Here is a 72,089-nt window from a genome sequence, read left to right on the forward strand (position 1 = left end):
GATGACAATCCATGTATCTCGTTTATAGTGTAAACGAGATATGACACGTCAGCTGCAATGTGTTTATCTCGTTACACTGTAAACGAGATATATAGAAGACAATCCTTGGTATTCTTCACAAACTTTTTCTATTCTTTTTTTGTCTCATATTTCTCACAAATACAAGGCATTAATGGCCAGTAATAATCCATACATAGTTGTGCTTGTTTATTCCAATCTTCGTATGAGAAATGGCAACAACGGGGTGACATTTGAGTGTGAGGATCCGATATTGTTTCGCACTCAGCGTGTGGAGACGTTGTCGAATTTGAAGAGTTTGATATTGAGCAAGCTCGGTGGTACACAAACGAGGAAAATCGAAAGGGTGACGTATAGGTTGCTGGCACCCATGGGTAACGAAATCTTCCGATTTTGACTATTCTGACTTCTAGGAGATGAGCACGTATGACTTCTAGGTAATGGAGCTTTCCGCAGAGGTGGGACACAGTGGTGGTGGGAGTTCCGTACACTCGACCTATGTACAGGACGACCGACCCCTCGCACCACCGCCCATTCATGTCGCCATTCCAGTGGATGAGGCAGAGGAGGGTGAGGAGGAGTTGGACGAGGATTACGTGGCGGACACTGGGGACAACGACTTGTCCGATAGTGGGGATGAGGATGACTGTGTTCCAGAGACACCTGTTCAAACTGTGGTGTGCCATGTCTTGCCTCCACCTCACCCAATTCTGGCGCTATCGGCAGTGCCATCTCACTATCACAGTCTGGATCTGGACGCCATGCATGAGAGGACTCCATTTCTTGACACGGGTGAAGAGGATTACAACCTAGATAGCGGTGTAGAGTTTCAGGTCGGCCACAAGTTTAGAAGCCGAGAGGCAGTACTTCAAGGTGTGAAGAACTACAATATTCGGAGGAGTGCGGAGTACTGGGTTATCGAATCGGACCGGTTAAAGTACCACGTGCAGTGTCGTCAAGCTGAGAATGGGTGTCAATGGAGCCTCCGTGTGGCCCTTCGGCAGAACCTCAGATATTGGTAAGCTTAAATTTACTTGTGCTTTTCAGTACTTCTGTACGATATATTAAGTAGGTGTACGACATAGTTAAATCAATACTGTTTTATTGTGTTCAGGGAGGTTCGGAGGGTGGGTGGAGTGCACAGTTGTCTAGCACCCACCATGTCTTAAGACCATCGTCAGTTAGACAGCAGTCTGATCTGCAGGGTCATCTTGCCGTTGATTCAGTCCAACCTCTCTGTAAGTATTTCAGTTTTGTAAGGTGCGGTCCAAGCAAGCTATCACTTCAAACCATCCAACAGAAAGGTTTGGATAGTCAAGCAGAAGGCAATTGCACAGATATATGGGGATTGGAAAAAGTCGTACAATAAGGTTCCAAAGTTGCTTCAGGCACTGCAGAGCTGTTTTCCTAGTACCATTTGTGACCTACGTATCAAACTGTTCTATGATGGACACCTCCTGGTATGCGATTGCAGTATGTTCGACAAAGTATTTTGGGCTTTCCCATCATGTGTTGAGGCTTTCAAGCATTGCAAACCCTTTTGTCTGTGTAGACGGTACGCATCTGTATGGCAGGTACGGTGGAGTGTTGTTTATTGCGGTGACACAAGATGGGAATAGCAACATCCACCAGATTCCAGAATGACATGGACGAGATCGAGCGACATGAGAAGCGATATGGCCTGTGTAGGCAAGTCAGTCATTCAAGAAGGGATGTCCTAATCAGCCCACGGGAGATGTCTAGGTCGTACTAGGCTTCTATGTTTACTGTAGTTGGCATGTGTTGGTCTTTTTCTTGTAGTGTGATATTTTATATTCTAGTAACTTTGGATGTGTAATATTTTAACTCCAAATGAACTATTTAATGATTCAGTGTTACTTTATGATATTTTGGTATTTTTCTTAACTACGACAGTAAGATATACGGAAATACTCATAAGAAAGAACCCCATTATAAATAACAATATACACAACTACAATCCAACTAAAGTGCAATCCAACTAAAATCCAAAAGTATATACATAAGCTTAATCCCACTAAAGTACATACAAAACTACAGTCATCATCACTGATGGGGATCCTGGTAGTGGCGCTTGTGCCCGGTGCCACATGGCAGAGGCTGAGCCTGGCGCCGAGGTCGAGACAGTCGAGTATCTGCGCCCAGGGCAGCCAGATCTTGGTGAATCTGAGCATGATACTGCTGGAGCCCTCCGGATGGTGGAGCTGTGGCATACTAATGTAATTGAAGCTGAGTCTGGGAATGCGGAGTTGCCGGTGGGGTCACATGAGACTGGGACTGGGTCAGGTACATACCATAGTCGTTGGAGGGGGGTGTCGCGTACTGGCTACCTGACCGAAGACCCGTCCCGTATGACGAGCTAAAAGTCGGTTAAATCTGGGGAATTCAGGAGGAGGTCTGGGCGGGAGCTGATGGGTGCTAGGAATCCCCGATGCCAACCTCCCTGCCTGTGCGGAATGACTCGGCTAACCGATCCATCGTGATGGGCGAGACAGTGTGAAGCTGGAAGGCATCGTCAATGAGGATCTCGTCAAGGAGGACCTCCTCTTCCTGCTGGGTCCCGGATGGACCTCCCTCATACCAACCTGGTGGTGATGTATCCCAAGCTGGCCGAGACTACTGCCCATCGGAACCGAATGAATGCCATGCTCGGTGCCCCGGAGGACGGGGAGGAGGTGGAAGAGTCGGTCCCGTAGGTGAAGCCACATCGTGCTGTGGGATGTCATCGTCATCTTCCTGGTGGTCGTACTCCGCCTCCTCCTCAGACTCTGCATCAGCCCTAGCTTGTCAAGGCCTGGCCCTCTTCCTCCTGACCGGCTCACCTGGTCGGCGCTCTCTGTGGCCCATCTCCCTCCTCACAGGTCGTCGAGTGTCCTCCCTCACCTCCCTCGCACGTCTCCTCCGATCCGGCACACTCCTCGGGAGGGTGTGATTGTCTCTCAACTGGCTGGCAGTGGGCTGGACGTTATGGGGCAACTCTACCAGCCTGGGGTCCTCCAAAACCTCCTGCCCCGATAGATTCTACACACGGCAAGCCACGCCACCAATCGTAGTACTCTCCGGTAGGCCTGGTGTCAAACGTATGATGCACCGTGATCCTGCGACCGGGGTCGAACCTCTGCCTCCAACCATCGTACCACTGTTGGAGTCGATCTGGCCACCAGACATTCTCACCACAGCCAGTGGTGGTCAGATACCTATTATTCAACACAGTAAGTAAATAAACTAGTATCACTATCAGAATAACAAACAACTATGGACATATAACTTTCAAGAAATTAACCACCACTCATACCTGTCAAGATTCCCTGGAATGCCTGTCACCTGCTGCTTCCTATTGAACTGCCGTTTCACCCGATCAACGTGGTGAAACTGAACAATGTTGAAGCAGACAAGCGGGCCAGCCGACAACCAAGTACCCCACTCCTCCTCTTCACGGAACCAGTGCAGGCACAGGGACTGCATCGCAGGGTCATCGTATACTCTCCACGCAAACTGAATAAAAAAATATGTCCAACATCAGTAACCATACGCTACATAACTAACCGTCGAAAATATACTGTATTACAACACATTAAGTATTTAAAATCACAATATATTTAATTTCATGACTAACCTCATCAAACTGTAACCGGTCAATTGAAACCCTCCAATGCAGGACCCTGGCCTGATGCTGATCCCTACTCTGCTGCTGCAATCCAACCAATCTGACAGTAACAGAGATATATACGATTCATTAAGTAACAAACCATACGAATTGACAACAATATTTAATGCGAATACAAAAATAATATTAGGCTACCTCGCAGCTAGCGAATACTGGTAGATTCCTCTATCCGGTGGACACCACCGAGGAAATCTCTGATAAATCCAGCTCATCAAAAGCAGAGTGCAACCGGCAATGTCCATGATGCCCCACTGTACCACCTAACAGAGTGACTGGTACATCCAGGCCAGCACAACCGAGTCCCAAGATAACGCCCTACACTCTGCGAAGTCCCGGAGAAGCGGCAGCCAATGTATGTGCACCAGGTTGTTGAGCTTGTCTATCAATAGATACCCTCCGATCAGTAACATAATATAACACCTGGCGTACTGTCGGAGTGTCTCCGGATCGTCGGTCGGGGGCATCTGGCGAACACGATCACGTAACCACACCAGCTTCAGCGTGAATGACTCCTTCCTCTGCGCAGCCTACTGTGCGGCCACCGGAGGCTTGGCACCAAGCAGCTGCTCCACCATGGCCCACGTCTCCGTGCCGTACCACCTACCGAAGTCACGAAGGCACCCCCAACGGGGTTCCCGTGTTCCCATAGGCCTAGGTGGTACGCCACGTCCTGCAGGGTGATAGTGACCTCACCCCACGGGAGATGAAATGTGTGCGTCTCCAGACGCCATCGCTCCACGAGTGCCGATATAAGAGAATTGTCAAAAGTGAAGTCCTTGAGGGGAACCGTATCGCCAAATCTGGCCTCATCCAGATACGGGACGATGGCGTCCGGTGGAGGAAGGGTATGGTTGACTCGCCGGGACAGTAGAAGGCGAGGCCTCTGTGGAATAAAAAAAAATTTTACTTATATAGAGATAATAAAAAATTTCTGTAGTCTACTTAAGAACATAGAACTACTTCTACTTAAGAACATACTTCATGTTTCTATTCTGCACATATGCTAGTAAACAAATCCTAATTAAGTCATAACAATCTTACACAAGCAAATACAATTCTAAATTCATCCTACAGACCAATCCCTAAAGCATTTTACTCAATGCTTGTCACTACGGGACTACCCTAACAATGTCCACATACTTAAGTAACCAAATAGTATGCAACTAACTTCGAAGTCAGCTGCCCTGGCGTAATGCGACGTCTCGTTCAGTCTGTTGATGTCTCCGTCGTTCCTCGCCTGGTGTGCCATCACCGTATCAGTCTCAAATAGGGTAGGAAAGGATTGAAAGAGCGGAGAAAGAGCTTGACTAAGTCAACTTGGGGCCAAGAAACACGCTGTAAATGAGTTATATTTATAGGCGCGGTACGACCTTATCTCGTTTACAGTGTAAACGAGATAGCAACGGTGCATCCGACGTGTTGTAAACGAGATATGACTGGAGAATACAAAACGGTAAATATTTTTAAAATTGTTTATTTGAATAATTATTACATTTATTTTATTTATTTAAATAAAAAATCCACAATTCATCCATTGTGATCATTGTAAAAATATTTGGTTTTTATGTTAGGTTGTTACGAAAATTTTAGTAGTACGGACAAAAATAATATATAAAAAGTAAAAAAATTTAATATAAATATATTTAGGTATTGAAAATTCAAAATATATTAGTCAAACTTTAAATAATTTAATTAACACATTAAAAAATATATTAATTTAAAAGTATTTTTTTGTCAAATATTCTCTGTATTCATCAACTCATATTTTATTAATTAATTATATATATATATATATATATATATATATATATATATATAATATGAAAGAAATTATAGCTCAATAATTAAAGAATCTATAAAAAATATATAAAATAAAAAAACACAAAAATAATTACAAAAAAACAAAAATTCAAATAAAAAAACCACATTTTTCTTTATATATAAATACAAATAATGTTTTTTTTTCTATTAAATAATTATTTAAATAATTTTTGCCATTTAATTACATAGTTGACATCACTACAACAATTTCAGCAAATAGTGGCAAAAATTTTGCGGCGGTTTTTTAAAATTACCGCAAAACAGCAACCTGCGGCACATATAGCGGCGGTTATTGGTTGGGGCTGCAATCAAGACAACATTTAGTGGCGGTTTTTCTCAAACCGCCGCTATATGTACCGTCGGGTGAGTTATTGTTTTACATTTTGCGGCGGTTTTGTTTAAACCGCCGCAAAATACGTATTACCACATATTGCAATGTTTTCTTTAGTAATAAACATTTGAGTATAATCTAGTTAATTAAACACTACTATCTTAAGTTACATATGTTTAAATCATTGTTACTTAAACTTGTAATACTTTTTCTACATTCATTTTACGTTAAAAAAATTCACAAGTTAAATAAGCTATATATATTAACCCATGTGAACAAATTTAACAATAAGATTTTCTTGTTTACTTTATTGGCATTTAAATTTGCATTCAAATATGAATGTAAAAGACGAAAATAAAATCATACTCTGAACTAATTAAAAATCAAACATTTTCTAAAAATAATAATTATAAATATTTTCTATAAAATATTAAAAATAATAATTAAAAATATTTTCTACAAGTCATTAAAAATTCAAAACTTTATAATTTTACCAAAATTATAATTATAAATTTTAATTTTTTTTAATAACAATCTTAACTTGTATTCTTAGATATAAGAATTCATAATAACTAAATTTAAAATTAATTAATATTTTATCAAAACTAAATACTAAATAGAATAAAAATATTTTTATATGAAAACCAATCAATCATCTGCATATTATCGTGGTTAATATATTTAATAATGCTAACTAACTAACAAAATATAATGTTTTTGGCAAATATTTCACTAATGTTAAATATTAAAGACTAAATTCTAAATCTTAATTAATATTTTTAGAAAATATATGATTTTTAATCATTTATAAAAAATATTTATAATTATTTTTTTATTTATGATTGAATGTACTCTTTATTGAATTCATTATGGATATTATTAAATGTATTCTTTATTGTACTCTTTATATACGCTTGGATCAAATATAAATAGATGTAAATTAATTCGATCTACTATGGTCCAAAATTAATTCGAAGCAGACCCATTCGAATTACTACGGACGTCCTAGTATGCATAATTCGAATCACCCTAATTCGAACTACCCTAAGACTACATGCAAGCATAATTCAAATTGGACAAATTCGAATTACAAGCGGTACTACTAATTCGAATAGGACTAATTCGAATTAGTGTTGGTTTGTCTAATTCGAATGAGACTGATTTGAATTACATAAGAATGTGCTTTTGAAAGATCCTGGTAATATTTTTCAATTTGGTAAAATTGTGTAATTTGGTCCTCCATTTGATTTAATTGTGCATTTTACCCAATATATATGGTTCCTATAATAACTATGAATAGATATAAAGTATACAACAAAAAATTGTGTGGCAATCAATTGTGTTCATATGATATTATAATTATTAGCGCTATATATATTGAAGAGACATTTGGCTTGGTGGTAACATGACATTGTTAAAACTTTTCCTTCTTTCAGGTTCCAGGTACGAGTCCTACCTTCTTCATTTGTGGAAGGCTTTACATAGTTGATATTCTACAGTGATCCACACGTTGTGGGTATATTGCTGGAAGCGCGGGTTTAATGATTGAGTCGGTTGGACCATTGGACAGTTCGGTCCGACCCGCAAAACAAATGATATTTTCGTTTATTTGTTATTTAGCGGCGGTTTGTAAAATTGATAGACGTTTAGTGGCGGTTATTCCAGCGGTTAACTAAAACCGCCGCTATCCGTTTACTCACACTCCATCTTTCGGCGTTTCATTAAACCGCCACGAAAAGTTTTATGGCGGTTCAAAACCGCCGATAAACGGCTCCAGAAACCACCGCTAAGTGCCGCTTTTGTTGTAGACACTCTATAATATTCATGGTAATTTTTTTTAAAAATAATTATTATACATAATACCAAAACTAAATTAAATAAATAATAAAAATAAATAAACGATGTATAATATATATTATCTCAATTAAATTAAAAAACTATTAAACACTAACAGTCTCGTTTTTATTTGTAAAACTAAATTTGATTTTGGATAATTAACTAATTAAATTATTATTATTATTTAATCGAGCATATTTATTTTATATAATTCGAGAATTTTTATCATTGTGTTGTTATTTAATAACCTAGATATTTCACACATACATTTAAAAAAAAAATTAAATATAGGGGTAAACTTATTATTTTAAGGGGGACATTTTATACTTATGTATGTATATACTTAATATTTGTTTATAAAAATTTAATGTGAACAATCCGTCCCTGGGTTGGTACACTTTCGATTTTATACGATATTACGTAGAAAAGAAATTATAGTTTAATGTTAAACTTTATGTTTAAAAAAATAACTAATTATTTTAATTAGTCTTTAAAAAGTCACCAAAAAAAATTAGTCTTTAAAAAATTTTACTCATCATACTAATTTTTAAAAAATACAATTGTTAATTAAATGATTCTTCTATTAATTAGATAATAATATATCATACTAAATATTACATGAGATGATAATACAATAAATTAATATCATATGTTATAAAATAAGTGATCAAAAAAATTTAAGACATGATATATCAATTAATAATTTTTTAATTTTTTTTCTTTTTTTTTCGTGAATTCTCTTTGAGCTTGTAAGGAAGAGAAATGATAAATCATTTGAGTCAAAAACGAATTTAAAAGGGTTAAATACTTTTTTCGTTCCTAACGTCTTGAATCAAAATTAAAATTGTCTCTGATTTTTTTTTCTTATTAATATCATCCTTAACATTATAAATCGTTTTAAAATCATCTTCTACTCATAAAATATTAATTATATGATAATTTTGCTCCTATCTTCTTCCACCCAAAGTTTCTGCACGATCCTATAACCCCTAGTGAACCCAGAAGCACTTGCACAATCCGAATCTTGAAGAAGTGGATTATTGTTCGGATTCAGAACTTCGGAAATTGTTCTAAACATTCTATCCTTTCTCAAAAAGACACAATTTTTTTCGAACCAATCACCCCCTGAGAGGGGAAGTGCTTCAAATCAGAAGCGTGTCTCCGTTGGCGTTTACCTGACCAGCCAATCTCCTAACGTTGTCGTCAACGGGGAGGATGTCAGAGCCAAACGCAGCCTTAGCATGATCATCTCGTCCGGATTTGACAATGGCGAAGTGGAGAATGTGATTATGGGTTTGTTGATTGGAAAGGGGATCATAGAAGTATCCAATAGAGGAGGGAGCAGAGAGAGGGTCATAGAAGTATCCAGTAGAGGAGAGGGGATCGGTGGTGTCGAGGGAGAGGTTGGGGTTCTGGTCGTTGAAGTCGAGCTTGTCAATGGGGCCGTTGAAGTCGAGCATCGGAGGTGGAATCGGAGAGGGGGGAGGGGAAAGGGGGACTTGGTTGTTGGCGATACCAATCTTAGTACTGTTCAAAGTGGCAAATCTGCATATGACCTATTCGAATCGAAGCTTGAGGTTGAGATAAGCCAGAAGACTTCGATCAGGTTTTCTCCGCTATCTACTCTTTTTGCAATTTGTGTGAGCCTTACCCTTGTGGTGTTGTTCCTCTTTCTTGTATCTTTGAGGAAGATTTGTATGTGCACAGGTAGGATTCAAAATTAATAAGGGAAACAACATCACCACCATCACCATCGTCAATAGCAACAATAATATAATGGCATTGATGGGGATGTTCTAATAGGTTTAATGTTTAAGTTCTCATCAGTGTTCTTTTGTTTTTCTGTCTTTTTTGTTCAAGTTGTGCAGTGCTTGATTTTGATGGGTTTTTTTAATTTCAAATAGGACTAATGGAAATCATGTGAACTAAATTTTTTATGGTGGTGAGTGGGGAGTGAAATTGTGGCAATATATGTAAGACCTTAGATTTTAAAAATTAAATAATAAATTATTGATGATTTATTTTATTTATTTGAGAATATATTTTTAGAGATTTTTATATTAATTGAGGACTTTCTTATTATTGATTTAAAGAGTGATTTAAAATAATGAGAATTTTATATGCGCTAATTTGAATAATTAGATTTTGAACTTTATTTTATAATTTTAAAGAAAATAAATTTGATTATATCTAATTATTGAATTAGAGTCTTTATTTGAAAAATAAATTGTAAGTTGATAATTAAATAGTATTTTCTTAGATATTATTATCTGATTAAATTTGATTTCAAATTATTACTTTATTACCCTAATTTTATTAAAAATACCTATATTAGCCTAACTCTTTTTCCCAATCAAAATCCTAATTCCCAAATTGGAAACCCTAACCCTTTTACCCCATCGCCTCACCGCTACTCACCTAACCTCTCATCCCCTTTCACTCACACTCACACACACACACACACACACACACACACACACACACACACGTGCACACACACACACACACACATGCGCACGCGCGCGCACGCACGCACGCACGCACGAAGAAGAGAGGAAAAGGAACGAAGAAGAGAGATTGCTGACAGGAGAGGGAGACCCCGCAGCTCGCTGCCGCTGCACTGCTTAGGGTTGTCGCATGGCCGTCGCCGGGATAAGGGGAGACTGCCGCTGCTGTCTGCGAAGTCATCTTCATCACGGATCAGAACTGAGGTGAGAGAGAGGACTACAATGGAGGAAGTAATCACGCCGCCCAGTCGCCGTCCGTGGGTAGTCATCGCCGGCGTTGTTGCGAGTAGGAGAAGAGCCGTCGCGTTCTGCCACCGCTGAGGGACCAGTCTCTGTTAGAACTGTCACTGCTGTTGTGTTCCGTCACCACTGCCACACCGTGACCCCGTTGCCACCACCGAAGGCTCTAGCGCTGCCGCTGCTACTATAGCCGCCATCATCTGTTGCATGTGCGAAAGGAGAGAGGGGCCTTGAGAACAAGGAAAGGAGTCGTGTGAGGCTTGTGTCGAGAGGCAGAGGGCTGTTCAGCCGCCACCGCTGCTGCCATGATCACCGTTGCGATTTCAAAAAAAAAAGGAGATGCCGTCGAAGTACCTTTGATATGGTCTAGATCCCTTCCTGTAATTTGCTTTGTTTCCATTCTTGCTCTGTTGCTATTTCATTTGTTACCCTATTCTCGTTTTATTTCATTTCAGCCCCTATAGCTATGATTATTGATAATGTTATTGTTGTTGCTGCTGCTGGTTCTAAGCCGCTGCTGTTGTGAATTTAGAATAAGAGGGTTTGTCGCGTTTAAATTCTACGGTTTTGACTAACTAAGGTAGGGGGTTTTATTTTAAAGTTAGTAGTTTTCAATTTAAGAATGCCCAAAAGGCTTATTGAATAATTGCAAATGATTTATAAATAGTATGACTAGTTGATGAGGATTGGTTGAATTGTGGTTGTGGATGGTGTTCAATTTGGTGTTATTTGTTAAACTGAAATATGAATTAAGTTTTATGAATTGGTTTAGATTGACGTTGTGATTGTTACTGAAATTTCTAGTCATGTCAATTTCTTGGTTGGTTGTTGATTTGAGATTTATTTGATGATAGTGGGTTTTGTTGCAAGCTGGTTTGGAAATTATTGTTAACTGAGTTGATAGCTTGATTGGATATTATTGTATTGAATGTTAAAGTGAAATGTTGGTTACTAAATTAAAATAAAGTAAATTGATTATTGAGAATTATGCTGTATTGATGTTTGTGGAATCAGACTAGTGAATTGTTGAGGAAATGAGGGAGCCTGAAGGGGCGGTGAAGTCTAACTTCCAAGAGGATGTTTGGTTCGAATTTTTTGTAAAAAACATACGAAAAAGTGGTTTTGTTTTGAAAACCTGATTTAAATATGTATTTACATTAAGAAAGGAACTTTGTATAAAAAATATGATTTACAGGCTTATTTTGAGAAAAGATTTTGAAATTAAACCTGGCTAGCCTTCAGATTTACAAAATGATTTGGCATTGGATTTGGATTGTCTGGTTTATTAGGAATGATCTTTGAGAATCGAAAATGACTTATTGGACCCTTGAAGGGTGGTAAAGCCTGGATTTTAGGCGAAATGTTGCCAAAATTTTTATAAAATTTGGGACTTTATTTGAAATGCTATTTTAAAAGATTTGGTTTTAGAAAGTTAAATTATTTGAGACTTATTTAGTTGGAAAAAGAGTTTTATTTTCAATTTGATTTATTAAAAAAAGTATAGTATTTTAAACTCAATCTTTTTGGGAAGGAATTTTACTTTAAGTTATGTTTTGAGTTCAGTTTGATAAGAAAGAAAAGAAAAAGAACGAAAAGTAAAGAAAAGAGAGATAATTAAAGGAATCTCTGCCATAGGAGAGCAGAGAACAAAGATTAAAGGAATATATTAATTAAAGGAATTTCTGCCACAGGAGAGCAGATGCGACTTTGTTTGGGCCTTAGTGCCAAATGTATAGTGGGGACGTGCCACACACTGAGAACTGTTTTCCAGATGTAAGCTCATTGATTTGAAAGTCGCACTGTATGCGGTCTAGCCGTAAGACTTATAAGCACATTGTATGCATCTGGAAAGCTATATCTGGGACTCGTGCCCGGGTAATGTCAGGAACCGGTAGGCAACCGACACATGAGCTCATGGCATGCGTTAGGGATAAACATGCATCATGTTGTTTGCACATTTGCATTTGATTGTATTTGCTTGTCTTATTTCTTTGTGATTGTGCTGTTTGTCTTGTTGTGACTTGCTTGTACATTGAATTAAATCTCTTGTTTGTACTATTTGTTTGTGAATGTATTAAAGTGATTACGAACTGACATTTTGATTGAGAATTAATTATGTGGCTGAGAGATTGGTAATGTGACAGTTTTATATTTAAAATTTATTTTGAGTTTAGAGATTTTTTTAAAAAAAAGAGGGAATTAGTTAGCTAAAGTAGAACCAAGAGTATTTTCAAAGGGTTTGATATAAATATAGTTTTATTGAGTAAAGTTAATTATTTGCGTTTTATTTCATTACTTTTACGGCATTCTCATTCCCTAGTGAGAACGTGTGGTTTGTTCTCACCCCAAAATCTTCCACCCTTTCAGTGACACAGGTTCGAAGACTCAGTACGAGGCCGCAGACGAATAGTTGGAAATTGTTTCAAAGTTAAGTTATTTTCATAGAGTTCCCTCGCTTTCATTACTTTTTGATTTTTTGAATAATTAATATATAAAAGTAGATATTTAAATTAATTAATAATAATGAATTTTAAAAAAGATTGACAAAAAATTAAAATTTAAAAGACAAATAATATTTTTTTATATTTATTAGTTAAATTAATCTTTTTATCAGATAAATTAGTAACACCAAAATTTACTATGCCTTAAAATTATTGAATTAGATAATTTTAGACAATAATTTTTATAATATTATTACTATTTGAAGTTCAAATTTTAGTAATTTATAATAACAAAATAAAATTATTCTCTTAGAATATTATAAAAAAAGTTTTATGACTGTTATAATAATTTTTTATTAAGCAGTAATTTTAAAATATTGATTAAATAATTATGCAAGGAATACACATAAAAATCGTTCCTACGAATAATACTAAACATATAATACACAAAAAAACCATTGCTTTAAAATTTTTACTATTAAATTTTAGAGTAGGAATCATAAAAATTGTTCCATATATATAATATTTATTTTCAATCTGAAAAAAATTATAAAAAAGATATCTAAATTATATTATTATATACTAATTTGTCAGATATAAAAAATTTTATAAATAAATCTAGAATTTCGAAACACATTTTTAAATGTAAAATCACAAATAACACATTAGATTTTAAAATAACAATAAAAAATTACTTACCCACCTGGGAAGTGAGAACATGTACGTAATTTTATTTTTATTTGTGTCCTAATAATTCATTGAGTTTTTCGTGTAGCTATAATCACTTACCTGTTAATTCCAATTTCTAAAGTCTCAAGTTTTTTACAAGTCAGATTTAAATTAGGATATATACATGCAACGATTTTTCATTTAGGATATTTATATGTAATATCTCCATAGAGATGTTTTATATGCGTAAATTATCCGAAATATTAATCATAATATATGTATTCTTTTTCTGTCTATATATATGACTAGATGAAATTAAACATTGTTTAGACTAACACAATATAAAAATATATAGAGTTAAGGTTATGGTTGAACTCAAATTTAAGTCTCAAAAGTATGCATAAAGCTTTTCTCATTATACGGTAACATACAAAATGCGTTTGCATATATATAGATTATAGATTATAGTTTCTGAAAAGTAGTTCCATCGAGGGAATACTAACATAGTGACTAGCACAATTAACGCATATTTTAAGTTTTCTTAAAATAGCATATTACTTTATGAGAAATGCCAAACTTTATTATTTTTTATTATTAGTTAATTATTAATATTTAAAAATTTAAGATAAAATATATTATTAAATAATTAAATTAAAAAATTATCTCTAAAAAAAATTAAATTATTAACTAAGTCAATATCAAAGCTTGAAAAAATTTTTGGAGAACAAAAAAAACATAAAAATTATATAATAATATTTATATTAAAATAAATTTATAAATATAATTATTTTTTAAGTTTATTTCTAATATGACAATAAATAAAATTATATAAATAGATATTATAAAATAATAAATATTGATAAAAAATAATTTTACTACAATTAATTTTAATATTAAAATTGTAAAATTTTATTGATAATTAGAATAATAAATGATAATAAGAATGAGAGTTTAATTTGTATAAATAAAATAATAATTTTTTTAATTTGTAAAAGCCTATTGAAATTTAAATTTAAAATATTCTTATAAAATAAATAACTATATAGAAAAAAATAATTTTACTATAACTAATTATAATATTAAAATTGTAAAATATTGTTGATAATGAGAATAATAAATGATAATGAGAATGAGATTTTAATTTGTATATGAATAAGTTAATAAAGCCTTTAATTTGTGAAAGTCCATCAAAGTCTATGTCCAAGATGTTAATGTTTAAAATTAAAAAGGATTGAATAAATACAAAAAATAGGAATAGATTCATAGGTCTAATATAAAAGTGGGCTAAAGTATATTTTTTATCCCTAATATTTTTAAATTTTTTTTTAAATTCTAAACATTAATTGATTCAATTTTGTTCTTAACATTTCGATAAGTTTCGATTTATCTTTACCATTAAATTTTTTACAGTCAACCATCAGTCAAATTTTTTTTTTTAATTCTACCCTAATTTTCATCATCACCATCTTCACCGTTCTAATCTCATCTCAAACCTCATCCCGTTCTTATCACCGTCACAAAGTCACCATCTTCTCTCTCTATTTGTGTCTTTAGAACTTGTACTTATTCTCTAGATTATCGACCTTATTCTTGTATTGCTGTTATGTAGGACATTTCGTTAATTATTTAAACATTGAAATTAAATAAAACTTTTTTAGATTTAAATAGGACATTTTAAACTTTAAAGATAAAAATAAGATACGTCCAAACGTAGAGAATCAATTTAGTATTTTCTTTTTTTCTCTTATATTTTTATTTTATACTACATACTTTTTTTTTCTTGGTTAATAAAAATCAAATTCTAAACCTTTAAGTTATAAAAAGTTAAAATCTCTAATTATGTACCATATGTCATCAAACTGCTTGTTCAAAAAATTAAATTGATAATGTATATAACCATATTTAAAATAATTGAATATACCAACAGATTAAAACTGAAATTCAACGAGCAAACTAAATTGACACAATATTCTGGCATAACGGTAATTTTTATCGAAATTGTTATAAATCCATTTCTCATTGCTTTAAAGGACGATAATCACCTAAACGCTGATAATCTATTTTATAGTATTTTAAAACCGTCACAAATCTCTTTAAAAGATCCGCTAAATTCCACCTTCTTTGTAATATATATATATATATATATATATAATATATATATAATATATATATATATATATATATATATATATATATATATATATATATATATAGTCATAGTTTATTAGAGACTTTGTCTAGACTAACAACAAATGCAAAATATTAATAGTAATATTGACTGAATTAGTGATGAATAGATTATTGATAATGTGATGGCAATTTAGTGACATTACAGTGGCAAATAATTAATTTTGTACTACAATCTTAGATAACAATTTAATGTCTAATTTGTTGGGATCTAGCTAAGTGGTTGTTAGTAAAAATAATCAGCTACTAAATTATATTTTCAAATTTAATGACCAACTCATGAGTTCAAATCTTGTTCATGGCTCAATTACTATCATATTCCAAATAATAATAATAATCAAGGAATCGTGACTCCACTGAAAGCAAATAATGTCATCAACTCCATGTTTATCATCATGACCATCATCTTCAATAAACCTACAAGGTCCTTCTTTGAATATTTGCCACGTGATATCCGCAAAGCTACATATAAAAGTGTGGTTCCAAAGATATTAGGTCTAAAATGGAACAAATGTTCACTAGACTTTAGATATTGCACCCCAATATCATCATCTCTTGATTTGCAATGAACCGTTAGATCGTCCTGGTCTTCTAGAAGATTTTGAATTGCCACAGATATTTCCGATGACCTTGATAAAGCGTTGCCAAAAAATGGAAGCATAGTAAGAAGCCATAGGATGAAAATGCTTCTAGCAAGATGAGCCATTGCTACCGCGCTATTTGGACTACCAATTTTTTTTATCCTTTTTAATATGAAATTGTGAATAATTGTTATGTTTATATATAGGATCAAGTAACTAGAATTTAAGGTATTATAGACTATAGTCTATAGAGTAAAAGAGATGGTTGAACTAAAAAATTTGAAAAAACTGCGGCGTGAATGTTGTAGACAATATGGTTATATGGCACCACACAAAGAGTGCCTCATGATGATGATGATGATGATGATGATGATGATGATGATGATGATGATGATGATGATGGGAGTATACAGCACAAATTACACTACAAAAAAATATTTAAAATGGCATTTTGATGAGCGGATAATTTGTATACTTTTTGGCATTGTTTTTAGTATGTTTTTAGTATGATCTAGTTAGTTTTTAGTATATTTTTATTAGTTTTTAGTGAAAATTCACTTTTCTGGACTTTACTATGAGTTTGTGTGTTTTTCTGTGATTTCAGGTATTTTCTGGCTGAAATTGAGGGACCTGAGCAAAAATCTGATCCAGAGACTCAAAAGGACTGCAGATGCTGTTGGATTCTGACCTCCCTGCACTCGAAGCGGATTTTCTGGAGCTACAGAAGCCCAATTGGCGCGCTCTCAACGGCGTTGGAAAGTAGACATCCTGGGCTTTCCAGCAATATATAATAGTCCATACTTTGCTCAAGATTTGATGGCCCAAACCGGCGTTCAAAGTCACCTCAAGAAATCCCAGCGTTAAACGCTGGAACTGGCACCCAAATGGGAGTTAAACGCCCAAACTGGCACTAAAGCTGGCGTTTAACTCCAAGAAGAGTCTCTACACGAAATTGCTTCATTGCTCAGCCCAAGCACACACCAAGTGGGCCCGAAGAGGATTTTTATGTCATTTACTCATTTCTGTACACCCTAGGCTACTAGTTTCTTATAAGTAGGACCTTTTACTATTGTATAGGAGAGCTTTTTGATCATGTTTTGATGATTAAACCCTCTTTGGGAGGCTGGCCATTCGGCCATGCCTAGACCTTGTTCTTATGTATTTTCAACGGTGGAGTTTCTACACACCATAGATTAAGGTGTGGAGCTCTGCTGTACCTCGAGTATTAATGCAATTACTATTGTTCTTCCATTCAATTCCACTTGTTCTTTTACCAAGATATCACTTGTTCTTCAACATGATGAAGGTGATGATTGACGCCCATCACCATTCTCACCCATGAACAAGGTGACTGACAACCATTCTTGTTCTACAAGCATCTGAGGCTTAGTGAATATCTCTTGGATTTCTGATTGCACGATGCATGGTTGATCGCCTGACAAACGAGTGCTCGCCTGACAAACGAGCCAGCCATTCCGTGAGATCAGAGTCTTCGTGGTATAGGCAAGAACTGATGGCAGCATTCAAGAGAATCCGGAAGGTCTAACCTTGTCTGTGGTATTCTGAGTAGGATTCAATGATTGAATGACTGTGACGTGCTTCAAACCTGTAACCTACTGGGCGTTAGTGACAGATGCAGGGAACCAAACCGGTGATTGGCAGCACTGTGACAGTGTGTGCATTAGCTTTCACTGCGCGGATGGGAGTAGCTGCTGACAACAGTGAGACCCTATACGAGCTTGCCATGGAAAGGAGTAAAAGGGTTGGATGAAGACAGTAGGAAAGCAGAGAGACGGAAGGGAAGGCATCTTCATGCGCTTATCTGAAGTTCCTACCAATGAATTACATAAGTATCACTATCTTTATCTTTTATGTTATTTTCGTTCATCACCATATATCTGAGTCTGCCTGACTAAGATTTACAAGATGACCATAGCTTGCTTCAATACTAACAATCTCCGTGGGATCGACCCTTACTCACGTAAGGTTTATTACTTGGACGACCCAGTGCACTTGCTGGTTAGTTGTGCGAAGTTGTGTAATGCCATGGTATTGAGCGCACCAAGTTTTTGGAGCCATTACCAGGGATTATGAGAGTTGTGAAAAAGTATAGTTCACAATTTCGCGCACCAAGTTTTTGGCGCCGTTGCCGGGGATTGTTCTAGTTTTGGGCAAGCCTTTGGTAACATCAGTGCCAAGATCCGGCAACAACATCAAATTTTTGGTGTTATTGCCCGGGATTGTTCAGGCTGGACAACTGACGGTTCATCTTGTTGCTTAGATTAGGTACTTTTTTTTTTCGAAATTCTTGAAGATGAATTCTAGAGTTTCATGATGATTTGTTGAAATTTGGCTGGCTGAGAAGCCATGTCTAATCTGATTGGACCGAGGTTTCAACTTATCACCACAAGAGCTTGTTGATTTCGTATCAATCTTGCTTTTGGAGCAGTGATTTGCTAAGGCTTGGCTGACCTTTGGTCATGTCTAGTGTTTTGGACCGAGCTTTCTTTGGAAGCTTGGCTGGCTGTGAAGCCATGTCTAATTCCTGGACCGGAGTCTTAGACTAGCATTGCACTGATTCCTGAATTCTCATTAAGAATTTTGATACCTTTTTCCACTTAATTTTCGAAAAACACAAAAAAATTCAAAAAAATCATAAATCCAAAAATATTTCTTGTTTGAGTCTAGAGTCTCATCTTAAGTTTGGTGTCAAATGCATGTTTTTGTTACATTTTCGAATCCATGCATATATTTCTTGTTTTGATCTTTGAATTCTATTGACTTGAGTATTTTGTGTGTCTCATATGCATTTTCAGTTCATTAGTGTCAGTAGTATACAAACTGCTAAGTTTGGTGTCTTGCATGCATTGTTATTTGATTCTTGTTGCATTTTAATTATTAAAAATCCAAAATATTTTTAATTTGTGTCTTTTCAAGTCATGATACAAGGGATTGAAGATTCAGAACACACTGCAGAGGAATTATACAGAAAAGCTGAGCATTCAAAAATGCCAGTGAAGAAGGCAGACTGGCGTTTAAACGCCAGCCAGGGCACCTGGTTGGGCGTTTAACGCCCAAAAAGGTAGCATTTTGGGCGTTAAACGCCAGAATGTATACCATTCTGGGCGTTTAACGCCAGGATGGTGCTAGGGGAAGATTTTGTTTTCAAATCAATTTTTTTCAAGTTTTTCTAAATCAAATCTTTTTCAAATCATATCTTTTCAATCAAATGTTTTCAAAATCAATTTCTTTCCTTTTCAAAGATACTTACTAACAATTAATGATTTGATTGAACATCTCAAATTTGATGCCTTTTCTGTTGAGAAAGGTTTAATGTTTGAATCATATCTTTTCTTGTTAGGCAAGTCATTAATTTTCAAAATCATATCTTTTTCAAATTGTTTTCAAATCATATCTTCTAAATTGTTTTCAAATCATTCTTCTCAATCACATTTTTTTAAAACCATAACTTTTCAATCAAATCTTTTTAACCTCATCTTTTCAAAATAGTTTTTCAATCAAATCTTTTTGACTTCTAATTTCAAAATCTTTTTCAAAAATCACTTGATTTCTCTTCCACTTTCAATTTTCGAAGATTATCAATCAAATTTTCAAAATGTTTCAAAATCTTTTAATTGAATTTTCGAAAATCCACTTCCCTCCTTCTCACATCCTTCTATTTATGGAGTACCACTCCTTTTAAATGCACAATTCGAACCTTATCTAATTAAAGTTCGAATTCTTCTTCTCCTTCTTCTTTCTATTTCTATTTTCCTCTGACATTTCAAGGAATCTCTATACTGTGACATAGAGGATTCCATTTTCTTGTTCTCTTCTCTTCATATGAGCAGGAGCAGAGACAAAGGCATTCTTGTTGAAGCTGACCCTGAACCCGAAAGGACCTTGAAGAGAAAGCTAAGAGAAGCCAAAGCACAACTCTCTTTAGAGGACCTGACCGAATTCTTCAAGGAAGAAGAACCCATGGCAGCCGAAAACAACAACAATGCCAACAATGCAAGGAAGGTGCTGGGTGACTTTACTGCACCTACTCCTGATTTTTATGGGAGAAGCATCTCTATCCCTGCCATTGGAGCAAACAACTTTGAGCTTAAGCCTCAATTAGTTTCTCTAATGCAAACAGAATTGCAAGTTCCATGGACTTCCAATGGAAGATCCTCATCAGTTTTTAGCTGAATTCTTGCAAATCTGTGACACAGTCAAGACTAATGGGTTAACCCTGAGGTCTACAGACTGATGCTATTCCCTTTTGCTGTAAGAGACAGAGCTAGAATATGGTTGGATTCTCAACCTAAAGAAAGCCTGGACTCTTGGGAAAAGCTAGTCAATGCCTTCTTGGCAAAGTTCTTTCCACCACAAAGATGGAGTAAGCTTAGAGTGGAAGTCCAAACCTTCAGACAGAAGGATGGAGAATCCCTCTATGAAGCTTGGGAAAGATACAAACAATTAATCAGAAAATGTCCTTCAGACATGCTTTCTGAATGGAGCATCATAGGTATTTTCTATGATGGTCTCTCTGAACTATCCAAGATGTCTTTGGATAGCTCTGCTGGAGATCTCTTCATCTGAAGAAGACGCCTGCAGAAGCTCAAGAGCTGATTGAAATGGTTGCAATTAACCAATTCATGTACACTTCTGAAAGGAATCCTGTGAATAATGGGACTAGTCAGAAGAAAGGAGTTCTTGAGATTGATGCTCTGAATGCCATACTGGCTCAGAATAAGATATTGACTCAACAAGTCAATTTGATTTCTCAAAGTCTGTCTGGAATGCAAAATGCACCAAACAGTACTAAGGATGCTTCATCTGAGGAAGAAGCTTATGATCCTGAGAACCCTTCCATGGAAGAGGTGAATTACCTAGGAGAACCCTATGGAAATACCTACAATTCTTCATGGAGAAATCACCCAAATCTCTCATGGAGAATCAAGAGACCTCAACAAGGTTTCAATAACAATAATGGTGGAAGAAACAGGTTTAGCAATGGCAAGCCTTTTCCATCATCTTCTCAGCAACAGACAGAGAGTTCTAAGCAGAATACTTCTGACTTAGCAACAATGGTCTCTGATCTAATAAAGACCACTCAAAGTTTCATGAATGAAACAAGGTCCTCCATCAGAAATTTGGAAGGACAAGTGGGTCAGCTGAGCAAGAAAGTTACTGAACTCCCTCCTAGTACTCTCCCAAGTAATACAGAAGAAAATCCAAAGGAGAGTGCAAAGCCATAGACATGGCCGAATATGGAGAGGAAAGAGAGGAGGAGGACGCCACTGAGAAAGACCCCAGTGGGCGTGCACCACTCTCCTCTGAGTTCCTCATTGAGAACAATGGGAATCTGAGGCTCAAAATGAGACCATAGAGATTCCATTGGACTTACTTCTGCCATTCATGAGCTCTGATGAGTATTCTTCCTCTGAAGAGGATGAGTATGTTACTGAAGAGCAAGTTGCTAAATACCTTGGAGCAATCATGAACTAAATGACAAGTTATTTGGAAATGATACTTGGGAGGATGAACCTCCCTTGCTCACCAAAGAATTGGATGACTTGTCTAGGCAGAACTGCCTCAAAAGAGGCAGGATCCTGGGAAGTTTCTATACCTGTACCATAGGCACCATGACCTTCAAGAAAGCCTTGTGTGACTTAGGGTCAAGTGTAAACCTCATGCCCCTCTCTGTAATGGAGAAATTAGGGATCTTAGAGGTGCAAGCTGCAAGAATCTCATTAGAGATGGCAGACAACTCAAGAAACAAGCTCATGGACTTGTAGAGAATGTTTTGGTGAAGATTGAAGACCATTACATCCCTACTGACTTCATAGTCCTAGAGACTGGGAAGTGCATGGATGAATCCATCATCCTTGGCAACCCTTCCTAGCCACAGCAAAGGCTGTGATTGATGTTGATAGAGGAGAGTTTGATCATTCAAGTGAATGAAGAATCCTTGGTGTTTAAAGCCCAAGGACATCCCTCTATCATCATGGAGAGGAAGCATGAAGAGCTCCTCTCAAACAGAGCCAAGCAGAGCCCCCACAGTCAAACTCTAAGTTTGGTGTTGGGAGGCCACAACCAAACTCTAAGTTTGGTGTTGAACCCCCACATTCAAACTCTAAGTTTGGTGTTGGGAGGTTCCAACACGGTTCTGAGCATTTCTGAGGCTCCATGAGAGTCCTCTGTCAAGCTAAGACATTAAAGAAGCGCTTGTTGGGAGGCAACCCAATGTTTTATAGTTAACTATTTTCTTTTGTTATTTATCTTTTTTGTAGGTTGATGATCATAAGAAGTCACAAAAACAATGAAAAAAGCAAAAACAGAATGAAAACAGGAAGAAAATAGCACACCCTGGAGGAGAAGAAACTGGCGTTCAAACGCCAGTAATGTTAGCTGTTGGGCGTTTAACGCCCAGTCTGGCACCATTCTGGGCGTTTAACGCCAGAAAGGGGCACCAGACTGGCGTTAAACGCCAGTAAAGGGCAAGAACCTGGCGTTAAACGCCAGGAATGGGCACCAGCCCGGCGTTTAACGCCAGAAATGGCTCAAAACGTGATTTTGAGCCACATTTGGTGCAGGGATGACTTTTCCTTGACACTACAGGATCTGTGGACCCCACAGGACCCTACCATCACTCTCTCTCTTCTTCCCCCATTCACCAATCCCTCAACACCTCTTCCCCAAAAACCCCTCACCTATCAAATCCCATCTTTCTCTTCACCACTCACATCCATCCTTCATAAAACCCCACCAACCTCACCCTTCAAATTCAAACCACTTTCCCTCCCAAACCCACCCATAATGGCCGAACCTTTACCCCCCCTCTCTTCTATAAATACCCTTCTTCCACTCTTCATTTTCACACTACCTAAACACCCTTCTTCCCCCTCTTGGCCAAACACACCACCTTCCCCCTCTTCTCATTTCTTCTTCTTCTACTCTCTTCTTTCTTCTTTTGCTCGGGACGAGCAAACATTTAAGTTTGGTGTGGTAAAAGCGTTGCTTTTTCGTTTTTCCATAACCATTTATGGCATCCAAGGCCGGAGAAACCTCTAAAAAGAGGAAAGGGAAGGCAAAAGCTTCCACCTCCGAGTCATGGGAGATGGATAGATTCCTCTCAAGGGTGCATCAAGACCACTTCTATGAAGTTGTGGCCTTGAAGAAGGTGATCTCCGAGGTCCCCTTTTCACTCAAAAAGAGTGAATATCCGGAGATCCGCCATGAGATCTGAAGAAGAGGCTGGAAAGTTCTTACCAACCCCATTCAACAAGTCGGAATCTTGATGGTTCAAGAGTTCTATGCCAATGCATGGATCACAAAGAACCATGACCAAAGTGTGAACCCGAATCCAAAGAATTATCTCACTATGGTTCGGGGAAAATACTTGGATTTTAGTCCGGAGAGTGTGAGGGTGGCGTTCAACTTGCCTATGATGCAAGGAGATGAGCATCCTTACACTAGAAGGGTCAACTTTGATCAAAGGTTGGACCGAGTCCTCACAGTCATATGTGAAGAGGGCGCACAATGGAAGCAAGATTCAAGAGGAAAGCCGGTCCAATTGAGAAGACATGACCTCAAGCCCGTGGCTAGAGGATGGTTAGAGTTCATACAACGCTCAATCATCCCCACTAGCAACCGGTCTGAAGTTACCATAGACCGGGCCATCATGATCCATAGTATCATGATTGGAGAAGAAATAGAGGTTCATGAGGTTATAGCCCAAGAACTCTATAAGGTGGCGGACAAGACCTCCACCTTGGCAAGGTTAGCCTTTCCTCATCTCATTTGTCACCTCTGTTATTCAGTTGGAGTTGACATAGAGGGAGACATCCCCATTGATGAGGACAAGCCCATCACCAAGAAAAGGATGGAGTACACAAGAGATCTCACTCATCATGAGATCCCTGAGATTCCTCAAGGAATGAATTTTCCTCCACAAAACTATTGGGAGCAACTAAACACCTCCCTAGGAGAACTAAGTTCCAACATGGGACAACTAAGGGTGGAGCATCAAGAACACTCCATCATCCTTCATGAAATTAGAGAAGATCAAAGAATCATGAGGGAGGAGCAACAAAGACAAGGAAGAGACATTGAGGAGCTCAAGCACTCCATAGGATCTTCAAGAGCAAGAAAGAGCCGCCTTCACTAAGGTGGACCCGTTCTTTGATTTCCTTGTTATTGTTCTTCTGTTTTTCGATTTTTAGGCTTTATGTTTATCCATGTTTGTGTCTTATGATCATTAGTGTCTTAGTGTCTATGCCTTAAAGTTATGAATGTCCTATGAATCCATCACCTCTCTTAAATAAAAAATGTGCTTAATTGAAAAGGAAAGAATTGCATGAATTCTGAATTTTATAGTAGTTTAATTATTTTGATGTGGTGGCAACACTTTTGTTCTTTGAATGTATGCTTGAACAGTGCATATGTCTTTTGAACTTGTGGTTCTTGAATGTTGGCTCTTGAAAGAAGGATGAAAAAGGAGACATGTTACTGAGGATCTGAAAAATCATTAAAAATGATTCTTGAAGCAAGAAAAAGCAGTGAAAAAAAAAAAGAGAAAGAAGGAAGCAAACGAAAAAAAGAAAGAAAAAAAAAAGAGACAAAGAAAGAAAAAGAAAGAATAAGAGTTGTGATCCAAGGCAAATAAGAGTGTGCTTAAGAACCCTGGACACCTCTAATTGGGGACTTTAGCAAAGCTGAGTCACAATCTGAAAAGGGTTCACCCAATTATGTGTCTGTGGCATGTATGTATCCGGTGGTAATACTGGAAGACAGAGTGCTTTGGGCCACAGCCAAGACTCAATAAGTAGCTGTGTTCAAGAATCATCATACTTAACTAGGAGAATCAATAACACTATCTGGATTCTGAGTTCCTAAAGAAGCCAATCATTCTGAATTACAAGGGATAGAGTGAGATGCCAAAACTATTCAGAGGCAAAAAGTAAAAGCCCCGCTCATCTAATTAATACTGATCTTCATGGATGTTTTTGGAGTTCATTGCATATTCTCTTCTTTTTATCTTATTTGATTTTCAGTTGCTTGAGGACAAGCAACAATTTAAGTTTGGTGTTGTGATGAGCGGATAATTTGTATACTTTTTGGCATTGTTTTTAGTATGTTTTTAGTATGATCTAGTTAGTTTTTAGTATATTTTTATTAGTTTTTAGTGAAAATTCACTTTTCTGGACTTTACTATGAGTTTGTGTGTTTTTCTGTGATTTCAGGTATTTTCTGGCTGAAATTGAGGGACCTGAGCAAAAATCTGATCCAGAGACTCAAAAGGACTGCAGATGCTGTTGGATTCTGACCTCCCTGCACTCGAAGCGGATTTTCTGGAGCTACAGAAGCCCAATTGGCGCGCTCTCAACGGCGTTGGAAAGTAGACATCCTGGGCTTTCCAGCAATATATAATAGTCCATACTTTGCCCAAGATTTGATGGCCCAAACCGGCGTTCAAAGTCACCTCAAGAAATCCCAGCGTTAAACGCTGGAACTGGCACCCAAATGGGAGTTAAACGCCCAAACTGGCACTAAAGCTGGCGTTTAACTCCAAGAAGAGTCTCTACACGAAATTGCTTCATTGCTCAGCCCAAGCACACACCAAGTGGGCCCGGAAGAGGATTTTTATGTCATTTACTCATTTCTGTACACCCTAGGCTACTAGTTTCTTATAAGTAGGACCTTTTACTATTGTATAGGAGAGCTTTTTGATCATGTTTTGATGATTAAACCCTCTTTGGGAGGCTGGCCATTCGGCCATGCCTAGACCTTGTTCTTATGTATTTTCAACGGTGGAGTTTCTACACACCATAGATTAAGGTGTGGAGCTCTGCTGTACCTCGAGTATTAATGCAATTACTATTGTTCTTCCATTCAATTCCACTTGTTCTTTTACCAAGATATCACTTGTTCTTCAACATGATGAAGGTGATGATTGACGCCCATCACCATTCTCACCCATGAACAAGGTGACTGACAACCATTCTTGTTCTACAAGCATCTGAGGCTTAGTGAATATCTCTTGGATTTCTGATTGCACGATGCATGGTTGATCGCCTGACAAACGAGTGCTCGCCTGACAAACGAGCCAGCCATTCCGTGAGATCAGAGTCTTCGTGGTATAGGCAAGAACTGATGGCAGCATTCAAGAGAATCCGGAAGGTCTAACCTTGTCTGTGGTATTCTGAGTAGGATTCAATGATTGAATGACTGTGACGTGCTTCAAACCTGTAACCTACTGGGCGTTAGTGACAGACGCAAAAGAGTTATTCTATTCCGGTAGGGGAGGGAACCAAACCGTGATTGGCAGCACTGTGACAGAGTGTGTGCATTAGCTTTCACTGCGCGGATGGGAGGTAGCTGCTGACAACAGTGAGACCCTATACGAGCTTGCCATGGAAAGGAGTAAGAAGGGTTGGATGAAGACAGTAGGAAAGCAGAGAGACGGAAGGGAAGGCATCTTCATGCGCTTATCTGAAGTTCCTACCAATGAATTACATAAGTATCACTATCTTTATCTTTTATGTTATTTTCGTTCATCACCATATATATCTGAGTCTGCCTGACTAAGATTTACAAGATGACCATAGCTTGCTTCAATACTAACAATCTCCGTGGGATCGACCCTTACTCACGTAAGGTTTATTACTTGGACGACCCAGTGCACTTGCTGGTTAGTTGTGCGAAGTTGTGTAATGCCATGGTATTGAGCGCACCAAGTTTTTGGAGCCATTACCAGGGATTATGAGAGTTGTGAAAAAGTATAGTTCACAATTTCGCGCACCACATTTATATTACGGCGGTTTTGAAGAACCGCCGTAATACCCAAACATGATGACATTTTCTGTTGCTGCCGTAACTGACTTTCTATTTGGTGGCGGTTCTAGTGATTCTGGCGGTTTTGAACCGTCAGTATCCTACATATATAAAATGGAAAACAATCCCTAACTGAAACACTGTGAATATACGTTAAACGGCGGGCTTAATCTCGCTTCTATCTCTTCCTCGTCATCCTCCTCAATCCATCGTTACCACCGCCGCTTCGTCTTCAACCGTCGAAAGTTCCAAGCCACACGCTCCTTCTTTACCACTGTCGAAGTTGTTTCCCATAGTCACTGTTCCTAGTCAGTGCGACGACGATCTCGGATCTTCTTTCGGATCTCGGATCTTCTCTGGCGACGACCTCCTTCGGCGACATCTCCTCCCGTGGTAATCTCCTCCGGTGACATCACCTCCAGCTTCCTCTCCTTTCCGTCCTAGTTCTACGCTTTCTCCGCCAAAATCCTCAGCGCCTCCCTCAGCGTCTTCTCTGGTGACATCTCTCTATTGAAGATCTCTAAAATCAAAGCCATCACAAGCAGAACAAGCACAGCTCTCCCATACTTCCTCAGTTCTTCTATAAGTATTATAGATCTCTCTCGTCCTTTCTCTTGTCCCTTCTTTAATTTTTTATTTTTATTTTGCGATATAATATAATTAATTACTATTTGTTCTTGTGTTGATTGTTCAATTTGATTAATAATTAAGGTTTACACATGACATCTTAATTGTATGATTGTTAGGGTTTTGAGAGATAGGAATTGTAGCTTATTTTGAGTTTTGAGCACCATGTTTTGTTTTTATGTGTGTGTGATGGTTAATGTGTCTAAATTGGTGGTTTTGTATATCAGCTTTTGTTGTGCTTCTAAATTGGTGGTTTAATCTCTCCTTGATAATCTTATGTGGCTGAATTATTTGTAGAATGTGAGATTTACAATTATTTTCTAAACTATTGTATTATTTATATTTTATATTTTTATTCTAACCAATAACTTTTCTTTAATGCTTATGGAAAACTTTTTTTGCTGCCAGCTTCAAAGCATGAACCAGATGGCAGAGTAATCTTGGTTGAATTCGAAACCCTTCGGTTGTTGAATACATATGTTCTAATAATGGGTGGAAAGAGGAACCAAACTCATTTCAAAGAAGAAGAAAATGGGACAAAAGGATTCTAGAATTTGTTACACAAAATTCAGACAAGCCTTTGATATGGTGTGGGATCTAAATGTGAGGTAGCTAATCTTCATTTTCCTTTTGTCTCTGGCAGTATGAGATTAATAAATTCCAATCTTTGTTTGGTGGCATACTTTTCATTATTGTTGTTGTAGCTATGAAACAAATTCAGCTCTTTTTTAGAATCCATGCCATGAAGAAAACTGAAATTCAATAATTTGAGAGGATAACTAATCAAAAGTAATCTAAAGTTTGCTCCAAATTTAATTAAAGCACAAGTTTTCTTATTAGTTTTGAATGATTGATAAAAGCACAAGTTGAAAATGTTTGTTGGATAATATAGTTCTGCAGGGAGGTTGATGTGAGGAAGCTTGATATGAATGAGAGACAACAGATCGTTGACAAGATCTACAAGGTTTCTGAAGAAGATAACGAGAAGTATTTGATCAAGTTCAGAAATAGACTTGAAAAGTTAGTTCTACCACTTAATTAATTCATCCTTTAAATTATTTTTTTAATTTTTATAAATATTAGCTAATTTGTATTTAAGGATATATTTTATAAATAATGAAAATGAAGTCTTTTATACATCGGTAAGTTCATTAGATATGACAGAAAAGAGAACTTCTTTGAGGTCCCTTCACTTTTTTATGTGCTTAGAGCATTGAATGGATTGATTTAAATCCTATTACGTGTTATACATTACATATACACTTCATTTTCTAAGTTCTTAATCTTTTTTTTTTCAGGTCAGCTAATGCATATGTGGAGGGTTAAATGAAGCCATTCCTCTTACTGAATCATCCCGATCTTGTGTTCAATGGCGAACAAGTCAATAGTACTCACTCAATGGTACGTGAAGCTCTTGGTTTATAGATTTGCTGCTTTCAGTTGTAGCTTCTAAATAACTATTTTTGCTCTGATTTCAAGCACATGCTCCTTTTCCTTACAGCGAACCATTTTTCGGTGGTTCATTAGTTGCTTATGGACCGCAGGCTATTGTAAGTTCTGTCAAGAACATCTTGTTTATTCATGCTATCTATTTTTTTATGCCTGCTATTGTTGAGTTTGAAATATTTTGCTGCAGTTGGATTTCTTACTATAATATTATACTCTCATTCCCCAAATCATTTACTTCCTCATTCTTACTATAATTTGGTGTGTGTTTCTTGTTCTTGTGTGGAAAAAGCTCACAACTTGACGGAGGAAGAGAGGAAAGGATACAAAGAAGTGATGTGGGACAATAAGGAAGTTGTGGATTCTACATGGTGCGGTTTTGCCCTCATGATCTCTTTGTCAACACTCGTAGCGATCTTGGTGAGTTTTATTTGTTGATTATGTTGCTTCTTGCTGAGAATTGAGAATTGATGAGAGTTGACCATAACTAATGGATTCTATGACAGATGATGAAATTTGAGTTATTTGTTGTCATCTAGATTGTTGCTCTCTTGTGAAGAAATTTTAGAGACTTTGTTTATATTCTTTTATCTTCATATCTGTCATCCTAAGGAAACACTTGAATGAAATCCTAGTTAATAAAAGTAAAGAAGTAATGACTTGATTTTGTAGTGTTATGCTTGGCATCATAATTAGATTCATGAGGTTAGTTAATTAATTCTTTAGAAGTTTATTTATAGGAACGTTCTCAATTTTACAAGAGGGTGGGTGAGCCTTATTGCAAATAGTTTGATTTAAATATAAGGCTGTGTACATTCTCCCTAGAGCCCAGCAAGCAGGATCCTTGTGCGCTGTTGTGTCCTTTCTTTATGGATTTTATTTGCTTGTAATATTTTATTTACTACTTATTTGATTTTTATTTATATTTGCATAAAATTGCTGCAGGACCTTGCCCAAGAATGCATGATCCGAAGTTGAAAGAAAGGTGAACAAGTAGATCTATTCTATTCGTATAAGGTTTTGTGTTTTGTTAAAGAACGGTGTCAAATTTCTAATAGTGCACTGCATACTCTTGGGTGATGAAAGTTTGAGGCCATCATATATTTTTGACTAATTTGGAGCTCTGTTTTCTAACCTGGACATGTTTTTTTACTATTTTTGTTGGTTGCAGTGTACTCGTTGAATTTCATGAGTTCTTAGTACTTCTCTCTCAAATTCCCTGTGTTATTTGCTATCTATGGCTAGGAACCAAAGCACTTTCTTCTCTGAATTTTAGTATTTTCCTTAAATCTTTCTTACCATGTGGTTTTTTCCTCTAGAGAGAATAAACTGAATTAATTTTCCACTTCTGTAATTAGTTGAACAATACATGCTCAGATGTAATTACCATCACTTTTCTTCTTTCTTAATATAGTAATTAAAATTTTAAATTCTCATCTTCTCCCTACCTTACAAAACATACACTAAACAAAGAAAATCACATTTTTTTCCCTTCTTGAACTTGTTAAGAACAACCATAATAACGAGATAATAATAATATCAGTAAATATTATAAGATGTTTTTTGTGTCCAAATTTCAGGGCTGCTGTGGAGGGATGCATATTCTTGATCTTGTCACTAGAGTGTGGGTTAGTCCTGAATGCAAAGGGACACCTCCTTTGCCCCGGGAGAGCCACACGGCCGTGCTCGTTGGCGGCTATAGACTAGAGATCTTTCGTGGTAGTGGGGAAGGCAGAGCAAACTATTTGAATGATTTGCACATTCTTGAACTAGGAACCATGAGATGGACTTGCCCTGAGTTGAAAGGTGAATTTCCTGTCCCTAGGGACAGTCATAGTACCATTGCCATTGGGAACAAGCTTATTGTATATGGTGGAGATTCAGGTTATCAGTACCATGGAAACATTGATATTCTTGATATGGAAACAATGACTTGGTCTAAAGTATGTATAGTTCTTAACTTTTATGTTGGAATTGCTAATAATTTTCTCGAAATTCGAACAATTAAAGATCAAATTTCATATGGCAGTTGAATATTCAAGGTTCTTCACCAGGAGTCTGGGCAGGTCATGCTGCAGTAAACATTGGAACCAAGGCAGATTTTCATTAATTGCCTGATATTGATTTTCATTTTGTGGAACTCTTATAGTTTAATTTGTCATGGATTTTTCTAAACTCTCCATGATATGCAGGTCTATATCATTAGAGGGGTTGGAGAAAAACGTTACTATAATGACATTTGGATCTTTGATATATGCACTTGTTCATGGACTCAACTCTTTATAACTGGTCAACTACATGGACTCAGCACTTATATCACTACATGGTATGCTCCTCCCAACCCCCATAGTAATAGACACATTGCTACCTCTTCTGTGCAAATAATAGATTGCCATTTAGATATGAAATCGTACTCAAGCATAGCATTAAGATGGTTCCAAATCCAAAATGTATAAATTGATATTTTGGTTTATTCATATGGACACTTGTTGATCAACCTTCTAATGTTGGCATAATTGCAGTTTCCTGTTCTTGGCTGTATTACTGTATGAGGTTAACAAAATCTCAGGATCAGTGCTTTCAGTTCAAACAAGCGACTCCAGAAGTAAAAAGTATAGTGGGAGAGGTTAGTCTCGTGTGTTCTTATTATGTATGCTCACTGTCTAAGCATCTTCAAAGATTTTGTTTGTAGCATTAGTTAACTACCCTATTATCTTTTGGACATAATAAATAATTAAACAATCAAATAATTCGACAACCAATATTTTCAAATTATATTTTCAAATTTAATGACCAAATATTGCATAAGAAAAATATTTCGACAACCAATATTTAACAACTAATATTTAATAACTAATTTTAAGATCACTGAATAGATCCCTACATAGATTAGCAGTTAGATTTTACTTTTTTTGGGGGAGGAGGGGGTTTTGTTTTGTTTTGGGGGTTTAGTTTATGTAGAAGCAAAAGACTAATTAATAAAAGAACTAAAGAGAAACCAGATTAGGAGCACCACAGATCAAAACATGAAACTGGGATAAGAAGACGAACACAGAATTTGAGAGCAAAAATGTAACTTGTGAATGAAGAAACAAAACTAAACTGTGAATATCATTCAGTATATTAGTGTATATTTACAATGAGTTGCAGCCACTATTTATAACCATTGTCTAAAGTCTAAACTAACTCTTCACATCAAGATAGAAACACCAAGAACATCATCTTTAACTACTGTGCAATGAGTAACTAACTAACTAGTTGTTAGAATTAAAACTATTTAAGCAATTTTGCTCTTCTCCTTTAATAATTAACAACATAAAAAATATTTGATAACAGAAAAAAATTAACAAAAATCAATCAAAATTAGCCTTATTTAAATATTCTGGCTTTTTTTCTTCTTCTTAACATTACGGCAACGTATATATGATTTTCTTTTAATCATTTAGAATTAAGCTTCTTCTCATGAGTTCAAATCTTGTTCATGGCTCAATTACTATCATATTCCAAATAATAATAATAATCAACAGGAATCGTGACTCCACTGAAAGCAAATGTTATCAAAAAAAGCGTAGCCATAAGCCTTTTTTCTTGTAGTGTTATCATCATGACCATCATCTTTAATAAACCTACAAGGTCCTTCTTTGAATATTTGCCACGTGATATCTGTATAAGTTTTGTCCCTATCATATTCATATATATCAAACCGACGGCAAACACCATCTTCCCAAGCAAAGCTACAATAGAAAAGTGTGGTTCCAAAGATATTAGGTCTAAAATGGAACAAGAAATGTTCACGAGACTTTAGATATTGTACCCTAATATCATCATCTCTTGATTTGCAATGAACCGTTAGATCGTCCTGGTCTTCTAGAAGATTCTGAATTGCCACAGATATTTCCTGGTTTTCTAGATGATTCTGAATTGCCACAGATATTTCCGATGACCTTGATAAAGCGTTGCCAAAAAATGGAAGCATAGTAAGAAGCCATAGGATGAAAATGCTTCTAGCAAGATGAGCCATTGCTTCCGCGCTATTTGGACTACTAATTTTTTTTATCCTTTTTAATATGAAATTGTGAATAATTGTTATGTTTATATATAGGATCAAGTAACTAGAATTTAAGGTATTATAGACTATAGTCTATAGAGTAAAAGAGATGGTTGAACTAAAAAATTTGTAAAAACTATGGCCCCACACAAAGAGTGCATGGCACCACAGAAAGAGTGAATATTGTAGACAATATGATTATATGGCACCACACAAAAAAAACCATTGCTTTAAAATTTTTACTATTAAATTTTAGAGTAGGAATCATAAAAATTGTTCCATATATATAATATTTATTTTCAATCTGGAAAAAATTGTAAAAAAGATATCTAAATTATATTATTATATACTAATTTGTCCGATATAAAAAATTTTATAAATAAATCTAGAATTTCGAAACACATTTTTAAATGTAAAATCACAAATAACACATTAGATTTTAAAATAACAATAAAAAATTACTTACCCACCTGGGAGGTGAGAACATGTACGTAATTTTATTTTTATTTGTGTCCTAATAATTCATTGAGTTTTTCGTGTAGCTATAATCACTTACCTGTTAATTCCAATTTCTAAAGTCTCAAGTTTTTTACAAGTAAGATTTAAATTAGGATATATACATGCAACGATTTTTCATTTAGGATATTTATATGTAATATCTCCATAGAGATGTTTTATATGCGTAAATTATCCGAAATATTAATCATAATATATGTATTCTTTTTCTGTCTATATATATGACTAGATGAAATTAAACATTGTTTAGACTAACACAATATAAAAATATATAGAGTTAAGGTTATGGTTGAACTCAAATTTAAGTCTCAAAAGCATGCATAACGCTTTTTTCATTATACGGTAAAATACAAAATGCGTTTGCATATATATAGATTATAGATTATAGTTTCCGAAAACTAGTTCCATCGAGGGAATACTAACATAGTGACTAGCGCAATTAACGCATATTTTAAGTTTTCTTAAAATAGCATATTACTTTATAAGAAATGCCAAACTTTATTATTTTTTATTATTAGTGAATTATTAATATTTAAAAATTTAAGATAAAATATATTATTAAATAATTAAATTAAAAAAATTATCTCTAAAAAAATTAAATTATTAGCTAAGTCAATACCAAAGCTTGAAAAAATTTTTGGAGAACAAAAAATGTTAACATAAAAATTATATAATAATATTTATATTAAAATAAAATTTATAAATATAATTATTTTTTAAGTTTATTTCTAATATGACAATAAATAAATAATTATATAAATAGATATTATAAAATAAATAACTATATTGATAAAAAAATAATTTTACTACAATTAATTTTAATATTAAAATTGTAAAATTTCATTGATAATTAGAATAATAAATGATAATAAGAATGAGAGTTTAATTTGTATAAATAAATTAATAAATTTTTTAATTTGTAAAAGTCTATTGAAATTTAAATTTAAAATATTATTATAAAATAAATAACTATATAGAAAAAAAATAATTTTACTATAACTAATTATAATATTAAAATTGTAAAATATTGTTGATAATGAGAATAATAAATGATAATGAGAATGAGATTTTAATTTGTATATGAATAAGTTAATAAAGCCTTTAATTTGTGAAAGTCCATCAAAGTCTATGTCCAAGATGTTAATGTTTAAAATTAAAAAGGATTGAATAAATACAAAAAATAGGAATAGATTCCATAGGTCTAATATAAAAGTGGGCTAAAGTATATTTTTTATCCCTAATATTTTTAATTGTTTTTTAAAAATATTCTTAACATTTAATTTGATTCAATTTTGTTCTTAACATTTCGATAAGTTTCGATTTTATCTTTACCATTAAATTTTTTACAGTCAACCATCAGTCAAATTTTTTTTTTAATTCTACCCTAATTTTCATCATCACCATCTTCACCGTTCTAATCTCATCTCAAACCTCATCCCGTTCTTATCACCGTCACAAAGTCACCATCTTCTCTCTCTATTTTGTGTCTTTAGAACTTGTACTTATTCTCTAGATTATCGACCTTATTCTTGTATTGCTGTTATGTAGGACATTTCGTTAATTATTTAAACATTGAAATTAAATAAAACTTTTTTAGATTTAAATAGGACATTTTAAACTTTAAAGATAAAAATAAGATTACGTCCAAACGTAGAGAATCAATTTAGTATTTTTCTTTTTTTTTCTTTTTATATATTTATTTTATACTACATTCTTTTTTTTCTTGGTTAATAAAAATCAAATTCTAAACCTTTAAGTTATAAAAAGTTAAAATCTCTAATTATGTACCAATATGTCATCAAACTGCTTGTTCAAAAAATTAAACTGATAATGTATATAACCATATTTAAAATAATTGAATATACCAACAAGATTAAAACTGAAATTCAACGAACAAACTAAATTGACACAATATTCTGGCATAACGGTAATTTTTATCGAAATTGTTATAAATCCATTTCTCAATGCTTTAAAGGACGATAATCACCTAAACGCTGATAATCTATTTTATAGTATTTTAAAACCGTCACAAATCTCTTTAAAAGATCCGCTAAATTCCACCTTCTTTGTAATATATATATAGTCATAGTTTATTAGAGACTTTGTCTAGACTAACAACAAATGCAAAATATTAATAGTAATATCGATGAATAGATTATTGATAATGTGATGGCAATTTAGTGACATAACAGTGGCAAATAATTAATTTTGTACTACAATCTTAGATAACAATTTAATGTCTAATTTGTTGGGATCTAGCTAAGTGGTTGTTAGTAAAAATAATCAGCTACTAAATTATATTTTCAAATTTAATGACCAAATATTGCATAAGAAAAATATTTCGACAACCAATATTTAACAACTAATATTTAATAACTAATCTTAAGATCACTGAACAGATATATATGATTTTCTTCTTCTTAACATTACGGCAACGTATATATGATTTTCTTTTAATCATTTAGAATTAAGCTTCTTCTCATGAGTTCAAATCTTGTTCATGGCTCAATTACTATCATATTCCAAATAATAATAATAATCAACAGGAATCGTGACTCCACTGAAAGCAAATAATGTCATCAACTCCATGTTTATCATCATGACCATCATCTTCAATAAACCTACAAGGTCCTTCTTTGAATATTTGCCACGTGATATCCGTATAAGTTTTGTCCCTATCATATTCATATATATCAAACCGACGGCAAACACCATCTTCCCAAGCAAAGCTACAATAGAAAAGTGTGGTTCCAAAGATATTAGGTCTAAAATGGAACAAGAAATGTTCACCAGACTTTAGATATTGCACCCCAATATCATCATCTCTTGATTTGCAATGAACCGTTAGATCGTCCTGGTCTTCTAGAAGATTCTGAATTGCCATAGATATTTCCGATGACCTTGATAAAGCGTTGCCAAAAAATGGAAGCATAGTAAGAAGCCATAGGATGAAAATGCTTCTAGCAAGATGAGCCATTGCTACCGCGCTATTTGGACTACTAATTTTTTTTATCCTTTTTAATATGAAATTGTGAATAATTGTTATGTTTATATATAGGATCAAGTAACTAGAATTTAAGGTATTATAGACTATAGTCTATAGAGTAAAAGAGATGGTTGAACTAAAAAATTCGAAAAAACTGCGGCGTGAATGTTGTAGACAATATGGTTATATGGCACCACACAAAGAGTGCCTCATGATGATGATGATGATGATGATGATGATGATGCGTGGTGGTGGTGGTGGTGGTGGTGGTGGGAGTATACAGCACAAATTACACTACAAAAAAATATTTAAAATGGCATTTATATTATGGCGGTTTTGAAGAACCGCCGTAATACCCAAACATGATGACATTTTCTGTTGCTGCCGTAACTGACTTTCTATTTGGTGGCGATTCTAGTGATTCTAGCGGTTTTGAACCGCTAGTATCCTACATATATAAAATGAAAAAAATCCCTAACTGAAACACTGTGAATATACGTTAAATGGCGGGCTTAATCTCGCTTCTATCTCTCCCTCGTCATCCTCCTCAATCCATCGTTACCACCGCCGCTTCGTCTTCAACCGTCGAAAGTTCCAAGCCACACGCTCCTTCTTTACCACTGTCGAAGTTGTTTCCCATAGTCACTGTTCCTAGCCAGTGCGACGATCTCGGATCATCTTTCGGATCTCGGATCTTCTCCGGCGACGACCTCCTTCGGCGACATCTCCTCCCGTGGTAATCTCCTCCGGTGACATCACCTCCAGCTTCCTCTCCTTTTCGTCCTAGTTCTGCGCTTTCTCCGCCAAAATCCTCAGCGCCTCCCTCAGTGTCTTCTCTGGTGACATCTCTCTATTGAAGATCTCTAAAATCAAAGCCATCACAAGCAGAACAAGCACAGCTCTCCCATACTTCCTCAGTTCTTCTATAAGTATTATAGATCTCTCTTGTCCTTTCTCTTGTCCCTTCTTTAATTTTTTATTTTTATTTTGCAATATAATAATATAATTAATTACTATTTGTTCTTGTGTTGATTGTTCAATTTGATTAATAATTAAGGTTTACGCATGACATCTTAATTGTATTATTGTTAGGGTTTTGAGAGATAGGAATTGTAGCTTATTTTGAGTTTTGAGCACCATGTGTTTGTTTTTATGTGTGTGTGATGGTTAATGTGTCTAAATTGGTGGTTTTGTATATCAGCTTTTGTTGTGCTTCTAAATTGGTGGTTTAATCTCTCCTTGATAATCTTATGTGGCTGAATTATTTGTAGAATGTGAGATTTTACAATTATTTTCTAAACTATTGTATTATTTATATTTTATATTTTTTATTCTAACCAATAACTTTTCTTTAATGCTTATGGAAAACTTTTTTTGCTGCCAGCTTCAAAGCATGAACCAGATGGCAGAGTAATCTTGGTTGAATTCGAAACCCTTCGGTTGTTGAATACATATGTTCTAAATAATGGGTGGAAAGAGGAACCAAACTCATTTCAAAGGAGAAGAAAATGGGACAAAAGGATTCTAGAATTTGTTACACAAAATTCAGACAAGCCTTTGATATGGTGTGGGAATCTAAATGTGAGGTAGCTAATCTTCATTTTCCTTTTGTCTCTGGCAGTATGAGATTAATAAATTCCAATCTTTGTTTGGTGGCATACTTTTCATTATTGTTGTTGTAGCTATGAAATAAATTCAGCTCTTTTTTAGAATCCATGCCATGAAGAAAACTGAAATTCAAATAATTTGAGAGGATAACTAATCAAAAGTAATCTAAAGTTTGCTCCAAATTTAATTAAAGCACAAGTTTTCTTATTAGTTTTGAATGATTGATAAAAGCACAAGTTGAAAATGTTTGTTGGATAATATAGTTCTGCAGGGAGGTTGATGTGAGGAAGCTTGATATGAATGAGAGACAACAGATCGTTGACAAGATCTACAAGGTTTCTGAAGAAGATAACGAGAAGTATTTGATCAAGTTCAGAAATAGACTTGAAAAGTTAGTTCTACCACTTAATTAATTCATCCTTTTAATTATTTTTTTAATTTTTATAAATATTAGCTAATTTGTATTTAAGGATATATTTTATAAATAATGAAAATGAAGTCTTTTGTACATCGGTAAGTTCATTAGATATGACAGAAAAGAGAACTTCTTTGAGGTCCCTTCACTCTTTTATGTGCTTAGAGCATTGAATGGATTGATTTAAATCCTATTACGTGTTATACATTACATATACACTTCATTTTCCAAGTTCTTAATCTTTTTTTTTTCAGGTCAGCTAATGCATATGTGGAGGGTTAAATGAAGCCATTCCTCTTACTGAATCATCTCGATCCTGTGTTCAATTGCGAACAAGTCAATAGTACTCACTCAATGGTACGTGAAGCTCTTGGTTTATAGATTTGCTGCTTTCAGTTGTAGCTTCTAAATAACTATTTTTGCTCTGATTTCAAGCACATGCTCCTTTTCCTTACAGCGAACCATTTTTCGGTGGTTCATTAGTTGCTTATGGACCGCAGGCTGTTGTAAGTTCTGTCAAGAACATCTTGTTTATTCATGCTATCTATTTTTTTATGCCTGCTATTGTTGAGTTTGAAATATTTTGCTGCAGTTGGATTTCTTACTATAATTTTATACTCTCATTCCCCAAATCATTTACTTCCTCATTCTTACTATAATTTGGTGTGTGTTTCTTGTTCTTGTGTGGAAAAAGCTCACAACTTGACGGAGGAAGAAAGGAAAGGATACAAAGAAGTGATGTGGGACAATAAGGAAGTTGTGGATTCTACATGGTGCGGTTTTGCCCTCATGATCTCTTTGTCAACACTCGTAGCGATCTTGGTGAGTTTTATTTGTTGATTATGTTGCTTCTTGCTGAGAATTGAGAATTGATGAGAGTTGACCATAACTAATGGATTCTATGACAGATGATGAAATTTGAGTTATTTGTTATCATCTAGATTGTTGCTCTCTTGTGAAGAAATTTTAGAGACTTTGTTTATATTCTTTTATCTTCATATCTGTCATCCTAAGGAAACACTTGAATGAAATCCTAGTTAATAAAAGTAAAGACGTAATGACTTGATTTTGTAGTGTTATGCTTGGCATCATAATTAGATTCATGAGGTTAGTTAATTAATTCTTTAGAAGTTTATTTATAGGAACGTTCTCAATTTTACAAGAGGGTGGGTGAGCCTTAGTGCAAATAGTTTGATTTAAATATAAGGCTGTGTACATTCTCCCTAGAGCCCAGCAAGCAGGATCCTTGTGCGCTGTTGTGTCCTTTCTTTATGGATTTTATTTGCTTGTAATATTTTATTTATTACTTATTTGATTTTTATTTATATTTGCATAAAATTGCTGTAGGACCTTGCCCAAGAATGCATGATCCGAAGTTGAAAGAAAGGTGAACAAGTAGATCTATTCTATTCGTATAAGGTTTTGTGTTTTGTTAAAGAACGATGTCAAATTTCTAATAGTGCACTGCATACTCTTGGGTGATGAAAGTTTGAGGCCATCATATATTTTTGACTAATTTGGAGCTCTGTTTTCTAACCTGGACATGTTTTTTTACTATTTTTGTTGGTTGCAGTGTACTCGTTGAATTTCATGAGTTCTTAATACTTCTCTCTCAAATTCCCTGTGTTATTTGCTATCTATGGCTAGGAACCAAAGCACTTTCTTCTCTGAATTTTAGTATTTTCCTTAAATCTTTCTTACCATGTGGTTTTTTCCTCTAGAGAGAATAAACTGAATTAATTTTACACTTCTGTAATTAGTTGAACAATACATGCTCAGATGTAATTACCATCACTTTTCTTCTTTCTTAATATAGTAATTAAAATTTTAAATTCTCATCTTCTCCCTGCCTTACAAAACATACACTAAACAAAGAAAATCACATTTTTTCCCCTTCTTGAACTTGTTAAGAACAACCATAATAACGAGATAATAATAATATCACTAAATATTATAAGATGTTTTTTGTGTCCAAATTTCAGGGCTGCTGTGGAGGGATGCATATTCTTGATCTTGTCACTAGAGTGTGGGTTAGTCCTGAATGCAAATGGACACCTCCTTCGCCCCGGGAGAGCCACACGGCCGTGCTCGTTGGCGGCTATAGACTAGTGATCTTTGGTGGTAGTGGGGAAGGCAGAGCAAACTATTTGAATGATTTGCACATTCTTGAACTAGGAACCATGAGATGGACTTGCCCTGAGTTGAAAGGTGAATTTCCTGTCCCTAGGGACAGTCATAGTACCATTGCCATTGGGAACAAGCTTATTGTATATGGTGGAGATTCAGGTTATCAGTACCATGGAAACATTGATATTCTTGATATGGAAACAATGACTTGGTCTAAAGTATGTATAGTTCTTAACTTTTATGTTGGAATTGCTAATAATTTTCTCAAAATTCGAACAATTAAAGATCAAATTTCATATGGCAGTTGAGAATTCAAGGTTCTTCACCAGGAGTCTGGGCAGGTCATGCTGCAGTAAACATTGGAACCAAGGCAGATTTTCATTAATTGCCTGATATTGATTTTCATTTTGTGGAACTCTTATAGTTTAATTTGTCATGGATTTTTCTAAACTCTCCATGATATGCAGGTCTATATCATTAGAGGGGTTGGAGAAAAACGTTACTATAATGACATTTGGATCTTTGATATATGCACTTGTTCATTATGGACTCAACTCTATATAACTGGTCAACTACATGGACTCAGCACTTATATCACTACATGGTATGCTCCTCCCAACCCCCATAGTAATAGACACACTGCTACCTCTTCTGTGCAAATAATAGAATGCCATTTAGATATGAAATCGTACTCAAGCATAGCATTAAGATGGTTCCAAATCCAAAATGTATAAATTGATATTTTGGTTTATTCATATGGACACTTGTTGATCAACCTTCTAATGTTGGCATAATTGCAGTTTCCTGTTCTTGGCTGTATTGCTGTATGAGGTTAACAAAATCTCAGGATCAGTGCTTTCAGTTCAAACAAGCGACTCCAGAAGTAAAAAGTATAGTGGGAGAGGTTAGTCTCGTGTGTTCTTATTATGTATGCTCACTGTCTAAGCATCTTCAAAGATTTTGTTTGTAGCATTAGTTAACTACCCTATTATCTTTTGGACATAATAAATAATTAAACAATCAAATACTTCGACAACCAATATTTTCAAATTATATTTTCAAATTTAATGACCAAATATTGCATAAGAAAAATATTTCGACAACCAATATTTAACAACTAATATTTAATAACTAATTTTAAGATCACTGAATAGATCCCTACATAGATTAGCAGTTAGATTTTACTTTTTTTGGGGGAGGAGGGGGTTTTGTTTTGTTTTGGGGGTTTAGTTTATGTAGAAGCAAAAGACTAATTAATAAAAGAACTAAAGAGAAACCAGATTAGGAGCACCACAGATCAAAACATGAAACTGGGATAAGAAGACAAACACAGAATTTGAGAGCAAAAAGGTAACTTGTGAATGAAGAAACAAAACTAAACTATGAATATCATTCAGTATATTAGTGTATATTTACAATGAGTTGCAGCCACTATTTATAACAATTGTCTAAAGTCTAAACTAACTCTTCACATCAAGATAGAAACACCAAGAACATCATCTTTAACTACTGTGCAATGAGTAACTAACTAACTAGTTGTTAGAATTAAAACTATTTAAGCAATTTTGCTCTTCTCCTTTAATAATTAACAACATAAAAAATATTTGATAACAGAAAAAAATTAACAAAAATCAATCAAAATTTGCCTTATTTAAATATTCTGGCTTTTTTTCTTCTTCTTAACATTACGGCAACGTATATATGATTTTCTTTTAATCATTTAGAATTAAGCTTCTTCTCATGAGTTCAAATCTTGTTCATGGCTCAATTACTATCATATTCCAAATAATAATAATAATCAACAGGAATCGTGACTCCACTGAAAGCAAATGTTATCAAAAAAAGCGTAGCCATAAGCCTTTTTTCTTGTAGTGTTATCATCATGACCATCATCTTTAATAAACCTACAAGGTCCTTCTTTGAATATTTGCCACGTGATATCTGTATAAGTTTTGTCCCTATCATATTCATATATATCAAACCGACGGTAAACACCATCTTCCCAAGCAAAGCTACAATAGAAAAGTGTGGTTCCAAAGATATTAGGTCTAAAATGGAACAAGAAATGTTCACGAGACTTTAGATATTGCACCCTAATATCATCATCTCTTGATTTGCAATGAACCGTTAGATCATCCTGGTCTTCTAGAAGATTCTGAATTGCCACAGATATTTCCTGGTCTTCTAGAAGATTCTAAATTGTCACAGATATTTTCGATGACCTTGATAAAGCGTTGCCAAAAAATGGAAGCATAGTAAGAAACCATAGGATGAAAATGCTTCTAGCAAGATGAGCCATTGCTACCGCGCTATTTGGACTACTAATTTTTTTATCCTTTTTAATATGAAATTGTGAATAATTGTTATGTTTATATATAGGATCAAGTAACTAGAATTTAAGGTATTATAGACTATAGTCTATAGAGTAAAAGAGATGGTTGAACTAAAAAATTTGTAAAAACTATAGCCCCACACAAAGAGTGCATGGCACCACAGAAAGAGTGAATATTGTAGACAATATGGTTATATGGCACCACACAAAGAGTGCATGGCACCACACAAAAAAAAAACCATTGCTTTAAAATTTTTACTATTAAATTTTAGAGTAGGAATCATAAAAATTGTTCCATATATATAATATTTATTTTCAATCTGAAAAAAATTGTAAAAAAGATTTCTAAATTATATTATTATATACTAATTTGTCCGATATAAAAAATTTTATAAATAAATCTAGAATTTCGAAACACATTTTTAAATGTAAAATCACAAATAACACATTAGATTTTAAAATAACAATAAAAAATTACTTACCCACCTGGGAGGTGAGAACATGTACGTAATTTTATTTTTATTTGTGTCCTAATAATTCATTGAGTTTTTCGTGTAGCTATAATCACTTACCTGTTAATTCCAATTTCTAAAGTCTCAAGTTTTTTACAAGTCAGATTTAAATTAGGATATATACATGCAACGATTTTTCATTTAGGATATTTATATGTAATATCTCCATAGAGATGTTTTATATGCGTAAATTATCCGAAATATTAATCATAATATATATATTCTTTTTCTGTCTATATATATGACTAGATGAAATTAAACATTGTTTAGACTAACACAATATAAAAATATATAGAGTTAAGGTTATGGTTGAACTCAAATTTAAGTCTCAAAAGCATGCATAAAGCTTTTTTCATTATACGGTAAAATACAAAACGCGTTTGCATATATATAGATTATAGATTATAGTTTCTGAAAAGTAGTTCCATCGAGGGAATACTAACATAGTGACTAGCGCGATCAACGCATATTTTAAGTTTTCTTAAAATAGCATATTACTTTATAAGAAATGCCAAACTTTATTATTTTTTATTATTAGTTAATTATTAATATTTAAAAATTTAAGATAAAATATATTATTAAATAATTAAATTAAAAAAATTATCTCTAAAAAAATTAAATTATTAGCTAAGTCAATACCAAAGCTTGAAAAAATTTTTGGAGAACAAAAAATGTTAACATAAAAATTATATAATAATATTTATATTAAAATAAAATTTATAAATATAATTATTTTTTTAAGTTTATTTCTAATATGACAATAAATAAATAATTATATAAATAGATATTATAAAATAAATAACTATATTGATAAAAAAATAATTTTACTACAATTAATTTTAATATTAAAATTGTAAAATTTCATTGATAATTAGAATAATAAATGATAATAAGAATGAGAGTTTAATTTGTATAAATAAATTAATAAATTTTCTTATTTGTAAAAGTCTATTGAAATTTAAATTTAAAATATTATTATAAAATAAATAACTATATAGAAAAAAAATAATTTTACTATAACTAATTATAATATTAAAATTGTAAAATATTGTTGATAATGAGAATAATAAATGATAATGAGAATGAGATTTTAATTTGTATATGAATAAGTTAATAAAGCCTTTAATTTGTGAAAGTCCATCAAAGTCTATGTCCAAGATGTTAATGTTTAAAATTAAAAAGGATTGAATAAATACAAAAAATAGGAATAGATTCCATAGGTCTAATATAAAAGTGGGCTAAAGTATATTTTTTATCCCTAATATTTTTAATTGTTTTTTAAAAATATTCTTAACATTTAATTTGATTCAATTTTGTTCTTAACATTTCGATAAGTTTCGATTTTATCTTTACCATTAAATTTTTTACAGTCAACCATCAGTCAAATTTTTTTTTAATTCTACCCTAATTTTCATCATCACCATCTTCACCGTTCTAATCTCATCTCAAACCTCATCCCGTTCTTATCACCGTCACAAAGTCACCATCTTCTCTCTCTATTTTGTGTCTTTAGAACTTGTACTTATTCTCTAGATTATCGACCTTATTCTTATATTGCTGTTATGTAGGACATTTCGTTAATTATTTAAACATTGAAATTAAATAAAACTTTTTTAGATTTAAATAGGACATTTTAAACTTTAAAGATAAAAATAAGATTACATCCAAACGTAGAGAATCAATTTAGTATTTTTCTTTTTTTTTCTTTATATATTTATTTTATACTACATTCTTTTTTTTCCTGGTTAATAAAAATCAAATTCTAAACCTTTAAGTTATAAAAAGTTAAAATCTCTAATTATGTACCAATATGTCATCAAACTGCTTGTTCAAAAAATTAAACTGATAATGTATATAACCATATTTAAAATAATTGAATATACCAACAAGATTAAAACTGAAATTCAACGAGCAAACTAAATTGACACAATATTCTGGCATAACGGTAATTTTTATCGAAATTGTTATAAATCCATTTCTCAATGCTTTAAAGGACGATAATCACCTAAACGCTGATAATCTATTTTATAGTATTTTAAAACCGTCACAAATCTCTTTAAAAGATCCGCTAAATTCCACCTTCTTTGTAATATATATATATATATATATATATATATATATATATATATATATATATATATATATATATATTAGTCATAGTTTATTAGAGACTTTGTCTAGACTAACAACAAATGCAAAATATTAATAGTAATATCAATGAATAGATTATTGATAATGTGATGGCAATTTAGTGACATAACAGTGGCAAATAATTAATTTTGTACTACAATCTTAGATAACAATTTAATGTCTAATTTGTTGGGATCTAGCTAAGTGGTTGTTAGTAAAAATAATCAGCTACTAAATTATATTTTCAAATTTAATGACCAAATATTGCATAAGAAAAATATTTCGACAACCAATATTTAACAACTAATATTTAATAACTAATCTTAAGATCACTGAACAGATATATATGATTTTCTTCTTCTTAACATTACGGCAACGTATATATGATTTTCTTTTAATCATTTAGAATTAAGCTTCTTCTCATGAGTTCAAATCTTGTTCATGGCTCAATTACTATCATATTCCAAATAATAATAATAATCAACAGGAATCGTGACTCCACTGAAAGCAAATAATGTCATCAACTCCATGTTTATCATCATGACCATCATCTTCAATAAACCTACAAGGTCCTTCTTTGAATATTTGCCACGTGATATCCGTATAAGTTTTGTCCCTATCATATTCATATATATCAAACCGACGGCAAACACCATCTTCCCAAGCAAAGCTACAATAGAAAAGTGTGGTTCCAAAGATATTAGGTCTAAAATGGAACAAGAAATGTTCACCATACTTTAGATATTGCACCCCAATATCATCATCTCTTGATTTGCAATGAACCGTTAGATCATCCTGGTCTTCTAGAAGATTCTGAATTGCCACAGATATTTCCGATGACCTTGATAAAGCGTTGCCAAAAAATGGAAGCATAGTAAGAAGCCATAGGATGAAAATGCTTCTAGCAAGATGAGCCATTGCTACCGCGCTATTTGGACTACTAATTTTTTTATCCTTTTTAATATGAAATTGTGAATAATTGTTATGTTTATATATATGATCAAGTAACTAGAATTTAAGGTATTATAGACTATAGTCTATAGAGTAAAAGAGATGGTTGAACAAAAAAATTTGAAAAAACTGCGGCGTGAATGTTGTAGACAATATGGTTATATGGCACCACACAAAGAGTGCCTCATGATGATGATGATGATGATGATGATGATGATGATGATGATGATGCGTGGTGGTGGTGGTGGTGGTGGTGGGAGTATACAGCACAAATTACACTACAAAAAAATATTTAAAATGGCATTTATATTACGGCGGTTTTGAAGAACCGCCGTAATACCCAAACATGATGACATTTTCTGTTGCTGCCGTAACTGACTTTCTATTTGGTGGCGATTCTAGTGATTCTGGCGGTTTTGAACCGCCAGTATCCTACATATATAAAATGAAAAAAATCCCTAACTGAAACACTGTGAATATACGTTAAATGGCGGGCTTAATCTCGCTTCTATCTCTCCCTCGTCATCCTCCTCAATCCATCGTTACCACCGCCGCTTCGTCTTCAACCGTCGAAAGTTCCAAGCCACACGCTCCTTCTTTACCACTGTCGAAGTTGTTTCCCATAGTCACTGTTCCTAGCCAGTGCGACGATCTCGGATCTTCTTTCGGATCTCGGATCTTCTCCGGCGACGACCTCCTTCGGCGACATCTCCTCCCGTGGTAATCTCCTCCGGTGACATCACCTCCAGCTTCCTCTCCTTTCCGTCCTAGTTCTGCGCTTTCTCCGCCAAAATCCTCAGCGCCTCCCTCAGTGTCTTCTCTGGTGACATCTCTCTATTGAAGATCTCTAAAATCAAAGCCATCACAAGCAGAACAAGCACAGCTCTCCCATATTTCCTCAGTTCTTCTATAAGTATTATAGATCTCTCTTGTCCTTTCTCTTGTCCCTTCTTTAATTTTTTATTTTTATTTTGCGATATAATAATATAATTAATTACTATTTGTTCTTGTGTTGATTGTTCAATTTGATTAATAATTAAGGTTTACGCATGACATCTTAATTGTATTATTGTTAGGGTTTTGAGAGATAGAAATTGTAGCTTATTTTGAGTTTTGAGCACCATGTGTTTGTTTTTATGTGTGTGTGATGGTTAATGTGTCTAAATTGGTGGTTTTGTATATATCAGCTTTTGTTGTGCTTCTAAATTGGTGGTTTAATCTCTCCTTGATAATCTTATGTGGCTGAATTATTTGTAGAATGTGAGATTTTACAATTATTTTCTAAACTATTGTATTATTTATATTTTATATTTTTTATTCTAACCAATAACTTTTCTTTAATGCTTATGGAAAACTTTTTTTGCTGCCAGCTTCAAAGCATGAACCAGATGGCAGAGTAATCTTGGTTGAATTCGAAACCCTTCGGTTGTTGAATACATATGTTCTAAATAATGGGTGGAAAGAGGAACCAAACTCATTTCAAAGGAGAAGAAAATGGGACAAAAGGATTCTAGAATTTGTTACACAAAATTCAGACAAGCCTTTGATATGGTGTGGGAATCTAAATGTGAGGTAGCTAATCTTCATTTTCCTTTTGTCTCTGGCAGTATGAGATTAATAAATTCCAATCTTTGTTTGGTGGCATACTTTTCATTATTGTTGTTGTAGCTATGAAACAAATTCAGCTCTTTTTTAGAATCCATGCCATGAAGAAAACTGAAATTCAAATAATTTGAGAGGATAACTAATCAAAAGTAATCTAAAGTTTGCTCCAAATTTAATTAAAGCACAAGTTTTCTTATTAGTTTTGAATGATTGATAAAAGCACAAGTTGAAAATGTTTGTTGGATAATATAGTTCTGCAGGGAGGTTGATGTGAGGAAGCTTGATATGAATGAGAGACAACAGATCGTTGACAAGATCTACAAGGTTTCTGAAGAAGATAACGAGAAGTATTTGATCAAGTTCAGAAATAGACTTGAAAAGTTAGTTCTACCACTTAATTAATTCATCCTTTTAATTATTTTTTTAATTTTTATAAATATTAGCTAATTTGTATTTAAGGATATATTTTATAAATAATGAAAATGAAGTCTTTTGTACATCGGTAAGTTCATTAGATATGACAAAAAAGAGAACTTCTTTGAGGTCCCTACACTCTTTTATGTGCTTAGAGCATTGAATGGATTGATTTAAATCCTATTACGTGTTATACATTACATATACACTTCATTTTCCAAGTTCTTAATCTTTTTTTTTTCAGGTCAGCTAATGCATATGTGGAGGGTTAAATGAAGCCATTCCTCTTACTGAATCATTCCGATCCTGTGTTCAATTGCGAACAAGTCAATAGTACTCACTCAATGGTACGTGAAGCTCTTGGTTTATAGATTTGCTGCTTTCAGTTGTAGCTTCTAAATAACTATTTTTGCTCTGATTTCAAGCACATGCTCCTTTTCCTTACAGCGAACCATTTTTCGGTGGTTCATTAGTTGCTTATGGACCGCAGGCTGTTGTAAGTTCTGTCAAGAACATCTTGTTTATTCATGCTATCTATTTTTTTATGCCTGCTATTGTTGAGTTTGAAATATTTTGCTACAGTTGGATTTCTTACTATAATTTTATACTCTCATTCCCCAAATCATTTACTTCTTCATTCTTACTATAATTTGGTGTGTGTTTCTTGTTCTTGTGTGGAAAAAGCTCACAACTTGACGGAGGAAGAAAGGAAAGGATACAAAGAAGTGATGTGGGACAATAAGGAAGTTGTGGATTCTACATGGTGCGGTTTTGCCCTCATGATCTCTTTGTCAACACTCATAGCGATCTTGGTGAGTTTTATTTGTTGATTATGTTACTTCTTGCTGAGAATTGAGAATTGATGAGAGTTGACCATAACTAATGGATTCTATGACAGATGATGAAATTTGAGTTATTTGTTATCATCTAGATTGTTGCTCTCTTGTGAAGAAATTTTAGAGACTTTGTTTATATTCTTTTATCTTCATATCTGTCATCCTAAGGAAACACTTGAATGAAATCCTAGTTAATAAAAGTAAAGACGTAATGACTTGATTTTGTAGTGTTATGCTTGGCACCATAATTAGATTCATGAGGTTAGTTAATTAATTCTTTAGAAGTTTATTTATAGGAACGTTCTCAATTTTACAAGAGGGTGGGTGAGCCTTAGTGCAAATAGTTTGATTTAAATATAAGGCTGTGTACATTCTCCCTAGAGCCCAGCAAGCAGGATCCTTGTGCGCTGTTGTGTCCTTTCTTTATGGATTTTATTTGCTTGTAATATTTTATTTATTACTTATTTGATTTTTATTTATATTTGCATAAAATTGCTGCAGGACCTTGCCCAAGAATGCATGATCCGAAGTTGAAAGAAAGGTGAACAAGTAGATCTATTCTATTCGTATAAGGTTTTGTGTTTTGTTAAAGAACGGTGTCAAATTTCTAATAGTGCACTGCATACTCTTGGGTGATGAAAGTTTGAGGCCATCATATATTTTTGACTAATTTGGAGCTCTGTTTTCTAACCTGGACATGTTTTTTTACTATTTTTGTTGGTTGCAGTGTACTCGTTGAATTTCATGAGTTCTTAATACTTCTCTCTCAAATTCCCTGTGTTATTTGCTATCTATGGCTAGGAACCAAAGCACTTTCTTCTCTGAATTTTAGTATTTTCCTTAAATCTTTCTTACCATGTGGTTTTTTCCTCTAGAGAGAATAAACTGAATTAATTTTACACTTCTGTAATTAGTTGAACAATACATGCTCAGATGTAATTACCATCACTTTTCTTCTTTCTTAATATAGTAATTAAAATTTTAAATTCTCATCTTCTCCCTGCCTTACAAAACATACACTAAACAAAGAAAATCACATTTTTTCCCCTTCTTGAACTTGTTAAGAACAACCATAATAACGAGATAATAATAATATCACTAAATATTATAAGATGTTTTTTGTGTCCAAATTTCAGGGCTGCTGTGGAGGGATGCATATTCTTGATCTTGTCACTAGAGTGTGGGTTAGTCCTGAATGCAAATGGACACCTCCTTCGCCCCGGGAGAGCCACACGGCCGTGCTCGTTGGCGGCTATAGACTAGTGATCTTTGGTGGTAGTGGGGAAGGCAGAGCAAACTATTTGAATGATTTGCACATTCTTGAACTAGGAACCATGAGATGGACTTGCCCTGAGTTGAAAGGTGAATTTCCTGTCCCTAGGGACAGTCATAGTACCATTGCCATTGGGAACAAGCTTATTGTATATGGTGGAGATTCAGGTTATCAGTACCATGGAAACATTGATATTCTTGATATGGAAACAATGACTTGGTCTAAAGTATGTATAGTTCTTAACTTTTATGTTGGAATTGCTAATAATTTTCTCAAAATTCGAACAATTAAAGATCAAATTTCATATGGCAGTTGAGAATTCAAGGTTCTTCACCAGGAGTCTGGGCAGGTCATGCTGCAGTAAACATTGGAACCAAGGCAGATTTTCATTAATTGCCTGATATTGATTTTCATTTTGTGGAACTCTTATAGTTTAATTTGTCATGGATTTTTCTAAACTCTCCATGATATGCAGGTCTATATCATTAGAGGGGTTGGAGAAAAACGTTACTATAATGACATTTGGATCTTTGATATATGCACTTGTTCATTATGGACTCAACTCTATATAACTGGTCAACTACATGGACTCAGCACTTATATCACTACATGGTATGCTCCTCCCAACCCCCATAGTAATAGACACACTGCTACCTCTTCTGTGCAAATAATAGAATGCCATTTAGATATGAAATCGTACTCAAGCATAGCATTAAGATGGTTCCAAATCCAAAATGTATAAATTGATATTTTGGTTTATTCATATGGACACTTGTTGATCAACCTTCTAATGTTGGCATAATTGCAGTTTCCTATTCTTGGCTGTATTGCTGTATGAGGTTAACAAAATCTCAGGATCAGTGCTTTCAGTTCAAACAAGCGACTCCAGAAGTAAAAAGTATAGTGGGAGAGGTTAGTCTCGTGTGTTCTTATTATGTATGCTCACTGTCTAAGCATCTTCAAAGATTTTGTTTGTAGCATTAGTTAACTACCCTATTATCTTTTGGACATAATAAATAATTAAACAATCAAATACTTCGACAACCAATATTTTCAAATTATATTTTCAAATTTAATGACCAAATATTGCATAAGAAAAATATTTCGACAACCAATATTTAACAACTAATATTTAATAACTAATTTTAAGATCACTGAATAGATCCCTACATAGATTAGCAGTTAGATTTTACTTTTTTTGGGGGAGGAGGGGGGTTTTGTTTTGTTTTGGGGGTTTAGTTTATGTAGAAGCAAAAGACTAATTAATAAAAGAACTAAAGAGAAACCAGATTAGGAGCACCACAGATCAAAACATGAAACTGGGATAAGAAGACAAACACAGAATTTGAGAGCAAAAAGGTAACTTGTGAATGAAGAAACAAAACTAAACTATGAATATCATTCAGTATATTAGTGTATATTTACAATGAGTTGCAGCCACTATTTATAACAATTGTCTAAAGTCTAAACTAACTCTTCACATCAAGATAGAAACACCAAGAACATCATCTTTAACTACTGTGCAATGAGTAACTAACTAACTAGTTGTTAGAATTAAAACTATTTAAGCAATTTTGCTCTTCTCCTTTAATAATTAACAACATAAAAAATATTTCATAACAGAAAAAAATTAACAAAAATCAATCAAAATTTGCCTTATTTAAATATTCTGGCTTTTTTTCTTCTTCTTAACATTACGGCAACGTATATATGATTTTCTTTTAATCATTTAGAATTAAGCTTCTTCTCATAAGTTCAAATCTTGTTCATGGCTCAATTACTATCATATTCCAAATAATAATAATAATCAACAGGAATCGTGACTCCACTGAAAGCAAATGTTATCAAAAAAAGCGTAGCCATAAGCCTTTTTTCTTGTAGTGTTATCATCATGACCATCATCTTTAATAAACCTACAAGGTCCTTCTTTGAATATTTGCCACGTGATATCTGTATAAGTTTTGTCCCTATCATATTCATATATATCAAACCGACGGCAAACACCATCTTCCCAAGCAAAGCTACAATAGAAAAGTGTGGTTCCAAAGATATTAGGTCTAAAATGGAACAAGAAATGTTCACGAGACTTTAGATATTGCACCCTAATATCATCATCTCTTGATTTGCAATGAACCGTTAGATCGTCCTGGTCTTCTAGAAGATTCTGAATTGCCACAGATATTTCCTGGTCTTCTAGAAGATTCTAAATTGTCACAGATATTTTCGATGACCTTGATAAAGCGTTGCCAAAAAATGGAAGCATAGTAAGAAACCATAGGATGAAAATGCTTCTAGCAAGATGAGCCATTGCTACCGCGCTATTTGGACTACTAATTTTTTTTATCCTTTTTAATATGAAATTGTGAATAATTGTTATGTTTATATATAGGATCAAGTAACTAGAATTTAAGGTATTATAGACTATAGTCTATAGAGTAAAAGAGATGGTTGAACTAAAAAATTTGTAAAAACTATAGCCCCACACAAAGAGTGCATGGCACCACAGAAAGAGTGAATATTGTAGACAATATGGTTATATGGCACCACACAAAGAGTGCATGGCACCACACAAAAAAAAAAACCATTGCTTTAAAATTTTTACTATTAAATTTTAGAGTAGGAATCATAAAAATTGTTCCATATATATAATATTTATTTTCAATCTGGAAAAAATTGTAAAAAAGATTTCTAAATTATATTATTATATACTAATTTGTCCGATATAAAAAATTTTATAAATAAATCTAGAATTTCGAAACACATTTTTAAATGTAAAATCACAAATAACACATTAGATTTTAAAATAACAATATAAAATTACTTACCCACCTGGGAGGTGAGAACATGTACGTAATTTTATTTTTATTTGTGTCCTAATAATTCATTGAGTTTTTCGTGTAGCTATAATCACTTACCTGTTAATTCCAATTTCTAAAGTCTCAAGTTTTTTACAAGTCAGATTTAAATTAGGATATATACATGCAACGATTTTTCATTTAGGATATTTATATGTAATATCTCCATAGAGATGTTTTATATGCGTAAATTATCCGAAATATTAATCATAATATATGTATTCTTTTTCTGTCTATATATATGACTAGATGAAATTAAACATTGTTTAGACTAACACAATATAAAAATATATAGAGTTAAGGTTATGGTTGAACTCAAATTTAAGTCTCAAAAGCATGCATAAAGCTTTTTTCATTATACGGTAAAATACAAAATGCGTTTGCATATATATATGTTATAGATTATAGTTTCCGAAAAGTAGTTCCATCGAGGGAATACTAACATAGTGACTAGCGCAATTAACGCATATTTTAAGTTTTCTTAAAATAGCATATTACTTTATAAGAAATGCCAAACTTTATTATTTTTTATTATTAGTTAATTATTAATATTTAAAAATTTAAGATAAAATATATTATTAAATAATTAAATTAAAAAAATTATCTCTAAAAAAATTAAATTATTAGCTAAGTCAATACCAAAGCTTGAAAAAATTTTTGGAGAACAAAAAATGTTAACATAAAAATTATATAATAATATTTATATTAAAATAAAATTTATAAATATAATTATTTTTTTAAGTTTATTTCTAATATGACAATAAATAAATAATTATATAAATAGATATTATAAAATAAATAACTATATTGATAAAAAAATAATTTTACTACAATTAATTTTAATATTAAAATTGTAAAATTTCATTGATAATTAGAATAATAAATGATAATAAGAATGAGAGTTTAATTTGTATAAATAAATTAATAAATTTTCTTATTTGTAAAAGTCTATTGAAATTTAAATTTAAAATATTATTATAAAATAAATAACTATATAGAAAAAAATAATTTTACTATAACTAATTATAATATTAAAATTGTAAAATATTGTTGATAATGAGAATAATAAATGATAATGAGAATGAGATTTTAATTTGTATATGAATAAGTTAATAAAGCCTTTAATTTGTGAAAGTCCATCAAAGTCTATGTCCAAGATGTTAATGTTTAAAATTAAAAAGGATTGAATAAATACAAAAAATAGGAATAGATTCCATAGGTCTAATATAAAAGTGGGCTAAAGTATATTTTTTATCCCTAATATTTTTAATTGTTTTTTAAAAATATTCTTAACATTTAATTTGATTCAATTTTGTTCTTAACATTTCGATAAGTTTCGATTTTATCTTTACCATTAAATTTTTTACAGTCAACCATCAGTCAATTTTTTTTTTAATTCTACCCTAATTTTCATCATCACCATCTTCACCGTTCTAATCTCATCTCAAACCTCATCCCGTTCTTATCACCGTCACAAAGTCACCATCTTCTCTCTCTATTTTGTGTCTTTAGAACTTGTACTTATTCTCTAGATTATCGACCTTATTCTTGTATTGCTGTTATGTAGGACATTTCGTTAATTATTTAAACATTGAAATTAAATAAAACTTTTTTAGATTTAAATAGGACATTTTAAACTTTAAAGATAAAAATAAGATTACATCCAAACGTAGAGAATCAATTTAGTATTTTTCTTTTTTTTTCTTTTTATATATTTATTTTATACTACATTCTTTTTTTTTCCTGGTTAATAAAAATCAAATTCTAAACCTTTAAGTTATAAAAAGTTAAAATCTCTAATTATGTACCAATATGTCATCAAACTGCTTGTTCAAAAAATTAAACTGATAATGTATATAACCATATTTAAAATAATTGAATATACCAACAAGATTAAAACTGAAATTCAACGAGCAAACTAAATTGACACAATATTCTGGCATAACGGTAATTTTTATCGAAATTGTTATAAATCCATTTCTCAATGCTTTAAAGGACGATAATCACCTAAACGCTGATAATCTATTTTATAGTATTTTAAAACCGTCACAAATCTCTTTAAAAGATCCGCTAAATTCCACCTTCTTTGTAATATATATATAGTCATAGTTTATTAGAGACTTTGTCTAGACTAACAACAAATGCAAAATATTAATAGTAATATCGATGAATAGATTATTGATAATGTGATGGCAATTTAGTGACATAACAGTGGCAAATAATTAATTTTGTACTACAATCTTAGATAACAATTTAATGTCTAATTTGTTGGGATCTAGCTAAGTGGTTGTTAGTAAAAATAATCAGCTACTAAATTATATTTTCAAATTTAATGACCAAATATTGCATAAGAAAAATATTTCGACAACCAATATTTAACAACTAATATTTAATAACTAATCTTAAGATCACTGAACAGATATATATGATTTTCTTCTTCTTAACATTACGGCAACGTATATATGATTTTCTTTTAATCATTTAGAATTAAGCTTCTTCTCATGAGTTCAAATCTTGTTCATTGCTCAATTACTATCATATTCCAAATAATAATAATAATCAACAGGAATCGTGACTCCACTGAAAGCAAATAATGTCATCAACTCCATGTTTATCATCATGACCATCATCTTCAATAAACCTACAAGGTCCTTCTTTGAATATTTGCCACGTGATATCCGTATAAGTTTTGTCCCTATCATATTCATATATATCAAACCGACGGCAAACACCATCTTCCCAAGCAAAGCTACAATAGAAAAGTGTGGTTCCAAAGATATTAGGTCTAAAATGGAACAAGAAATATTCACCAGACTTTAGATATTGCACCCCAATATCATCATCTCTTGATTTGCAATGAACCGTTAGATTGTCCTGGTCTTCTAGAAGATTTTGAATTGCCACAAATATTTCCGATGACCTTGATAAAACGTTGCCAAAAAATGGAAGCATAGTAAGAAGCCATAGGATGAAAATGCTTCTAGCAAGATGAGCCATTGCTACCGCGCTATTTGGACTACTAATTTTTTTTTTTACTTTTTAATATGAAATTGTGAATAATTGTTATGTTTATATATAGGATCAAGTAACTAGAATTTAAGGTATTATAGACTATAGTCTATAGAGTAAAAGAGATGGTTGAACTAAAAAATTTGAAAAAACTGCGGCGTGAATATTGTAGACAATATGGTTATATGGCACCACACAAAGAGTGCCTCATGATGATGATGACGATGATGATGATGATGATGATGATGATGATGATGATGATGATGATGATGGGAGTATACAGCACAAATTAAATTTAAGTTTTTGGTTTATTAAATTAGCAATTCATCGGATTTTTTATTTAAATAAATAAAATAAAAGTAATAATTACTGAAATAAATAATTTTAAAAATATTTATCGTTTTATATTCCGTAGTCATATCTCGTTTATACTGTGAACGAGATGACAATCCATGTATCTCGTTTACAGTGTAAACGAGATATGACACGTCAGCTGCAATGTGTTTATTTCGTTACACTATAAACGAGATATATAGAAGACAATCCTAGCAACTATAAAATGATGTGTAACCCTTGGTATTCTTCACAAACTTTTTCTATTCTTTTTGTGTCTCATATTTCTCACAAATACAAGGCATTAATGGCCAGTAATAATCCATACATAGTTGTGCTTGTTTATTCCAATCTTCGTATGAGAAATGGCAACAACGAGGTGACATTTGAGTGTGAGGATCCGATATTGTTTCGCACTCAACGTGTGGAGACGTTGTCGGATTTGAAGAGTTTGATATTGAGCAAGCTCGGTGGTACACAAACGAGGAAAATCGAAAGGGTGACGTATAGGTTGCTGACACCCATGGGTAACGAAATCTTCCGATTTCGACTATTCTGACTTCTAGGAGATGAGCATGTACGACTTCTAGGTAATGGAGCTTTCCGCAGAGGTGGGACACAGTGGTGGTGGGAGTTCCGTACACTCGACCTATGTACAGGACGACCGACCCCTCGCACCACCGCCCATTCATGTCGCCATTCCAGTGGATGAGGCAGAGGAGGGTGAGGAGGAGTTGGACGAGGATTACGTGGCGGACACTGTGGACAACGACTTGTCCGATAGTGGGGATGATGATGAGTGTGTTTCGGAGATACCTGTTCAAACTGTGGTGTGCCATGTCTTGCCTCCACCTCACCCAATTCCGGCGCTATCGGCAGTGCCATCTCACTATCATAGTCTGGATCTGGACGCCATGCAAGAGAGGACTCAATTTCTTGACACGGGTGAAGAGGATTACAACCTAGATGGTGGTGTAGAGTTTCAGGTCGGCCACAAGTTTAGAAGCCGAGAGGCAGTGCTTCAGGGTGTGAAAAACTACAATATTCGGAGGAGTGCGGAGTACCGGGTTATCGAATCGGACCTGTTAAAGTACCACGTGCAGTGTCGTCAAGCTGAGAATGGGTGTCAATGGAGCCTCCGTGTGGCCCTTCGGCAGAACCTCAGATATTGGTAAGCTTAAATTTACTTGTGCTTTTCAGTACTTCTGTACGATATATTAAGTAGGTGTACGACATGGTTAAATCAATACTGTTTTATTGTGTTCAGGGAGGTTCGGAGGGTGGGTGGAGTGCACAGTTGTCTAGCACCCACCATGTCTTAAGACCATCGTCAGTTAGACAGCAGTCTGATCTGCAAGGTCATCTTGCCGTTGATTCAGTCCAACATCTCTGTAAGTATTTCGGTTTTGTAAGGTGCGGTCCAAGCAAGCTATCACTTCAAACCATCCAACAGAAAGGTTTGGATAGTCAAGCAGAAGGTAATTGCACAGATATATGGGGATTGGAAAGAGTCGTACAATAAGGTTCCAAAGTTGCTTCAGGCACTGCAGAGCTGTTTTCCTGGTACCATTTGTGACCTACGTATCAAACTGTTCTATGATGGACACCTCCTGGTATGCGACTGCAGTATGTTCGACAAGGTATTTTGGGCTTTCCCATCATGTGTTGAGGCTTTCAAGCATTGCAAACCCTTTTGTCTCTGTAGAAGGTACGCATCTATATGGCAGGTACGGTGGAGTGTTGTTTATTGCGGTGGCACAAGATGGGAATAGTAACATCCACCAGATTCCGGAATGACATGGACGAGACCGAGCGACATGAGAAGCGATATGGCCTGTGTAGGCAAGTCGGTCATTCAAGAAGGGATGTCCTAATCAGCCCACGGGAGATGTCTAGGTCGTACTAGGCTTCTATGTTTACTGTAGTTGGCATGTGTTGGTCTTTTTCTTGTAGTGTGATATTTTATATTCTAGTAACTTTGGATGTGTAATATTTTAACTCCAAATGAACTATTTTATGATTCAGTGTTACTTTATGATATTTTGGTATTTTTCTTAACTACGACAGTAAGATATACGGAAATACTCATAAGAAAGAACCCCATCATAAATAACAATATACACAACTACAATCCAACTAAAGTGCAATCCAACTAAAATCCAAAAGTATATACATAAGCTTAATCCCACTAAAGTACATACAAAACTACAGTCATCATCACTGCTGGGGATCCTGGTAGTGGCGCCTGTGCCCGGTGCCACATGGCAGAGGCTGAGCCTAGCGCCGAGGTCGAGACAGTCGAGGATCTATGCCCAGGGCAGCCAGATCTTGGTGAATCTGAGCATGATACTGCTGGAGCCCTCTGGACGGTGGAGCTGTGGCATACTAATGTAATTGAAGCTGAGTCTGGGAATGCGGAGTTGCCGGTGGGGTCACATGAGGCTGGGACTGGGTCAGGTACATACCATAGTCGTTGGAGGGGGTGTCGCGTACTGGCTACCTGACCGAAGACCCGTCCCGTATGACGAGCTAAAAGCCGGTTAAATCTGGGGAATTCAGGAGGAGGTCTGGGCGGGAGCTGATGGGTGCTGGGAATCCCCAACGCCAACCTCCCTGCCTGTGCGGAATGACTCGGCTAACCGATCCATCGTGATGGGCGAGACAGTGTGAAGCTGGAAGGCATCGTCAATGAGGATCTCGTCAAGGAGGACCTCATCTTCCTGCTGGGTCCCGGATGGACCTCCTTCATACCAACCTGGTGGTGATGTATCCCAAGCTGGCCGAGACTACTGCCCATCGGAACCGAATGAATGCCACGCTCGGTGCCCCGGAGGACGGGGAGGAGGTGGAAGAGTCGGTCCTGTAGGTGAAGCCACGTCGTGCTGTGGGATGTCACTGTCATCTTCCTGGTGGTCGTACTCCGCCTCCTCCTCAGACTCCACATCACCCCCAGCTTGTCAAGGCCTGGCCCTCTCCCTCCTGACCGGCTCACCTGGTCGGCGCTCTCTGTGGCCCATCTCCCTCCTCACAGGTCGTCGAGTGTCCTCTCTCACCTCATTCGCACGTCTCCTCCGATCCGACACACCCCTCGGGAGGGTGAGATTGTCTCTCAGCTGGCTGGCAGTGGGCTGGACGTTAGGGGGCAACTCTACCAGCCTGGGGTCCTCCAAAACCTCCTGCCCCGATAGATGCCGCACACGGCAAGCCACGCCACCAATCGTAGTACTCTCCGGTAGGCCTGGTGTCAAACGTATAATGCACCGTGATCCTGCGACTGGGGTCGAACCTTTGCCTCCAACCATCGTACCACTGTTGGAATCGATCTGGCCACCAGACATTCTCACCATGGCCAGTGGTGGTCAGATACCTATTATTCAACACAGTAAGTAAATAAACTAGTATCACTATCAGAATAACAAACAACTACGGACATATAACTTTCAAGAAATTAACCACCACTCATACCTGTCAAGATTCCCTGGAATGCCTGGCACCTGCTGCTCCCTATTGAACTGCCGTTTCACCCGATCAACGTGGTGAAATTGGACAATGTTGAAGCAGACAAGCGGGCCAGCCGACAACCAAGTACCCCACTCCTCCTCTTCACGGAACCAGTGCAGGCACAGGGACTGCATCGCAGGGTCATCGTATACTCTCCACGCAAACTGAATAAAAAATATGTCCAACATCAGTAACCATACGCTACATAACTAACCGTCGAAAATATACTGTATTACAACACATCAAGTATTTAAAATCACAATATATTTAATTTCATGACTAACCTCATCGAACTGTAACCGGTCAATTGAAACCCTCTGACCCTGGCCTGATGCTGATACCTACTCTGCTGCTGCAATCCAACCAATCTGACAATAACAGAGATATATACGATTCATTAAGTAACAAACCATACGAATTGACAACAATATTTAATACGAATACAAAAATAATATTAGGCTACCTCGCAGCTAGCGAATACTGGTAGATTCCTCTATCCGGTGGACACCACTGAGGAAATCTCTGATAAATCCAGCTCATCAAAAGCAGAGTGCAACCGGAAATGTCCATGATGCCCCACTGTACCACCAAACAGAGTGACTGGTACGTCCAGGCCAGCACAACCGAGTCCCAAGATAACGCCCTACACTCTGCGAAGTCCCGGAGAAGCGGTAGCCAATGTATGTGCACCAGGTTGTTGAACTTGTCTATCAACAGATACCCTCCGATCAGTAACATAATATAGCACCTGGCGTACTGTCGGAGGGTCTCCGGATCGTCGGTCGGGGGCATCTGGCGAACACGATCACGTAACCACACCAGCTTCAGCGTGAATGACTCCTTCCTCTGCGCAGCCTGCTGTGCGGCCACCGGAGGCTTGGCACCAAGCAGCTGCTCCACCATGGCCCACGTCTCCGTGCCGTACCACCTATCGAAGTCAAATTATATTATTAGCTAAGTCAATACCAAAGCTTGAAAAAATTTTTGGAGAACAAAAAATATTAACATAAAAATTATATAATAATATTTATATTAAAATAAAATTTATAAATATAATTATTTTTTTAAGTTTATTTCTAATATGACAATAAATAAATAATTATATAAATAGATATTATAAAATAAATAACTATATTGATAAAAAAATAATTTTACTACAATTAATTTTAATATTAAAATTGTAAAATTTTATTGATAATTAGAATAATAAATGATAATAAGATTGAGAGTTTAATTTGAATAAACAAATTAATAAATTTTTTAATTTGTAAAAGTCTATTGAAATTTAAATTTAAAAATTATATATATAATTATATAAAAAAAATAATTTTACTATAACTAAAAATAATTAATTTTAAAATAATTATAATGAAAATAATAAATATAATGATGAGAAGAATTTTAATTTGTATATGAGATAAGTTAATAAAGCCTTTAATTTGTGAAAGTCCTTTAATTTGTGAAAGTCCATCAAAGTCTATGTCCAAGATGTTAATATTTAAAATTAAAAAGGATTCGATAAATACAAAAAATAGGAATAGATTCCATAGGTCTAATATAAAAGTGGGCTAAAGTATATTTTTTGTCTCTAATATTTCTAAATTTTTTTTTAAAAATATTCTTAACATTTAATTTGATTCAATTTTGTTCTTAACATTTCGATAAGTTTTGATTTTATCTTTACCATTAAATTTTTTACAATCAACCATCAGTCAAAAATTTTTTTTTAATTCTACCCTAATTTTCATCATCACCATCTTCACCGTTCTAATCTCATCTCAAACCTCATCCCGTTCTTATCACCGTCACAAAGTCACCGTCTTCTCTCTCTATTTTGTGTCTTTAGAACTTGTACTTATTCTCTAAATTATCGACCTTGTTCTTCTATTGCTGCTATGTAGGACATTTCGTTAATTATTTAAACATTGAAATTAAATAAAACTTTTTTAGATTTAAATAGGACATTTTAAACTTTAAAGATAAAAATAAGATTACGTCCAAACGTAGAGAATCAATTTAGTATTTTTCTGTTTTTTCTTTTTATATATTTATTTTATACTACATTCTTTTTTTTTCTTGGTTAATAAAAATCAAATTCTAAACCTTTAAGTTATAAAAAGTTAAAATCTCTAATTATGTACCAATATGTCATCAAACTGCTTGTTCAAAAAATTAAACTGATAATGTATATAACCATATTTAAAATAATTGAATATACCAACAAGATTAAAACTGAAATTCAACGAGCAAACTAAATTGACACAATATTATGGCATAACGGTGATTTTTATCGAAATTGTTATAAATCCATTTCTCAATGCTTTAAAGGACGATAATCACCTAAACGCTAATAATCTATTTTATAGTATTTTAAAACCGTCACAAATCTCTTTAAAAGATCCCGCTAAATCCCACCATCTTTGTAATATATATATATATAGTCATAGTTTATTAGAGACTTTGTCTAGACTAACAACAAATGCAAAATATTAATAGTAATATCGACTGAATTAGTGATGAATAGATTATTGATAATGTGATCGCAATTTAGTGACATAACAGTGGCAAATAATTAATTTTGTACTACAATCTTAGATAACAATTTAATGTCTAATTTGTTGGGATCTAGCTAAGTGGTTGTTAGTAAAAATAATCAGCTACTAAATTATATTTTCAAATTTAATGACCAAATATTGCATAAGAAAAATATTTCGACAACCAATATTTAACAACTAATATTTAATAACTAATCTTAAGATCACTGAACAGATATATATGATTTTCTTCTTCTTAACATTACGGCAACGTATATATGATTTTCTTTTAATCATTTAGAATTAAGCTTCTTCTCATGAGTTCAAATCTTGTTCATGGCTCAATTACTATCATATTCCAAATAATAATAATAATCAACAGGAATCGTGACTCCACTGAAAGCAAATGTCATCAACTCCATGTTTATCATCATGACCATCATCTTCAATAAACCTACAAGGTCCTTCTTTGAATATTTGCCACGTGATATCCGTACAAGTTTTGTCCCTATCATATTCATATATATCAAACCGAAGGCAAACACCATCTTCCCAAGCAAAGCTACAATAGAAAAGTGTGGTTCCAAAGATATTAGGTCTAAAATGGAACAAGAAATGTTAACCAGAGTTTAGATATTGCACCCCAATATCATCATCTCTTGATTTGCAATGAACCGTTAGATCGTCCTGGTCTTCTAGAAGATTCTAAATTGCCACAGATATTTCCGAATACCTTGATAAAGCGTTGCCAAAAAATGGAAGCATAGTAAGAAGCCATAGGATGAAAATGCTTCTAGCAAGATGAGCCATTGCTACCGCGCTATTTGGACTACTAATTTTTTTATCCTTTTTAATATGAAATTGTGAATAATTGTTATGTTTATATATAGGATCAAGTAACTAGAATTTAAGGTATTATAGACTATAGTCTATAGAGTAAAAGAGATGGTTGAACTAAAAAATTTGAAAAAACTGCGGCGTGAATATTATAGACAATATGGTTATATGGCACCACACAAAGAGTTCCTCATGATGATGATGATGATGATGATGATGATGATGATGATGGGAGTATACAGCACAAATTAAATTTAAGTTTTTGGTTTATTAAATTAGCAATTCATCGGATTTTTTATTTAAATAAATAAAATAAAAGTAATAATTACTGAAATAAATAATTTTAAAAATATTTATCGTTTTACATTCCGTAGTCATATCTCGTTTATACTGTGGACGATATGACAATCCATGTATCTCGTTTACAGTGTAAACGAGATATGACATGTCAGCTGCAATGTGTTTATCTCTTTACACTGTAAACGAGATATATAGAAGACAATCCTAGCACCTATAAAATGATGTATAGCCCTTGGTATTCTTCATAAACTTTTTTTATTTTTTTTGTCTCTCATATTTCTCACAAATACAAGGCATTAATGGCCAGTAATAATCCATACATAGTTGTGCTTGTTTATTCCAATCTTCGTATGAGAAATGGCAACAACGGGGTGACATTTGAGTGTGAGGATCCGATATTATTTCGCACTCAGCGTGTGGAGACGTTGTCGGATTTGAAGAGTTTGATATTGAGCAAGCTCGGTGGTACACAAACAAGGAAAATCGAAAGGGTGACGTATAGGTTGCTGGCACCTATGGGTAACGAAATCTTCCAATTTCGACTATTCTGACTTCTTGAATATGAGCATGTACGACTTCTAGGTAATGGAGCTTTCCGCAGAGGTGGGACACAGTGGTGGTGGGAGTTTCGTACACTCGACCTATGTACAGGACGACCGCCCCTCGCACCACCGCCCATTCATGTCGCCATTCTAGTGAATGAGGCAGGGGAGGGTGAGGAGGAGTTGGACGAGGATTACGTGGCGGACACTGCGGACGACGACTTGTCCGATAGTGGGGATGAGGATGAGTGTGTTTCGGAGACACCTGTTCAAACTGTGGTGTGCCATGTCTTGCCTCCACCTCACCCAATTCTGGCGCTATCGGCAGTGCCATCTCACTATCACAGTCTGGATCTGGACGCCATGCATGAGAGGACTCTATTTCTTGACACGGGTGAAGAGGATTACAACCTAGATGGCGGTGTAGAGTTTCACGTCGGCCACAAGTTTAGAAGCCGAGAGGCAGTGCTTCAGGGTGTGAAGAACTACAATATTCGGAGGAGTGCGGAGTACCGGGTTATCGAATCGGACCGGTTAAAGTACCACGTGCAGTGTCGTCAAGCTGAGAATGGGTGTCAATGGAGCCTCCGTGTGGCCCTTCGGCAGAACCTCAGATATTGGTAAGCTTAAATTTACTTGTGCTTTTCAGTACTTCTGTATGATATATTAAGTAGGTGTACGACATGGTTAAATCAATACTGTTTTATTGTGTTCAGGGAGGTTCGGAGGATGGGTGGAGTGCACAGTTGTCTAGCACCCACCATGTCTTAAGACCATCGTCAGTTAGACAGCAGTCTGATCTGCAGGGTCATCATGCCATTGATTCAGTCCAACCTCTCTGTAAGTATTTCGGTTTTGTAAGGTGCGGTCCAAGCAAGCTATCACTTCAAACCATCCAACAGAAAGGATTGGATAGTCAAGCAGAAGGCAATTGCACAGATATATGGAGATTGGAAAGAGTCGTAAAATAAGGTTCCAAAGTTGCTTCAGGCACTGCAGAGCTGTTTTTCTGGTACCATTTGTGACCTACGCATCAAACTGTTCTATGATGGACACCTCCTGGTATGCGACTGCAGTATGTTCGACAAGGTATTTTGGGCTTTCCCATCATGTGTTGAGGCTTTCAAGCATTGCAAACCCTTTTGTCTCTGTAGAAGGTACGCATCTGTATGGCAGGTACGGTGGAGTGTTGTTTATTGCGGTGGCATAAGATGGGAATAGCAACATCCACCAGATTTCGGAATGACATGGACGAGACCGAGCGACATGAGAAGCGATATGGCCTGTGTAGGCAAGTCGGTCATTCAAGAAGGGATGTCCTAATCAGCCCACGGGAGATGTCTAGGTCGTACTAGGCTTCTATGTTTACTGTAGTTGGCATGTGTTGGTCTTTTTCTTGTAGTGTGATATTTTATATTCTAGTAACTTTGGATGTGTAATATTTTAACTCCAAATGAACTATTTAATGATTCAGTGTTACTTTATGATATTTTGGTATTTTTCTTAACTACGACAGTAAGATATACGGAAATACTCATAAGAAAGAACCCCATTATAAATAACAATATACACAACTACAATCCAACTAAAGTGCAATCCAACTAAAATTCAAAAGTATATACATAAGCTTAATCCCACTAAAGTACATACAAAACTACAGTCATCATCACTGGTGGGGATCTTGGTAGTGGCGCCTGTGCCCGGTGCCACATGGCAGAGGCTGAGCCTGGTGCCGAGGTCGAGACAGTCGAGGATCTACGCCCAGTGCAGCCAGATCTTGGTGAATCTAAACATGATACTGCTGGAGCCCTCCGGACGGTGGAGCTATGGCATACTAATGTAATTGAAGCTGAGTCTGGGAATGCGGAGTTACCAGTGGGGTCACATGAGGCTGGGACTGGGTCAGGTATATACCATAGTCATTGGAGGGGGGTGTCGCGTACTGGCTACCTGACCGAAGACCCGTCCCGTATGACAAGCTAAAAGCCCGTTAAATCTGGGGAATTCAGGAGGAGGTCTGGGCGGGAGCTTATGGGTGCTGGGAATCCCCGATGCCAACCTCCCTGCCTGTGCGGAATGACTCGGCTAACCGATCCATCGTGATGGGCGAGACAGTGTGAAGCTGGAAGGCATCGTCAATGAGGATCTCGTCAAGGAGGACCTCCTCTTCCTGCTGGGTCCCGGATGGACCTCCTTCATTCCAACCTGGTGGTGATGTGTCCCATGCTGGCCGAGACTACTGCCCATCGGAACCGAATGAATGCCACGCTCGGTGCCCCGGAGGACGGGGAGGAGGTGGAAGAGTCGGTCCCGTAGGTGAAGCCACATCGTGCTGTGGGATGTCACCGTCATCTTCCTGGTGGTCGTACTCCGCCTCCTCCTCAGACTCCGCATCACCCCTAGCTTGTCAAGGCCTGGCCCTCTCTCTCCTGACCGGCTCACCTGGTCGGCGCTCTCTGTGGCCCATCTCCCTCCTCACAGGTCGTCGAGTGTCCTCTCTCACCTTCCTCGCACGTCTCCTCCGATCCGGCACACCCCTTGGGAGGGTGAGATTGTCTCTCAGCTGACTGGCAGTAGGCTGGACGTTAGGGGGCAACTCTTCCAGCCTGGGGTCCTCCAAAACCTCCTGCCCCGATAGATGCCGCACACGGCAAGCCACGCCACCAATCGTAGTACTCTCCGGTAGGCCTGGTGTCAAACGTATGATGCACCGTGATCCTGCGACCGGGGTCGAACCTCTGCCTCCAACCATCGTACCACTGTTGGAGTCGATCTGGCCACCAGACATTCTCACCACGGCCAGTGGTGGTCAGATACCTATTATTCAACACAGTAAGTAAATAAACTAGTATCACTATCAGAATAACAAACAACTACGGACATATAACTTTCAAGAAATTAACCACCACTTATACCTGTCAAGATTCCCTGGAATGCCTGGCACCTGCTGCTCCCTATTGAACTGCCATTTCACCCGATCAACGTGGTGAAACTGGACTATGTTGAAGCAGACAAGCGGGCCAGCCGACAACCAAGTACCCCACTCCTCCTCTTCACGGAACCAGTGCAGGCACAGGGACTGCATCGCAGGGTCATCGTATACTCTCCACGCAAACTGAATAAAAAAATATGTCCAACATCAGTAACCATACGCTACATAACTAACCGTCGAAAATATACTGTATTACAGCACAGCAAGTATTTAAAATCACAATATATTTAATTTCATGACTAACCTCATCGAACTGTAACCGGTCAATTGAAACCCTCCGACCTTGGCCTGATGCTGATCCCTACTCTGCTGCTGCAATCCAACCAATCTGACAGTAACAGAGATATATACGATTCATTAAGTAACAAACCATACGAATTGACAATAATATTTAATGCGAATACAAAAATAATATTAGGCTACCTCGCAGCTAGCGAATACTGGTAGATTCCTCTATCCGGTGGACACCACCGAGGAAATCTATGATAAATCCAGCTCATCAAAAGCAGAGTGCAACCGGCAATATCCATGATGCCCCACTGTGCCACCAAACAGAGTGACTGGTACGTCCAGGCCAGCACAACCGAGTCCCAAGATAACGCCCTACACTCTGCGAAGTCCCGGGGAAGCGGTAGCCAATGTATGTGCACCAGGTTGTTGAACTTGTCTATCAACAGATACCCTCCGATCAGTAACATAATATAGCACTTGGCATACTGTAGGAGGGTCTCGGGATCGTCGGTCGGGGGCATCTGGCGAACACGATCACGTAACCACACCAGCTTCAGCGTGAATGACTCCTTCCTCTGCGCAGCCTGCTGTGCGGCCACCGGAGGCTTGCACCAAGCAGCTGCTCCACCATGGCCCACGTCTCCGGGCCGTATCACCTACCTAAGTCAAATTATATTATTAGCTAAGTCAATACCAAAGCTTGAAAAAATTTTTGGAGAACAAAAAATGTTAACATAAAAATTATATAATAATATTTATATTAAAATAAAATTTATAAATATAATTATTTTTTTAAGTTTATTTCTAATATGACAATAAATAAATAATTATATAAATAGATATTATAAAATAAATAACTATATTGATAAAAAAATAATTTTACTACAATTAATTTTAATATTAAAATTGTAAAATTTTATTGATAATTAGAATAATAAATGATAATAAGAATGAGAGTTTAATTTGTATAAATAAATTAATAAATTTTTTAATTTGTAAAAGTCTATTGAAATTTAAATTTAAAATATTATTATAAAATAAATAACTATATAGAAAAAAAATTAATTTTACTATAACTAATTATAATATTAAAATTGTAAAATATTGTTGATAATGAGAATAATAAATGATAATGAGAATGAGATTTTAATTTGTATATGAATAAGTTAATAAAGCCTTTAATTTGTGAAAGTCCATCAAAGTCTATGTCCAAGATGTTAATATTTAAAATTAAAAAGGATTGAATAAATACAAAAAATAGGAATAGATTCCATAGGTCTAATATAAAAGTGGGCTAAAGTATATTTTTTGTCCCTAATATTTCTAAATTTTTTTAAAAATATTCTTAACATTTAATTTGATTCAATTTTGTTCTTAACATTTCGATAAGTTTCGATTTTATCTTTACCATTAAATTTTTTACAGTCAACCATCAGTCAAAATTTTTTTTTAATTCTACCCTAATTTTCATCATCCCCATCTTCACCTTTCTAATATAATCTCAAACCTCATCCCGTTCTTATCACCGTCACAAAGTCACCATCTTCTCTCTCTATTTTGTGTCTTTAGAACTTGTACTTATTCTCTAAATTATCGACCTTGTTCTTGTATTGCTGTTATGTAGGACATTTCGTTAATTATTTAAACATTGAAATTAAATAAAACTTTTTTAGATTTAAATAGGACATTTTAAACTTTAAAGATAAAAATAAGATTACGTCCAAACGTAGAGAATCAATTTAGTATTTTTCTGTTTTTTCTTTTTATATATTTATTTTATACTACATTCTTTTTTTTTCTTGGTTAATAAAAATCAAATTCTAAACCTTTAAGTTATAAAAAGTTAAAATCTCTAATTATGTACCAATATGTCATCAAACTGCTTGTTCAAAAAATTAAACTGATAATGTATATAACCATATTTAAAATAATTGAATATACCAACAAGATTAAAATTGAAATTCAACGAGCAAACTAAATTGACACAATATTCAGGCATAACGGTGATTTTTATCGAAATTGTTATAAATCCATTTCTTAATGCTTTAAAGGACGATAATCACCTAAACGCTGATAATCTATTTTATAGTATTTTAAAATCACAAATCTCTTTAAAAGATCCCGCTAAATCCCACCTGCTTTGTAGTATATATATATAGTCATAGTTTATTAGAGACTTTGTCTAGACTAACAACAAATGCAAAATATTAATAGTAATATCGACTGAATTAGTGATGAATAGATTATTGATAATGTGATCGCAATTTAGTGACATAACAGTGGCAAATAATTAATTTTGTACTACAATCTTAGATAACAATTTAATGTCTAATTTGTTGGGATCTAGCTAAGTGGTTGTTAGTAAAAATAATCAGCTACTAAATTATATTTTCAAATTTAATGACCAAATATTGCATAAGAAAAATATTTCGACAACCAATATTTAACAAGTAATATTTAATAACTAATCTTAAGATCACTGAATAGATATATATGATTTTCTTCTTCTTAACATTACGGCAACGTATATATGATTTTTTTTAATCATTTAGAATTAAGCTTCTTCTCATGAGTTCAAATCTTGTTCATGGCTCAATTACTATCATATTCCAAATAATAATAATAATCAACAGGAATCGTGACTCCACTGAAAGCAAATGTCATCAACTCCATGTTTATCATCATGACCATCATCTTCAATAAACCTACAAGGTCCTTCTTTGAATATTTGCCACGTGATATCCGTATAAGTTTTGTCCCTATCATATTCATATATATCAAACCGACGGCAAACACCATCTTCTCAAGGAAAGCTACAATAGAAAAGTGTGGTTCCAAAGATATTAGGTCTAAAATGGAACAAGAAATGTTCACCAGACTTTAGATATTGCACCCCAATATCATCATCTCTTGATTTGCAATGAACCGTTAGATCGTCCTGGTCTTCTAGAAGATTCTGAATTGCCACAGATATTTCCGATGACCTTGATAAATCGTTGCCAAAAAATGGAAGCATAGTAAGAAGCCATAGGATGAAAATGCTTCTAGCAAGATGAGCCATTGCTACCGCGCTATTTGGACTACTAATTTTTTTTTATCCTTTTTAATATGAAATTGTGAATAATTGTTATGTTTATATATAGGATCAAGTAACTAGAATTTAAGGTATTATAGACTATAGTCTATAGAGTAAAAGAGATGGTTGAACTAAAAAATTTGAAAAAACTGCGGCGTGAATATTGTAGACAATATGGTTATATGGCACCACACAAAGAGTGCCTCATGATGATGATGATGATGATGATGATGATGATGATGATGATGATGATGATGATGATGATGATGATGATGATGATGATGGGAGTATACAGCACAAATTAAATTTAAGTTTTTGGTTTATTAAATTAGCAATTCATCGGATTTTTTATTTAAATAAATAAAATAAAAGTAATAATTACTGAAATAAATAATTTTAAAAATATTTATCGTTTTACATTCTGTAGTCATATCTCGTTTATACTGTGGACGATATGACAATCCATGTATCTCGTTTACAGTGTAAACGAGATATGACATGTCAGCTGCAATGTGTTTATCTCTTTACACTGTAAACGAGATATATAGAAGACAATCCTAGCACCTATAAAATGATGTATAACCCTTGGTATTCTTCATAAACTTTTTTTATTTTTTTTTGTCTCTCATATTTCTCACAAATACAAGGCATTAATGGCCAGTAATAATCCATACATAGTTGTGCTTGTTTATTCCAATCTTCGTATGAGAAATGGCAACAATGGGGTGACATTTGAGTGTGAGGATCCGATATTATTTCGCACTCAGCGTGTGGAGACGTTGTCGGATTTGAAGAGTTTGATATTGAGCAAGCTCGGTGGTACACAAACAAGGAAAATCGAAAGGGTGACGTATAGGTTGCTGGCACCTATGGGTAACGAAATCTTCCAATTTCGACTATTCTGACTTCTAGG

The 72,089-nt window shown here is 34.6% G+C and overlaps 9 protein-coding genes and 1 non-coding gene across 10 annotated transcripts in view; 5 read left to right on the forward strand and 5 right to left on the reverse strand.

Annotated features, from left to right (window-relative positions):
- LOC130975634 (uncharacterized) overlaps positions 1 to 415 on the forward strand; it is a 6,256-nt gene extending 5,841 nt beyond the window's left edge. Inside the window, exon 11 of the mRNA XM_057900396.1 lies at positions 167 to 415. Within this exon, the coding sequence (XP_057756379.1) occupies positions 167 to 415 (249 nt within the window). The remainder of the gene's footprint in view (positions 1 to 166) is intronic.
- Positions 416 to 20,702: 20,287 nt separating this feature from the next.
- Positions 20,703 to 20,810, reverse strand: LOC130977444 (small nucleolar RNA R71). Its single transcript, XR_009085134.1, has one exon. It is a non-coding gene; the product is annotated as a small nucleolar RNA R71 (small nucleolar RNA).
- An 8,326-nt stretch (positions 20,811 to 29,136) lies between these two features.
- LOC130975635 (uncharacterized) lies at positions 29,137 to 31,844 on the forward strand. The gene is made up of 6 exons (XM_057900397.1): positions 29,137 to 29,168; positions 29,269 to 29,317; positions 30,794 to 31,156; positions 31,243 to 31,308; positions 31,406 to 31,539; positions 31,736 to 31,844. The coding sequence occupies exons 1-6, from the start codon at positions 29,137 to 29,139 to the stop codon at positions 31,842 to 31,844; spliced, it is 753 nt and encodes a 250-aa protein (XP_057756380.1).
- Positions 31,845 to 32,733: 889 nt separating this feature from the next.
- LOC130975636 (S-protein homolog 3-like) lies at positions 32,734 to 33,234 on the reverse strand. The gene has a single exon (XM_057900398.1). It carries the CDS (start codon positions 33,232 to 33,234, stop codon positions 32,734 to 32,736), a length of 501 nt encoding a protein of 166 aa, XP_057756381.1.
- A 3,082-nt stretch (positions 33,235 to 36,316) lies between these two features.
- Positions 36,317 to 36,754, reverse strand: LOC130975637 (S-protein homolog 3-like). The gene has a single exon (XM_057900399.1). The coding sequence runs from the start codon at positions 36,752 to 36,754 to the stop codon at positions 36,317 to 36,319; it is 438 nt and encodes a 145-aa protein (XP_057756382.1).
- Positions 36,755 to 37,266: 512 nt separating this feature from the next.
- LOC130975638 (uncharacterized) lies at positions 37,267 to 41,822 on the forward strand. Its single transcript, XM_057900400.1, has 8 exons — positions 37,267 to 37,499; positions 38,643 to 38,762; positions 39,041 to 39,063; positions 39,222 to 39,292; positions 40,769 to 41,131; positions 41,218 to 41,283; positions 41,381 to 41,517; positions 41,714 to 41,822. Exons 1-8 carry the CDS (start codon positions 37,267 to 37,269, stop codon positions 41,820 to 41,822), a joined length of 1,122 nt encoding a protein of 373 aa, XP_057756383.1.
- Positions 41,823 to 46,367: 4,545 nt separating this feature from the next.
- LOC130975639 (S-protein homolog 3-like) lies at positions 46,368 to 46,805 on the reverse strand. Its single transcript, XM_057900401.1, has one exon. It carries the CDS (start codon positions 46,803 to 46,805, stop codon positions 46,368 to 46,370), a length of 438 nt encoding a protein of 145 aa, XP_057756384.1.
- Positions 46,806 to 47,325: 520 nt separating this feature from the next.
- LOC130975640 (uncharacterized) lies at positions 47,326 to 51,883 on the forward strand. The gene is made up of 8 exons (XM_057900402.1): positions 47,326 to 47,558; positions 48,704 to 48,823; positions 49,102 to 49,124; positions 49,283 to 49,353; positions 50,830 to 51,192; positions 51,279 to 51,344; positions 51,442 to 51,578; positions 51,775 to 51,883. Exons 1-8 carry the CDS (start codon positions 47,326 to 47,328, stop codon positions 51,881 to 51,883), a joined length of 1,122 nt encoding a protein of 373 aa, XP_057756385.1.
- A 4,497-nt stretch (positions 51,884 to 56,380) lies between these two features.
- On the reverse strand, positions 56,381 to 56,818 carry LOC130975641 (S-protein homolog 3-like). Its single transcript, XM_057900403.1, has one exon. It carries the CDS (start codon positions 56,816 to 56,818, stop codon positions 56,381 to 56,383), a length of 438 nt encoding a protein of 145 aa, XP_057756386.1.
- A 7,816-nt stretch (positions 56,819 to 64,634) lies between these two features.
- On the forward strand, positions 64,635 to 65,501 carry LOC130975643 (uncharacterized). The gene is made up of 2 exons (XM_057900404.1): positions 64,635 to 64,854; positions 64,918 to 65,501. Exons 1-2 carry the CDS (start codon positions 64,635 to 64,637, stop codon positions 65,499 to 65,501), a joined length of 804 nt encoding a protein of 267 aa, XP_057756387.1.
- Positions 65,502 to 72,089: the final 6,588 nt, after the last annotated feature.

This window comes from Arachis stenosperma, chromosome 4 (genome assembly GCF_014773155.1).
Source record: "Arachis stenosperma cultivar V10309 chromosome 4, arast.V10309.gnm1.PFL2, whole genome shotgun sequence".
NCBI lineage: Eukaryota > Viridiplantae > Streptophyta > Magnoliopsida > Fabales > Fabaceae > Arachis > Arachis stenosperma.

Coding starts and splice junctions, on each gene's coding strand:
- LOC130975635 (XM_057900397.1), top strand. CDS start 29,137: ATGGCGAACAAGTCAATAGTACTCACTCAATG. Junction 31,157..31,242: donor AAACAATGACTTGGTCTAAA/GTATGTATAGTT, acceptor TTCATATGGCAG/TTGAATATTCAAGGTTCTTC. Junction 31,540..31,735: donor AGCACTTATATCACTACATG/GTATGCTCCTCC, acceptor GCATAATTGCAG/TTTCCTGTTCTTGGCTGTAT.
- LOC130975638 (XM_057900400.1), top strand. CDS start 37,267: ATGGCGGGCTTAATCTCGCTTCTATCTCTCCCTCGTCATCCTCCTCAA. Junction 38,763..39,040: donor TTCAGAAATAGACTTGAAAA/GTTAGTTCTACC, acceptor TTTTTTTTTCAG/GTCAGCTAATGCATATGTGG. Junction 41,284..41,380: donor CAGTAAACATTGGAACCAAG/GCAGATTTTCAT, acceptor CATGATATGCAG/GTCTATATCATTAGAGGGGT.
- LOC130975636 (XM_057900398.1), bottom strand. CDS start 33,234: ATGGCTCATCTTGCTAGAAGCATTTTCATCCTATGGCTTCTTACTATG.
- LOC130975640 (XM_057900402.1), top strand. CDS start 47,326: ATGGCGGGCTTAATCTCGCTTCTATCTCTCCCTCGTCATCCTCCTCAA. Junction 47,559..48,703: donor CGGCGACATCTCCTCCCGTG/GTAATCTCCTCC, acceptor ATAGTTCTGCAG/GGAGGTTGATGTGAGGAAGC. Junction 51,345..51,441: donor CAGTAAACATTGGAACCAAG/GCAGATTTTCAT, acceptor CATGATATGCAG/GTCTATATCATTAGAGGGGT.
- LOC130975639 (XM_057900401.1), bottom strand. CDS start 46,805: ATGGCTCATCTTGCTAGAAGCATTTTCATCCTATGGCTTCTTACTATG.
- LOC130975643 (XM_057900404.1), top strand. CDS start 64,635: ATGGCCAGTAATAATCCATACATAGTTGTGCTTGTTTATTCCAATCTT. Junction 64,855..64,917: donor TAGGTTGCTGGCACCTATGG/GTAACGAAATCT, acceptor TACGACTTCTAG/GTAATGGAGCTTTCCGCAGA.
- LOC130975637 (XM_057900399.1), bottom strand. CDS start 36,754: ATGGCTCATCTTGCTAGAAGCATTTTCATCCTATGGCTTCTTACTATG.
- LOC130975641 (XM_057900403.1), bottom strand. CDS start 56,818: ATGGCTCATCTTGCTAGAAGCATTTTCATCCTATGGCTTCTTACTATG.